At 36.2% G+C, this 72,089-nt stretch overlaps 4 protein-coding genes across 5 annotated transcripts; 1 reads left to right on the top strand and 3 right to left on the bottom strand.

Annotated features, from left to right (window-relative positions):
- Nucleotides 1-15,045: 15,045 nt before the first annotated feature.
- LOC110792849 (uncharacterized) lies at nucleotides 15,046-24,920 on the bottom strand. The gene is made up of 3 exons (XM_021997670.2): nucleotides 24,186-24,920; nucleotides 23,904-24,092; nucleotides 15,046-15,303 (listed from the first exon to the last, which is right to left on the bottom strand). Exons 1-3 carry the CDS (start codon nucleotides 24,834-24,836, stop codon nucleotides 15,268-15,270), a joined length of 876 nt encoding a protein of 291 aa, XP_021853362.1. The 5' UTR covers nucleotides 24,837-24,920; the 3' UTR covers nucleotides 15,046-15,267.
- An 8,467-nt stretch (nucleotides 24,921-33,387) lies between these two features.
- On the bottom strand, nucleotides 33,388-35,536 carry LOC110792847 (protein EIN6 ENHANCER). The gene is made up of 3 exons (XM_021997668.2): nucleotides 35,275-35,536; nucleotides 34,829-34,896; nucleotides 33,388-33,827 (listed from the first exon to the last, which is right to left on the bottom strand). Exons 1-3 carry the CDS (start codon nucleotides 35,447-35,449, stop codon nucleotides 33,696-33,698), a joined length of 375 nt encoding a protein of 124 aa, XP_021853360.1. The 5' UTR covers nucleotides 35,450-35,536; the 3' UTR covers nucleotides 33,388-33,695.
- An 18,216-nt stretch (nucleotides 35,537-53,752) lies between these two features.
- Nucleotides 53,753-60,875, top strand: LOC110792851 (probable hexosyltransferase MUCI70). 2 transcript variants are annotated; one of them, XM_021997673.2, is made up of 8 exons: nucleotides 53,753-53,950; nucleotides 54,486-54,588; nucleotides 54,686-54,865; nucleotides 55,741-55,812; nucleotides 55,897-56,090; nucleotides 57,688-58,103; nucleotides 58,532-58,716; nucleotides 60,468-60,875. In XM_021997673.2, exons 2-8 carry the CDS (start codon nucleotides 54,507-54,509, stop codon nucleotides 60,836-60,838), a joined length of 1,500 nt encoding a protein of 499 aa, XP_021853365.1. In that variant the 5' UTR covers nucleotides 53,753-53,950; nucleotides 54,486-54,506; the 3' UTR covers nucleotides 60,839-60,875. The 2 variants fall into 2 exon arrangements, with proteins under 2 accessions (XP_021853365.1, XP_056698992.1); XM_056843014.1 differs by lacking the exons at nucleotides 53,753-53,950; nucleotides 54,486-54,588 and having other exon boundaries at nucleotides 54,692-54,865; nucleotides 55,736-55,812.
- A 246-nt stretch (nucleotides 60,876-61,121) lies between these two features.
- On the bottom strand, nucleotides 61,122-65,588 carry LOC110792850 (uncharacterized). The gene is made up of 13 exons (XM_021997672.2): nucleotides 65,289-65,588; nucleotides 65,134-65,212; nucleotides 64,239-64,345; nucleotides 63,980-64,048; nucleotides 63,839-63,893; nucleotides 63,593-63,640; nucleotides 63,345-63,502; nucleotides 62,597-62,835; nucleotides 62,222-62,312; nucleotides 61,958-62,086; nucleotides 61,713-61,866; nucleotides 61,522-61,616; nucleotides 61,122-61,435 (listed from the first exon to the last, which is right to left on the bottom strand). The coding sequence occupies exons 1-13, from the start codon at nucleotides 65,451-65,453 to the stop codon at nucleotides 61,250-61,252; spliced, it is 1,575 nt and encodes a 524-aa protein (XP_021853364.1). The 5' UTR covers nucleotides 65,454-65,588; the 3' UTR covers nucleotides 61,122-61,249.
- Nucleotides 65,589-72,089: the final 6,501 nt, after the last annotated feature.

Raw genomic sequence — 72,089 nt, 5'->3', positions numbered from 1 at the left:
GAACGAGAGCTATGACGTTCTATTGCTTGAAAGTGATGAACCTGCGACTTACAAACAAGCTATGACGAGCCCTAGCTCCAAGCAATGGCAAGAAGCCATGCAATCTGAATTAGACTCCATGTCTGAAAACCAAGTATGGGATTTGGTCGATTTGCCAGATGGCTACCAAGCCATTGGAAGCAAATGGGTTTTCAAACTGAAAAAGGACAAGGATGGGAAACTTGAAGTTTTCAAAGCTAGATTGGTTGCAAAAGGTTACAGGCAAGTCCACGGTTGTGGATTACGATGAAACCTTTTCACCAGTTGCAATGCTAAAGTCTATTCGGATAATGTTAGCAATCGCTGCATATTACGATTACGAATTATGGCAGATGGATGTCAAAACTGCTTTCTTAAACGGCGTTTTAACAGAAACTGTGTTTATGACACAGCCTGAAGGTTTTGAGGATTTAAAGAATGCTAAAAAGGTATGCAAGCTAAAGAAGTCAATCTACGGATTGAAGCAGGCATCCAGGAGCTGGAATATACGTTTTGATGAAGTAGTCAGTGACTTTGGTTTCATCAAGAACGCAGACGAATCTTGTGTATACAAGAAGGTCAGTGGGAGCAAAATTGCTTTCCTAGTATTATATGTCGACGACATATTACTTATCGGATATGACATTCCTATGTTGAACTCTGTCAAGATTTGGCTTGGGAAATGTTTTTCGATGAAAGATCTAGGAGAAGCACAGTACATATTGGGCATCAAGATTTACAGAGATAGATCTAAAAGGATGATTGGACTTAGTCAAAGCACTTATATCAATAAGGTGCTTGATAGGTTCAAGATGGCGGACTCCAAGCGAGGCTACCTACCCATGTCTCATGGAATGACTCTAAGCAAGAATCAGTGCCCAAAAACACTTGATGAGCGTAGACGAATGAATGGGATTCCATATGCATCATTGATTGGTTCAATAATGTATGCTATGATATGTACGCGCCCGGATGTTGCGTACACACTCAGTGCTACGAGCAGATACCAGTCAGACCCAGGAGAGGCGCATTGGACTGCTGCCAAGAATATTCTGAAGTACCTGAAAAGGCACAAAGATGACTTCCTGGTCTATGGTGGAGATGATGAATTAATTGTTAAAGGCTATACGGACGCAAGTTTCCAAACCGACAAAGATGATTTCAGATCACAGTCTGGGTTTGTCTTCTGCCTCAACGGAGGAGCAGTAAGCTGGAAAAGTGCTAAGCAAAGCACCATTGCGGATTCTACAACTGAAGCGGAGTACATTGCTGCACACGAAGCAGCAAAGGAAGCTATATGGCTAAGGAAGTTCATAGGTGAACTTGGTGTAGTCCCCTCCATTAAAGGACCAATAGCCCTGTATTGTGATAATAACGGAGCTATTGCACAGGCAAAGGAGCCTAGACACCACCAGAGAGTCAAGCATGTACTTCATAGATTTCACCTTCTACGAGAGTTCGTTGAAAGAAAAGAAGTCGAGATAAACAAGATTGGAACTGATGACAACATATCAGATCCATTGACTAAACCTCTGCCGCAGGCGAAGCACAACTCGCACACTGCAGCTATGGGAATCAAGCATATTGGAGAATGGCTTTGATATTCCTGTTTAATGTTTTAAAGTTTTAGAGTTTAAATCTTTGTAAAACATTATTGGTTAATCATTCACAATAAATGAAAAGAATTCATTTTTCCATTTAATTTGTGGTTTATTAAATGATGAGTCCCTTCAATTTGACAATATATTCAAGATAGACTGTCAGGACCAGTCCTGTGACTAAGAAATGTCTATCAAGTGAACTTGAATGTCAAAGGTTGAAAATGGTCCCTAGTCGGAGTTTTCTATAAAATTGGACGCATAGAAAACGTTAGACGATTAGAATGCAAGATGACTAGTAGTTCTGTTTCTTGAACTACGTGGACATGGCAATGTCATAATCATTTGCATATATACTTACTTTGGGAAGACTAGTATCGGACAAGACCTATGAAACTTTACTGTAAGAGATGAAAATCTGTCATAAGTAAATTTCATTAAAATTATTAGACACTAAATCCTCAATACCTGAGTGATTTGAGATTACTTGTTTGAGAACTGGTTGCTTTGACGTTGACCAACCGTCGCACCGTAAAAGGAGGCTATAAAGGCAACGCTCAGGTAATCACCTATCAAACGAAGTCTAATCTCAAGATCGCAAGATTGGGATTGTCCTCCCATAAATCGGGATGAGATGCTTAAAAGTTGTACAAGGCCACTCGGAGAGCTAGAAACTGTGAAATGCATGGCCGTGCTCGGATGAATCATAGGCTATGATTATCTGTTTATTTGATCAGTTGAACTCTGAAACCGAGGAACACCTCTGGACATAATAAGGATGACAACTCTTACCTTATGTTCAAGAGCAAGCATCGAGCGACAAAGGAATTAGGAAATACACACTTGTCCCTAAGGACAAGTGGGAGACTGAAGGAAATAATGCCCTTGGTCCAAGTATGCATTCAATGTTAAGTCTAATAAATGCGGTTCAGTATTAATTAACAAGTTAATAATTCAGTGAGATCAAGTGAGCTGAATGCCTAGCTAGAGGCCGCTTCAGTTCAAGTGGAATTAATGATATTAATCCACAGCTTACTCTTGACTGAACCCGTAGGGTCACACAAATAGTACGTAAACGGATCAAGTATTTAAAGGCATTAAATACTCCATCTATGGATATTCGGAATCGACGGATCTTGGTTTCAGTGGGAGCTGAGATCGTCACAGGCAAGAAATGAATACTCCGGAAACGATGATATTGCCGGAAACGGAAATATGGATCGTATCGGAAATATAAATATTATCCAAGTCGTAGATGTTGCCGGAAACGGAAACATGGTACGTATCGGAAAATATTATTGGAAATGGAAATATTGCCGGAATCGGAAATATTGCCGGAAACGGAAATATTGTCAGAATCGGAAATATTATCGGAATCGGAAAATAATTCCGGAAACGGAAATATTAAATATTTGTTCGAAACGGAAATCGATTCCGGAATCGGAAATATTGAATGTTGTTCGTATCGGAAATGAATTCCGGAATCGAGAATTTAATCGGAAGCGTATCGTACGAATTAGCATCGGACGAGGCCTGCCAGACGAAGGCCCAGTACGAAGCCGGGCCATCGCCCAGCAAGCCAAGCGCAACAACCACACGCCAAGCATACGACCAGGCCCAGCGCAAAAGCCAGGCCCAGCCGAAGCTTGGGCGCGCGCGCGGACAAGGCTGCGACAGTGGGCCTTGCGCTGTGCGCTCGGCGTGGGCCGCAAGGCCTACGTGCGGGTGTGCGGTGCTTGTGCGCCACTCGTGTGTGCTACTCGAATCCTAAGGCTACCGGGATTCGTAATATGATTAAATCTAATCCTAATAGATAAAGTTTGTTTAATTAGAGTCCTAGTAGGATTATAATTAAATAGATTTGTATTCTAATAGGATTATAATTCCTTTCCATAAACTCTATAAATAAGTGCCTAGGGTCACATATTTACATCGAGCATTCAAGTATTCAAAGTGAGTTTTTGAGAGAAAAATTCAGTCACACATTTGCCTATAAAGTGCCGAAAATAATAGTACCTTAAGGGCGATTCTAGTTGGTCAATCTTAAGGCGGATCCGGACGTGCTGTGGACTATCTACGGAGGGACGACACTTGGAGTCCTAAAGACTTGTTCTTGTTCGGTTCGGGCGCAGCTAGGGAAGGCACGCAACAAAGAGTATGCATCTAAACTATGCTAAATGATTATGTGTAAATAATATGTTTTCCTGGCTTTATGGTTTTTCCGCATGATTTATGAATTGTCATATGTATCATAACCTAACATCCTTAAGAATGAATCTATATGAAGTACTGTTGGACGCATAACCTATAAAAATATCATCCACGGTTTTAGGTCCAATCTTACTCCTTTGGAAATCAGAAATCCCTATTTTTCCCAAACACCCTCACACTAAGGTAACCCAAATTAGGCTTGAAGCCTTTTCATAATTCATATGGTGTTTTATCTAATTTCTTATGGGGGACACAATTAAGGACATAGCAGACAGAAAGAATTGCCTCACCCCACATGTTAGTAGGCATACAAGAACTTATAAGCATAGCATTCATCATATCCTTAAGTGTTCTATTTTTGCGTTCAGCTATTACATTCTGTTATGGGGTATAAGGAGCTGTAACCTCATGAGTAATCCCATTAGCTTCACAAAAATTATTTAGAGGAGTTCCATCATATTCAACACCTCTATCTGATCTAACTCTTTTTATTTTTAGGTCTAATTGGTTTTCAACCTCAGCCTTATAAATATGGAATTTCTCTTCGGCCTCATCTTTAGTACTAAATAAACAGCCTCACAATAACGAGAAAAATCATCCACAAAGGTAATATAGTAACGTTTTCCTCCTCTACTCATGGAATTCTTAAAGTTACCTAAGTTGCTATGAATTAGTTCAAGTAAGGTAGAATATCGACCTACATTCTTATTAAAGGATTTTTTCGGGTTTAGCTTCTACACAAACTTCACATTTATCAGAAAAGATACTACTGAAGTCTGGAATAAGACTAAGTTGTTTGAGTCTCTTGACAGATGCAACATTCACATGACCTAATCTAGAATGCCATAAAGAAACTGACTCAACAATATAAACAGAAGCAGAAAAATTATTATTATCAGTCACAACATTAAGCACAAATAAACCTCCATTACAAAATTCCTTACCCACAAATTCACCATTTCTGGTAAGTACAAGTTTATCAGATTCAAAAGTTAACTTGATACTTGCTTTGTTAAGTAAAGAACTAGAAATGAGGTTCCTGCGGATATCGGGTACATGTAAAACATTTTGCAAAGCAATAGTTTTTCCATAAGTAAGCTTTAGAAACACTTTTCCTTTGCCAAGTAAACTCACAATGCTTGAATGGCCCATGAAGACACATTCTCCTTCGAAAACTTTCTCATAATCTTGAAACATTTCCTTGCTCGAACAAATGTGGTGAGTTGCTCTAGTATCAACAACCCATTCAGTCACGTTGCTCACCAGATTCACCTCAGACACAACAGCAACAATGATGTCTTTACTGAGATTAGCTTGAGGCGTGTTCTCCTTTGGCTTGTTCACAAGTTCATATCCTTGCCTGCATTCTCTAGCTGAGTGGCCATACTTGCCGCAAGTATAGCAATTTCCTTTTAACTGCCTTTTCTCTTTATTGTTGTTGTTCTGTCTTGTGCCATGTAACTGATTTGGACCCTTGCCTTTTGGACCCTTATTGTTATAACCTACATTATGTTTAGTTTCAACAAGATTAGCAGTAGAGGAAGAATGGTCAGAAGATTTCCCCTTGGATTGGATATGATTCTGTTCTTCAATCTTTATCTGAGAGACGAGTTCTTGAAGGGTAAAGTCTTTTTGTTTGTGTTTCATGGAATGGACATAGGTTCGCCAAGAATGTAGTAATTTTTCTAGGAGATTGTTGGCTTGGAAAAGCTCACAGATTTTCATACCCTCGGCAACAATATCAACACATAAATGTTCATACTCATGAACTTGATCAAGAATAGGCTTATCATCAGTCATACGAAAATTCAACCAACAAGCATACTTCTTAGTCCTAAAATCATCAGTTCCGTACTTAGTTTTCAGAGCATCCCAAATTTCCATAGCATTCTTAAAATTACTATAAATTATATAAAGAGAAGCAGTCATGTAATGCAACAATATCCCACGACAAGTTTTGTTATCTTTCTCAAAATCCCTAGTAGAATTAGCAGGGGCAGCAAGAACAATAAGGCAATAATATACCCCAATTTGACCCAAGAAAAACTCCATCTTAGCAGACCACGTCTTATAATTCTTTCCATCGAAAGGATCTAACTTATAAATATCAGGGATAAAAGGGTTGGGAAGCATGGCAGACGAAAAAGGGATAGCAGTAGGGATATCACCGCCATTTTAAAATAAAAACGGAATTAAAAAAAATCAACTTTAGATTGTAGGAACAATGACTAGTAATAATGAATAACTTAGCTCAACCAAGTTGTGGCGTGTAAGAACACTGCCCTAAAGTTGAATTTACCCCGTTACGTACACATGACCTCTTGACAATCAACCTCCAGGGTTACACGACATCTATCTCGTTGGTGTAATACAAAAAGATAGATTGAAAACGAGATTGAACGTTACCAAAAACGAACTAGAGAATTTATTTCGGTAATCAATTAGCAATCAATGACTCAATTTACGGAATAAAATCTGTAACCGTTATAGAAAATATTCGGTTACCAAATATGACAAACTAGTCGTTACGCAAGACGCCCCCCACCCACACCCGCGAACGCACTACTCGCCCGAGCCCGGCCTGCGCGCGCGCACGTGTGCGGTGGCCTAGAGCCTCCTCTCAAGTCTTCTAACAAACATAGTAGTAGTATGTGGATATATAAAGTGGGTAAAACTCTTGTTTTTTGTCAATGTGGGACAAACACTCTTTTATTCTTTTGAAGAAAAACAAACTTATGGAGGGAAACTCCAACAAAAACTTGTCTAATTGTTTGCTGATAATGATTGCATATTAGTGTTTTTTTAGATTTTCCAAATTTCCCATATTTGTATACTGCTAGAATTTAAGGTCATAGATCCATTATTCTCTCAAGAAGCAGGTTCGACCTCGATTTTGATGTCTAGAGGAGGAAGTTATGGCTTAAAGCTTGATGAGGACCCATTTTGGCTGCAATTATCCAAGGAAACAATCAGGTATTAGAATTAGAAGCATTTGTGTGGATTGGGGATTCATAATGAGGTTGGGGGGAGTGGTACTAGTCTAGGTTGCAAAGATACGGATACGAGAGATACCGGGAAACGGGAATCAAAGGTTGGTACCACAGGGTGATAAGCCCGGAAACGTGTTTCGCCATGTCCAAGTGTCGCGTGCCGACAGGTTTGGGAAACGGTTAGAGTCATATTTTTACCGTGTCTGTGTATCATAAGTATTGTAGTCTAAAACCCTGTAATTATACTGATCGAGTTGTTTGTTGTGCCATATTCTTCTCAGGGGTTTGAAATCATTGGTTGCTTTCCTTATTCAACAACCTGTGCAGCTGAAGTACATAGGATTGCCGAGTTTCAAGGGATCTACTCGTATTACGTACGTTGCAGATACTTGTCTAAACTTCTAATACTCGTATATACTTGTTTGCTTTAAAAACATGCTATAAGAGTTCTGAACTTCTGATTGACCCACTCCCACCCTTCCATATAAAAAAAAACCGTATTTTGATTTTTTTTGGACCTTGAAGTGTCATAATTGCCTATATTATTCGACTTTAAACAAAAGTATTCGAATCAAAATATGTCAATTAAACAAGATGCATAATATTCTATTTAACATAGTCCAGTGTCTTGTACGTAGTATATGGAAGTGCATACATGATGAAGTTTCCAGGACACTGTATATGGAAGTATATGGAATTATGGAGTATAGTGCAATTTGATGCTGCATTGGAATGATTAGGCCTATCTGGGGTTGAACTTGTTCCAAAATTAGGTTGGATGTGTTTTTGAAATTTATTGACGAAGGGGGGAGGACAAAAGTTCCTCAACCGAAATGCAAATTAACTTAGGAGCTCTATTAACTTGTTTTCTTGTGTTACAAGGTAACTCTTTATTTCATTGGTGCGTTTGTAGCTAAAATTCTGGTAGTTTGTTTAAGATTTACAGGACATCATCTCATCATTTTACCGTAGAGTATAAGATTGGAACTGTACGTGGTTGGACTATGTCGATAAGTAAAACAACATAGTTCGTAGTTGGTTTGGGTACCGAGATGCATAATAGTTTTACGTAACAATTGTGAGTATTTTCCTTTTTCTGCCCCTATTTTCTCTCATTCATGGTGCTGGACGTGTTGGTAAACTGTTTTGGGTTGTTTATATGAAGGAACAAGATTGCATATCAAGTACCTGTAAGTTAATGCTGAGGCCTTGTTTGAAATCAGTAAAGTGGTGAATATAAAAAGTTTGAAGTCTAACCTAATCTTTGGTGACTGATGTATATATTGCTCAAGAAATAAGATGCTTGATTGCTTGTTTATGTCAAGGGCATGCATTGTGAGGGGGTTTAAATTAAATCTAATAGTTTCCTCCTTTTGTTTTTAGTTGCAGCTGCGAAATGCCACACTCACCCTTGTACTTGTAGCCGAGCTTTATTGTTTCCTCCTTTTGTCTTCAATTGATGCTGATCTTTCTTATGTGTTGGTTTTGCTTCTGCGAAAACCACAACCTGTTTTGGATTACTCTCTAGCAGAATTCATCTTTACAATACTCAATTTATACATTCAGTGTACAATGTAGACTAGCCAACTAGGACAAAAGGCTTTCGTAAAATGTATGCTGAAGTTTCATGTAAAGAACAAACTAACCACAACATATAAATAAGAGAGAGACAATAAATAAGAGAAGAACAGGAAGAATATGATAGATGAATACTCAATATTAGATTACGAAAGTAGTAGCTTGAGGCTACAAATCTCCAAGTCAGTAGCTTTAGGCTACAAATCTCTATTCCTAACACCAAAATTCCATGCCTTTCTCTTTCCTCTTCTCTTTATTTATACTGCCAGATTACTACACATTTAATGCTATGTTGTTTGTTGCTGTGGCTGCTATTGTTGTTGGGCTGCTCTTCTTGGGCCTCATTTAGTTGGGTGGGTTCATTACAATACCGGCCCCCTAAACTTCCACCTTGTCCTCAAGGTGGATAGTAATCAGCACTTGATTCCTGGCGATGGAGACTATGTGTGCTACTCTGAAAACTAATGCTCGGTTTCCATTGGCGGTCAAGCTCTTCACTAGTGAGTTCTTGTACTTCCCTTGGTGGTGCAACCGAGGAGAGATGATCTGTGAGGTTGTTACGAGGTGGAAATATGGTTAGGGTATTTGGCTTGGAGTTGGAAGACCGTGGGTTGGGAAACTGAAAAGGAGATTTGGGTCTAATCGTATTCGTGGGTGGAGAGGTTTGCAACGTGTGTTTGCATTTTGGTGAAATTGTATTTGTGCCATGGCAGAAAACTGGTATTGGGCAGAGAATTTGAGTTTTAAAACAGAGGTTGGAGAAGTGTCCTTACAGTTAATAAGCCCAACTAAAAGGGTGTCCTCACCAAATGGAAAACGGGTGGGCTGTAAAAGTTTGGGCCCAAGCCCTAGCTGTTTCTCACCCTTTTTAATTCCTTGTAACTCTAGCCATTTGTCTCTATATGTGATGTTACTTTCCGTACTTTTTACCTGAATGCCCTTACTGTAATATTCCTTTTTCTTTATGCCAACATGTGACTCATTAAAGCTTCTCCCAAACACCTCTTTTTTGTGAAACAACTCCTGCAAGTTATTTGTTCCCCCACCACAAATCTGACCAGCGGTCCTGCCTGGCCCACCACCGAAACCACCAGCTCTTGATCCACTCTTCACAAATTCCCTTCTTTCCATGTTTCGGCCACCACAAGGGGCGGCACCACCACCAAAACCACATTCCACTTCCAAAAGGCCTTTACCATCGCCTCCTCTGACTCCCTCTTCCTCGAAATTTCCCCCACCACTGCCAGATTGACATTCTCGGCCGAAACCTCCACCACAATTGTCATGAACATAACCCCCAATTTTGGAAGCACCGCCACGTGAGCCGCCACCTTCAAATTCCTCTATTAACAAACACCAGGATCTACCACCAATCTTACCTTCGGTGAAGCCTAGGCCAACCCTACACCGCGCACCTCCAGAACACCGCGTTCAAAGCCTTCTCCTGGTGCCTCTTTTTCAGCACCCTCACACAAGAAGATGCTGAGAATACCATCAACAAGACTACCGTCTGAACCCCCTCTTCCAACGTCCTCTGATAGAAAACTTTCACCGCTTCTTCGCCCCCTGTCAAATACCCTGCCTTCATCATCTTCACCAAACCTTTTGTTGTTCGAGTGGTCGAGTTCATCCTCACTTAGAGGCTGAATTGGTGCACTGGGCTTTTTCTAGGTTGTCATTAGGGATTTCATCTCCTCCTAGGATCTCTCTTGATCCCGTTTCATCATCCCCATTTGTGTATCTTGCTCTTCCTGGAACCTATCAATTTTGCCTTCCAAACATGAGGTGGTTGTCTCAACTGCTTCTTGGTTCTTATGTGCATCCTCTACACTTTTGGCCACAAAATGTTTGGCCAATATTTTCTGAAAGGCGGCCATGCCTTCTGCTACTAGCTGCTGCACCGTCTCTTCAAACCCATTCGTTCTCTGGCTTACTTCAGCAAGTTCATTCTCCAAGGCTTCGAATCTCTGTGTATTTGTGAGTACCATGGTTGCTTCTTCTTCCCTGGATCTGTCCGCTCTGATACCAAGTGTAAAAACCAACTAACCACAACATATAAATAAGAGAGAGACAATAAATAAGAGATGAACAGGAAGAATATGATAGATGAATACTCAATAACAGATTACGAAAGTAGTAGCTTGAGGCTACAAATCTCCAAGTCAGTAGCTTTAGGCTATAAATCTCTATTCCTAACACCAAAATTCCATGCCTTTCTCTTTCCTCTCCTCTTTATTTATACTACCAGATTACTAAACATTTAATATTGTTATGGTGTTTGCTGTTGTGGCTGCTATTGTTGTTGGGCTGGTCTTCTTGGGCCTCATTTAGTTGGGTGGGTTCATTACAGGGAATTTCGTGGTGATTACTATCCACCTTGAGGGCAAGGTGGAAGTTTAGGGGTTCGGTATTGTAATGAACCAAGTGCAAGAGAAGGGCATAATAGGTAGTGCATGAGTAATATTAGGTAGAAGACAAATTATGGAGGTGTAGTAGAATGGTTATAAATAAGGGCACATTAGGTTATGAGAGGATATTGAGAATTTGGTAAAACTTAGGCTTTGGAGATTGGTGACCTCAAGTCACTAAACCTAGAGATTGGTGGCCTCAAGTCACTACCTTTTGTATCCTATTTTGTGTTTATCATCTTTCAAGCAAAATAAACATATTTCTACCATTAATTTTCTGCACAAATTATCAGTTCATCACACTTGGTATCAGAGCGGTACAGTTCTGGGGATGGCATCTGATCTGATCTGATTTTCTGGAGGAAAAAAATGGTGTTTACATGATCTGAACAGAAAACCGAGGAGAAGTGGGATGAGATTTTCCAAAAATGTAAGGAACATCTCGTGAAAAACATCATGGAGGGTCTTTCTCCGATCTTCTCTTCGTTACGGCAAGAATTGAAGGAATTAGGAGAGAAGGTTACTGAACTTAGAGAAAAGATACTCAAAGGAAGAGAAAGAGGCAGCGGTGGAAGATCCGGAGAGGGTAAAAGAAAAAGGGATCGGGCTTGGGGAATTGAGGAAAAATAGATCTAAAAATAATCCTGGATTTCTCGAGGTTTATCACGTCAGAAAATCTGATGGCCGGTTTTACAGGGGTCAAGGAGACTATGCTTGTTGTTTTGCAGGGGTCAATTCTAGAGCTGGCAAAATTTGACCTAACCCACCAACCCAACCCGAACCCAACCCAATAATAAAGGGTTGGGTCAAGATTTTCAACCCGTTTAATTAAATGGGTCAACCCAACCCAACCCGTTTAATTAAATGGGTTGGGTCAGGTTGAAATGTTCGACCCGGAAACAACCCGCCTAACCCGTTTAAGTTCAAGCAAGTATGTAATATAGATCTGTTGAATGTTATTTGAAAGATTTTATTTCTCATTTTCCCTTCAACATTGAACAATTATTTGAAGTTTTGATTCATGTCAAATACATATTGAAGTATTATTTTTTGCTATGAGATATACCACAAAAATATGACCTCACAATTCTATAGTCAAGTCAATTTACACTTAAAAGTGGAAAATAAATTTAAACGGGTCAATTTCAGGTCAACCCGTTTATTGTTGGGTTGGGTTGGGTTGAAAATCTCAACCCGTTTAATTAAACAGGTCGGGTTGGGTTGGGAAAATCTCAACCCGTTTATAAATGGGTCGACCTGATTTCGACCCAACCCAACCCATTGCCAGCTCTAGTCAATTCTGATGGTATGTTTGATGTTTTCAGAGGGGAAGGGAAAAGAAGAATATTTGAGCGTGGAGGTGCCGGAGGCTGCGGATCTGGTGGTGGCTCTGGTTGTTTCACCGGAAGACGTTCGACAGGTGGACCTGGTGGTCTCCTCTTACCAGGCGAGTTAGGCGGTGGTAGCTCGCGTGAAGGTCTTAGTAGATTTGCAGGTGGTGGAGACCGAGACGAAATCACTGGAAGAGAGCAAAAGAGAGAATTATTTGAGAGGGGAGGTGTTGTGTGCAGTGGCTCTGAACATAGCGGTGCTGGTAACTACAGAGGTGGTGGTCCAGGGGTTTTCTTTAGATGTAAGGCTTGTGGTGGTCTTCTTGGGTGGCGTGTCGAAGACAACTCTGAGAAAATTTCAGAAATGGAGGTTGAAGAAAGAGTGTGTTGGAGAAGCTTGGTTGAGTCTTGCGTTGGCTTGAGGAAGAAGACAAGTACAAGTGATGCTATTGCTAATAAGGGTAATTCTGTAATTAACCAAGAAAGCAAGTCTCAAGCAGTAGAACATCACATGTTGACATCCACCCTTATGCAAAATAGTCTCTCTTTTATTAAGGTGACAGAGCCCACTTTTGAGGCCCAAATTTCTGAACCCACTTTCTCTCCCTTACATCTACCTAATCAACCCAACCCAGTTCTAGATCTCAACACTCCTTCTAACTTCATGTTCAGACCATATAGTATAGGACACAATTCTGGGCCACCACTTAAATCTCAGCCCAATCATCTTTAAACCCATTAGCCTTCCCCACTTATCTAGCCCACAAACTCCCAATTTTCTGATTTTTTCTTCTACATCTAAATTCACTTCTCTAGTACAAATTTTTACACCCAACCCATTCAACACTTCTCTTTTTAATTTCCTCAACCCACAGCCTTTCCATCTTAAGTTCGAAAATCCCAATTCCAACCGATCTTTACTTCCACCCTATGACAACTCAAATGCTAACTTTTTCTTAGCTAAGCCACCAAAGGAAGTACAAGGACTCACCAATGAGGAGCTTGAGCGCCAGTGGAAACCAGACATCAATTCTCACACGGACACTGCTAATTGTTACCAAGGTCGGGAATTTCGTGGTGATTATTATCCACCTTGAGGACAGGGTGGAAGTTTAGGGGGTCGGTATTGTAATGAACCAAGTGCAAGGGAAGGGCATAATAGGTAGTGAGTAATATTAGGTAGAAAATAAATTATGGAGGTGTAGTAGAATGGTTATAAATAAGGGCACATTAGGTTATGAGAGGATATTGAGAATTTGGTAAATCTTAGGCTTTGGAGAGTGGTGACCTCAAGTCACTAAACCTAGAAATTGGTGGCCTCAAGTCACTACCTTTTGTATCCCATTTTGTGTTTATCATATTTCAAGCAAAGTAAACATATTTCTACCATTAATTTTCTGCACAAATTATCAGTTCATCACATTTCATCTTGTCTGCCATTAATTTGATTTGCCATTATAATGCAATTTGGTTTGATCACTAGTATTCGGCATATATCTGTGTCTTTTAGCCTATTCCAATCTACAGAAAACTCCTCCATTTGCGAACAGTTACTGATAACCCCCATTGCCCTCTTTGCCCTACCCTTTTGGAAGACTCGATTCATATTTTGTGTGATTGTCATGTTGCAAAAGCTGTGTGGGATGCCCTCCAACCACACTCCTCCCTCACAGTAGGGGATACTAGGTACTGGGTTCATGCGAACCTTCATAGCAAAAACCAAACCAGTGACATGAACTGGAATTTTGTGTTCCCTTTCGTATGTTTCGAGCTTTGGAAGCAGAGGAACAATCTCATCTTCAACACTGTGTCACACCAAGACCCTCCCACTCTCATTAATCGAGCTTTCTCATTAGCAAAGGAGTATAGAGCTGCACTTCCATGCCCCACACAAAACCAGTCCCAGCCACAAACGTTTCCAAACACAAACCCCTTTCACTCTTGTACAAATGTCTTAGTGGATGCATCCTTCACAAACAACAACTCTATCGTTGGTATTGCCGGATTCATATGCTCAGAATATGGAGTATGAAGGTACGGTTTCCAGAAACGTACCTATACTCATAACTCTCTTCAAGCTAAGATTACAACTATCATGGAGGGGATGAAATGTGCCCTTCAACAAGGCCATACAAAAATTGTGTTAATGTCTGACTGTAAAACAACAATTGAAAGAATTCAAAAGGAGGATATTGATAATGACATATATGTTGATCTTGTTTCTCATTGTAGGGAGTTATACCTGTGTTTCCAAGAGATTAATTTCAAGCACCTTTCAAGGGAATGGAACAAAGTAGCGGACTCTATGGCTAAGAGGGCAAGGACCTGTGAAGATGAAGTGAATGTAACTACATATTTTCCCCAAACCGCTAGTTACTGCCTTCACTTTTATTCGGATATTTGTAATAGGCTTAATGCCATGAACTGACTATTTCTATTTCTATGATATCTACCGTTTTCACCAAAAAAAAAAAAAATGTACCTCACTGGCATAGGCTAGAGGACAATACTTGCATATATAGAGTAACATATGTTTAGCAATAAGTTATGTTTCACAATACAAGTATTGTTTCTTTTTGCACAATAATCAATGAAATGGGTAAACAATTTTGCCTATATGATTAGAGAAACGAGAAAATGTGAAAAACGTGTTGAAGTACTGTACGTTTTATAAAAGGGAAAAACGAAAGGATAATGACAACATTTCACCCAAAATAAGTTGGATGTAAGTATTGTGAAACATCCCAATAAGAAATACGATACACGTATTGTGAAACGGAGGTAGTATAACATACATTCAACAATGAGTTGTTGCGTTGGTAATTGGTATGAGCTTCCCCTTGGGAAGGATCGACTCATACCTTCCAAACTTGCCGCTCTCTATTTACACTATTTCCATAAAAACGGTATCTAAGAAATAATAACAACTACTCGTGTATTACTTCAGATCATTCTCAAATAAACGAAGTACAAAGATTTAATACAACTCGTTTAAAAAGTTGAATTTGATTCAATATACAAGAGATGTAAGAAATATGGAAGAATCGGATACACCCTCTACATCTAATAAATATACAAAAATCTATCAAGTTTCATAAGCTTAAAGTCCGGCAGTGAAGACAATAGCACTTTTTTATGTTTTCTTCTCTAACTTCTGTTTCTCTGCAGCCTGTTCAACACAAGGGGGAAAAATTAAAAAAAATCCAACGAGATAAAGAAAACAATGAGATAGATAAAACTACTGATAATTAGTTAGCAGTTTGTAAAGAAATAAAGAACTTAAGTAGTCAGTCAATTGAGCCTTTAAAGTTCAAAACACACCTTTGACAGTGAATGATATGTGACTTTCACACGGCTAAAAGAGATATTGTTTCATAAATAATTTACTTGGAACCAAATTATGTAAAACATAAACTAACCCCTGAAATCATGGGACTCGGAAAACACATACTCCCTCCGTCCCTTAATACTCGCCCCAGTTTGACCGGCACATAGTTTTAGGCATTTTAATTGACTTATTAATTTATTAGGTATTAGTTGATAATGGGGTATTTTTTAATATAGTTAGTGGAAAAAATGTCAAATAAAGGGGTTGGGATGGGGTAGGGTGGGGATTGAATTTTTTAATATTTGTTTAGGAAGTAATGAATATATGTGGGTCCATGGTTAAATGAGAAATGATATAATATTAGTAAGGGTAAGCCATTTATAAAAACGGGGCGAGTATTAGGGGACAACTTCTTTTTTGATAAGTTGACCATTTTATTGATGAGAGATGAGCATTTCATAGTTTGGCCATTACCCTGCCAGCATAGCAATCAACTTCAAAACATAATTGCTTATAGCTCCACCCAACATTCTGAACTGAACTACGGGATATTATATCCATGCTAGAAACTCATCAGCGCGCGATAGGCCTTGCTTGACTAAGGTGTCAGCAAAAACATTGGAGTCCCTTCCTTTGTGTATGATATTGAGGCTCAGCCAGGATCTTCTTTCATTACGAATATAATTCAGTTGGAAATTAAAATTCCAGGGTCCCCCATGATCCTCATTACACCACATAACCGCATTTGCCGAGTCCGATTCAATGATTAAGCTGCACTTTTTAACACTCTCCATAGTCATGGCAATCTGTGTGGCCTGAAAGATTGCTAATATCTCAGCTGAATTTATCTCAATCGGAGGAATTGGGCTGGAAAATACACACATGATGACATGAAAGCCCCCCTACTGTTGCGTAGCACCCCACCAATGGCCGATGATCATGAGATGAGTTTACTGATGCATCCACATTCCACTTTAAGGACCTTTCTGCCGGGGGAATCCATTCAGTGCTTGAGTTTGTGGATTGTTTTGGAGGCGAATGACCTGTTACTGGAGACCATAAGAGGCAAGAGGGGTTTCTACGGAGATCTTCAGTAGAGTACGGGAAATGATCCCCCCAACCTTTGATCCACCAACTTAGGCGCATTATAATCAGATTCTGCAGTTGGTTGGCAGAACATGTCGTGTTGCGTTCCTCTCCTTCCATAGGGACCAGATGATGATCGAGAATACAGCAACCCATACCTTCTTAAAAAAGGAGTGCTTCCCTTAGATTATCCATTGATCAAAGGCATCTGATAAATGGGATGGGAATACCCAATGTAGTCCCCAAGTTGCTAACCACCAGCACCATATTTCATACGAAAATGGACAGTGCAGTAATAGGATACATACATTTTCATCTGGGTTAATGATATTCAAATTTGCCAATTTCGAAGTAGAGCAAGCCATGTAAATACCTCAACACGAGGCGGAATCAGTCCATGCCAAAGCTTTTTCCAATTAAACGAAGGTGAGTGTGACTGACTAGATGATTTAGCCATTTCAAGGGAGAGAGATTTGACAGAGAATTGCTCTGACTTGTTTGGAGTCCACGCATAGGAGTCCAAATTGATCGTGGAAAGGCATATGTTACCCAGTAGAGCTTGAAGTTCATCCCACTCCGTTCTGTCACGCGGTCTAAAGGGGCATTTCCATGAGAAATTCCAATGCCAGCAGGAACCAGACCAATATCCAAGTGATGAGATAGTGGCATGGCTATCCATTGTGATCGAATAGAGTCGAGGGAATTGAGATTTCAAAGAAGTATCACTCACCCAAATTTCCTCCCAGAATAGAATATGTAGGCCATTCCCCACCACCCTTCTGATTTTGGACTTCAGCATTTCACTTGTGACTGGATGCCTCAATACACTTGCACATATGTTTCGCCAAGGTCCTCTCCGGGCAGGTATGTTTAATTCATGAGGCAGCAGTCGAGGACAGCAGCCATATTTGGCTTGTATTATGTTACGCCATAAAGCACAAGATTCATTTAGGAACCTCCAAATCCACTTAAACATAAGTGATATGTTCCTGTTTAGGAGATTTCCACAATTAAGTACACCAAGGGGTTTTGGTGAGACCACTCTATCCCACGACACTAGGGACATATATGGTTTCCCCGTTTCACCGCTCCAAAGGAATTGGCGTTGGAGTTTGTTGATTATTTCAATGACACCTTTAGGAGCGGGAAAGAGGGACATGAAGTATAAAGGAAGACTTGCTATCGAGGCTTTGATGAGAGTGATTCTTCCTGCAATCGAGAGGAGTCTCCCCTTCCATGTGGCTAATTTCTGTTCAATTCGTTTGACAATGGGATCCCACAAAGGCATTCTCGCCATATTACCACCTATGGGGAGACCAAGATAAGTCATAGGGAAGCCCCCAGATTTACATAACAAGGCCTTAGCAGCCTTTTGTAGCCATTGATCATACTTATGAATTCCATGAATTGAACTTTTGTGAAAATTTACTTGAAGGCCCGAGGCAAGCTGGAATAGGATGAGCGTCTTTTTGACGTTGAGAAGGTAATCCAAATTTGAAGGGCGGAATATGATTGTGTCGTCAGCATATTGGAGGTGAGTCAATTTGACACCATTACGAGAGATTTCCACCCCTTCCCATAAGCCAAGGCCAGTAGCCTTTTGTATTACTAGGCTGAGAGTCATAATTAAGTCAAATAGGAACGGGATAAGGGGTCTCCTTGACGCAATCCCCTGTAGAGCTTAAAGGGGACCGTAGGGGAGTTATTGATTAAAATTGAGGGTGTCGCACTAGTCACGCATGACATTATCCATGATCTCCACAACTCCGGGAACCCCATTTGTTTTAAGGTCCATTCGAGAAAATTCCCCGACACACTGTCAAAGGCTTTATGAAAGTCCAATTTGAGGATTGTTGATTTGATTTTCGATCTTTTACATGAGTCAATAAGTTCTTCGGCCACCAATGCTCCATCTAAAATTTGTCTCCCTGCAATATTGATTGATGTGGCCCTATAAGGTAATTCATCACCCCCTGTAGCCTTCTTGCTAATAACTTTGCAATTATTTTATATATGCACCCCACCATACTTATTGGCCTGAAATCTTTGAAACCACCCGGATTACCGCATTTGGCAATAAGTGCAATGAAAGCTACATTTGCACCTTTAGGTAGTTTGCTAGTAGACCAGAAGTTATCAAGGATGTTGTACACGTCTGCGTTTATCACCTCCCACTAATAAAACGGAAATTGAACCCATTGGGCCCTAGTGCTTTTTGGGCGTTGCATGATTCGACGGCTTCATCAATTTCAAGTCTGCTAAAGGCGGCAATGAGGGTTGCCGCCTGTTCGGGGGATAAAGACTTGAAGTTTAGGCCATTGAAGGTAGGCCTGGATCAGTGTTCTTCATGAAATATTTTTTTTTAAAAAGACTGCTTCCCTTTGGGTATCTGCGGGATTATCAATAATAGCAACGTTAGCAGACAAGGATGTTATACGGTTTTTTCGTTTTCGGTTTGAGGCCAAAGCATGGAAGTATTTCGTGTTTTTATGACCCTCTTTCAACCACTTGGACCGTGAGTTTTGGGCCCAAAATGTTTCCTTCCTCTTTAGCCACATCCAAAGATCAGCTTGTGCAGCTCTTCTTTCGGCAAGTAGGGGATTGATTCTCACTGGAAGACAAATCTAATTCTTGGATTTTATCTTCTAATATTGTGATATTATGATCAATGTGTCCAAAATCCAAGGAATTCCATTCCTTCAACCTGATTTTGACCTCCTTCAGTTTCCCACCAAAGTGGGTTGATGATTTCTTCGACCACACTTCTTTAATAATCTTCATGCATCCTGGGTGTGTTAGCCAACAGTTCTGAAATCTGAATGGCTTTGGCCCCCAGTTTCTATCGTTTGGCTTGATCAATAGCGGGTTGTGGTCTGAGATTGACCTCTTCAAAATTGAGACATATATGGATGGAATGGTAGTGATCCACTATGGGTTCACTAAGAGACGATCAAGTTTGCTTTTGGCTTGTCCATGGTGCCAAGTGAACCATCCATTCGAGGCTAGAATTTCAAACAGGTGTAGTTGTTGGATAAAGCATTTGAAGTCCTGAATCCCAGTTTGTGATACTATATTACTCCCCCTTTTAAGAGGGTCTAATACTTCAATAAAGTCACCAAGGAAAAGACATGGAGTGTTGATGGATTTCTAGTAATCCGATAAAGAATCCCAAATCACCGCCCTTGCATCCTGACTACAAGGATTGTATATGTTTATCACGCCAGAAATTCAGAGAAGAATGTCCAATTAGTTAGTCTCACATCTGTAAGAGTTCATGTTGAAATAATCTTTCTTCCACATAGTCAGTAGACCTCCTGAATTTCTAATAGAAGGAGAGAAAAGCCATCCAATATTATCACCATTCCATAGAGCTTTGATGATTTTAGGCTCAAAGGATTCCATCTTTGTTTCTTGAATGAATATGAAGTGAGGTTCATGAGACAATATGAGCTTTCGCAAGGAACTTCTTTTTATTCTTGCATTGAGTCCCCTAATATTCCAAGAAATACCAATCATAATTAAATTACATGAAGTGAGATTAGGGGGTGGGTCCGAGAAGGATCTTCTCAGTCCTATGCCTTAGTTCGGACTTTGTCCCATTGAACGAGAGCCCAAGGGTACATGCCATCTCAATAATGTCATCCGTATTTAGTGCATCATTGCCACTATGTTCATGAGAGGAGGGAGGGAGTGCTTTGCAACAGGTGAAAAGAAGCTTTAGCTTCTTTTTCTTTTCTAATTTCCTCCTTTTTTCTTCATGTACAGATTTCAAATGAGCAGGTATGGACTCCTCAAACCCAAGAGGAAACAACAGCACAACAGCCCAAAGCACAAGGAAGAGCCAATAGTGCCAGAGGATGATTCATGATGTTTGGGTGGTCTAGACAAAGGCCCAAATTTGTTGAAGATTCTAATGGGTGATAGTAGGGGAGTGGGCTTCATTTTGGGCTTTGATGCAGATGTGTTTGGGGATAAAGTGTTTGGGGATAAAGTTGCTGCTAGGGCTTGACTTGGTGAAGTGGTTTTGGGTTTTTTGGAAGGGGTTGGTGGCTAGAATGTTTGTTATTTGCTGTTGTTTGATGAGAATCAATGAATTTGGCGGTTCAAGGTTTTTGGTGCTTTCCAATGCCAACTCATTTGAATTCTGCAGATTATCATTTGAAAAGTGGTTGTTTGGGTTCTTGTGGGATTTTATGGTAGGACAAGGGCTAGGGTATTGATCTTTGAAGGATGATTCCATGTTGTCTTTGCCTCTAACACAAAGACGGGAAATTTCTTTTCCCCAATATTCATGGACAACTTATAATTCACTTCTAAAAGACAATGGCACAGTTATACTCTTTATAATTAATTAACTCAAATCACACGTCCAAAACACACCCAATCTTATAGAAATTTTCATAACCCCAAGCAATTAAGGGAACTCCGTAGAAGTTGATTGGTCATTAACGTTTCTGACTGCGATGTACCACTGGTCTAGCCACTTACTTTCCATGATTGCTTTCTTGTCCTCAAATGTTTCGAAAGTAATAAGGTGTAACATGCCTCCCATAGACTTGATTGTGAGACAGTTCACCCCTTCCGATAATATGTGCTCCAATATAATTTATAAGGATCGAGAGGATGATGCCAACGCTACAGCACTACGTTCCAACATATCCTTGTTTTTCTCGCATACAACTCCTTCAATGGACGCAACCAGGTCCCCGTCTAGGTTTATTGAACCCATTGAGTCTCTTGTTTTTTCAGTGTCCTCGCCTAGTGCCCGTGAACTCATTAACTATGGTTTGAAGGATCAGGTATGGGGCTAGGGTTTTCAAATGGCAGGGAATGTTGGATAGGTTTGCAAGGGTCAATGTGATTTTGAGTTTTGTACTTTTGTCAATAGGTTGTTCTGGGTTCTTGGCAAGGGTTGAAAGTTTAGGGGGAGATGTAGCATCCTTGTATGATCTGGAGTCTCTCAAAGTCTTTGAGTGATTACGGGGAGGGTTTTAGATGGTTTTCGCCGTGGTTTTAGGGGGTGGTGTAGTGATGAGTGATCTTGTTGATGAGGGAGGGAGACTTATCATACTTGGCATTGTGCACCGTAATCCGGTTGTTCCCCACGCATCTTCCATTTTCATCTCTAAATGTCGTGAGTAATGATTGTGGGAATTGAAATTGCATAAAGGCACATTTGTGTGCATTGTGGTTTCGGATTACTGGAATGTATACGAACTGAATAGGTCCATGAGTTTTGAACATCTTGGCTATTTCCAAGTTGGCGAGGTGAAGGGGGAGGTGGTGTCCATAGACAAAGACAAAGACATATTGAGTTTGAAGTGTCCATAGACAAAGACATCCAGCATTTGTCTCTCCCTCCTTGTCTCTCGCTCACTCACTCAACTGATCATGACATAGGATCTTACAATCTGACCTCCAAAATCCTTCTATTTAGAGGATAACGCAAGTTATGCAAGATTATCATACGGAAATTCAGCGATTAATTAGGGTATAGCTTCCCTCGTTTTCTATTGCCTAGGTTTATCAGATAGCATATCATTTATCTCTCTCGTAGGAGTTAATAGTAGTTTCTTGTACAAGGGGAAACTAGTGATTTATCTCTGTCATGCATGGATAATTGGATAGTGATTAACTAGTTAGATTGTGAATTAGCATGCTAAGCTTCTAACTATAAACAACCTAGCCCTGCACAATCCTTTTCCTATATTCCAATCCCTCACCAAAATTATGTAAAACATATACTAACTCCTGAAATCACGGGCCTCAGAAATACCTAAATAGCAAAAGAAAAAAAAAAAAGAAGCTCAAAAGGGTTTGACTTCCCTGTTAACCCATGAACCATAAGGTTGAATACTTAACCCACATATATGCAGAAACAAGAACACCGAAAGGAGAAGTAATGAAGCGAACATAACCTATTAACCTACACCTCCAAAGTCAACAACCGAAACCCATGCCATTAGCTATTATTGCTACTTGCTAGTGGTTTGAACAGTCCACAGACAGGGAGAAATAGGAGATCCAGCATTTATTTCTCCCTTTATTCCTTCCAGTCTCTCACTCACTCAGCTGACCATGACAGAGGAGCTTACATTTTGACCTCCACAATCCTTCTATTTAGACTTTAGAGGATAATGCAAGTTATGCAACATTATCCACACGGAAATTTGGTAATTAATCAGGATATGGATTCGCTGGTTTTCTATAGCCTAGGTTTTTCAGACCGCACCTCCAAAGCCATTTACTCTAGCTTTACAGTTATTAGACAAGAGTTTTCACTGGTGCTAATAAACTTCAGGCTGACTCAGGTGTTCATATTAGGGTTTTGGTGACTTTAGAGGGTTTTCTGAATAGGAAATTACATCACCCACACGGAAATTCGGCGATTAATTAGGGTACAACTTCCCTCGTTTTCTATTGCCTAGGTTTTTCAGATAGCATATCATTTATCTCTCTCGCAGCAGTTAATAGTAGCTTGTTTCATTGTACAAGAAAATTATGACAGAAAGAATGCCCCCAGCAAAATTTACATAAAACTAATGTCCATGCCTGATTATAGTGATTAACTAGTTAGATTGTGAATTGGCATGCTAAGCTTCTAACTATTAACAACCTAACCCTGCACAATCCCTTATCCTCTATTCCAATCCCTCACCAAAGTTATGTAAAACATATACTAACTCCTGAAATAACGGGCTCAGAGGTACCTAAATAGCAAAAAAATAAGCTCAAAAGGGTTTGACTTCCCTCTACCTCGGATGAATCGTTATGAGGAACTGTTAACCCATGAACCATAGATTGCATAATTGACCCACATATATGCAGAAACAATAAAACCCAGTGGAAAAGTAATGAAGCGAACATAGCCTACACCTCCAAAATCAACAACCAAAACCCATGCCATTCATGCCATTAGCTATTATTGCTAGTGGTTTGAAGAGTTCACAGACAGAGAGATCCAGCATTTGTTTCTCCCTTTCTCCCTCACTGTCTCTCACCCACTCAGCTGATCATGACAGAGGAGCTTACATTTTGACCTGCAAAATCCTTCTATTTAGAGGATAATGCAAGTTACGCAACATTATCCACACGGCTATTGGCAATTAATTAGGGTACGGCTACGCTCGTTTTCTATAGCCTAGGTTTTTCAGACATTAAAATTCATAAAACTAAAGGTCCATGCCTGATTATAGTGATTAGTTAGATTGGATTATGAATTGGCATGCTAAGCTTGTAACTATCAACAAACTAACCCTGCATAATCTCTTTTCCTCTATTTCAATCCCTCACACAAACAACATATATAGAAAAATACTAAAGCTATATCATAACTACATAGAAAAATGACTGACCTTTCTGACTTTATCAAGAATTGAATCCTCAAACGCCTGAAATCCAGCCCCAACAACATTTGCCGCGAGTGCTTCATCTCGTTCCAACGGTGCTTGGGCTCTAACAGAAGGCGTCGGATTAACCGGTTGAAGAGGCAAAACCAGCAATGGATTGGATAAATCACCAATCATAACTCCAGTGGCAGCAACCTATCAAACAACCAAATTCAAAGAATCAACACACAAATGCAATCAAACACAATGGCATAAAACAACCAATTGAATACAAAATTCAACACTTACAGCATCCTCTTTTGATCTCATTACAACAATTGCAGAACCTTTCTTCTTAGAACTCTTAATGACAACATCCTCAACATCTCCAAACTCCTCAAACAATTCCCTCAATCGACTCGCACTGTATTCCGAAAAACCCTTCTCCCAACTCACCTTCAACACCTTACACCTATCCAACGCAACTCCACTACCATCACCACCACCGCCGCCCATATTCTCTTTCTTCTCATCTTTTGGAAATACGGGACTTTTGGCAAACATAGCTTTAACTCGGGCGATTTCCCCAGCCAATTTCCTCATAATCTCCTCCTCCTCATCCCGGGCCTTTTTCTCGGGGTCGACAAACGACGCTCTTTCTCTCTCCTCCAAATCCGACATCATCCGACGTCGTTTCGCGTCGAATTGCTTATCCCGGACCTTTTTCTCCCTCCTAACCCTGAGTAAATCATCGAATTCTTTCCTGGCTCTGGGATCTTTGAGAATCTCGTAAGAAAGTCGGAGTTTCTGGAACTTGGCGGGAGCATCTGGATCGTTTAGGTTTTTATCAGGGTGTGATTCTCTGGCTTTTTTGCGATAAGCTGAGGAGATTTCTTGCTCAGTGAGCTTTGAAGCTTCTTCTCCGGAAACTAAGCCAAGCACGGAATAGTGATCTTCCATTGTTGCACTAGAAGGGATTGAGGAGGAGAGAGAAATAGGGGCGAACGGGCGACGTATTGGGAATAGACCTGGTTATTGGACAGGGCTAGTCCAATGGATATAGGGTTAGGGTCAAGTTTATAGGGTTTTTATTGGGCATGGCTCTTATTGGACAGGGTCTTTATTGGACAGGGTCATTATAGGGTCAAACTTATACTACAATTATTTTGAAAATTAAAATAGTAATGATACAAAAAATTACGTGTATAGCTTCGTATTTACTTGTACTTGCACATGGCTCTTTTGTTTTTCATTTTTCATTGCTCGTTTATTGACCCGCCCACTAATGACCCGCTATTGACCCGCGACCCGCTTTTGACCCGCCCATTATCGACCCGCTAAAAATGACCCTTTCAATACCAGACCCTCTTTTGACCCGCACCGACCCTGACCCGCCCCGCCCGATAACCAGGTCTAATTGGGAATACGAGTTACGGAGTATTACGGAGTACTACATACTCCGTAGATGGTAAACTTTTTTTGACGGGCCGTAGATGAGGGTTTCTCTAAACCTCAAGTGAGATGTGGACACAAGTGATCCAAATACAATCATCTTGAGTACCAACACATAATATGTCAGTACCAAAATGCAAAATTGCTTAGAAATACCACCAATATAAGTCATATGTGTTATTATTGGTATTCACATAATTTGTATTGGTACTAACGTATTCTGTATTGGTACTCCAAATTCTGTATTGGTATTCACTTGTGTCCAATATGGACACAAGTCACTTGTGACAAAGACTTCCTAGGCCGTAGATAACTTACTTCTACTAGAACTAGGAATATTTCACATTTGTGATCTTAAACAACATACTCTAAATGCAGAAATTATTTACTTTTTGCAAAATTTAAAAAGTCATAATTACCCTTTAAGTTCATATAATCAACATCTTCAACCATTTTATCAGGTTCATCCTTACTAAAAGTCTATCCTTACTATCTAAGTTCATCGGTACATCTATCTAAGTTCATCCTCACTAAAAGTAATTAGAAAAAAAGAAAGTGAAACCAATTATTATCGTCATCTTCCTAATTCCTTAAAGAATGGAACCACAACCATCGACTCAATCTTTAATCATTTCCAGTTTCCACTTAAAATACACAATTTTAATTTCAATCAAAATCTTCAATGTTCATCTAATTAACATCTTCAACCATTTTATCAGGTTTCGATACTTTAAAGGAGAATATCAAAATGAAAAACTTAAAACGCAAAGTCATATTGGAAATTTATGTACTGTCAAGATTGGAGTATAATTTTCCCTAACAAAAATGAATTGTTAAAAACAATAAATTTTACGAAGCCGTTAACAACTAGTCAAGTTTAGCAAATCAATATGGTGTTTTGATTGTGCCTTAGTGCGGAACCTGGCAATTTTTCTTACTGTTTGGGGTATTTTTATCCTTTCTAATTTTGTAATAAGAAATTAATTTCTGCATTTAGCAACACCCTTAAACAACGGGTTGATTTCTACAGTTGTTGAATATTACAAGTAACATGACATAATTGTAAATAAAAACCTTCAAAACATGCATTTAAACTCAAATTTTAGGAAAATTCTTGTGTGGACCTGGTCCACATTAATTTTATTGTACACCTAAAGGTCACACGTGTCAACTTACCCACCTTCCTGTTGCCTCTCACACTCTCTCAATCTCTCTCCTCACTTTGCCCCTCTGTTGTCATTCTCTCTCTTTTTATCTCCTCAATTGCTTTCATGAACAAAAATTTCTCAAATGCATTATGAACAAAAAATTCTAAGCAAATTCAATGAAGAAAATACGATCGAAAGTCTTGATTCGAACTCATCAAATCGAAGGGTGTACCTCGCTTAGTGCTTGCAAAGAATCAGCTCCCTAATTCTTAGTAGTTATTCACTAATTACCTCCTAATTCGGCCCATCTTCGCCGCTCTCCGGCCGCCTTTTTAAACGCAAATTGGTGCTAAAAGTAACAATGTAAGTGGGTAATTTTGAATTTAAATTCAAATTGAACGAAATTCCTTTTGATTTGGCGATTGTGTATACTTATGTGATATTTGTCAATTTATTCACTTTAATATAATAATTACCAAAAAACTAATTACAGTTTCCATTGTCTACCAGATTTTAAAAATAAGTAGAATTCAAATTTTATTTCTTGTCACATTGATGTTGTTTCATGCGTTTGAGGTGCCCAATTGCAGGTCAAGTGTTTGTTAAAAATTTAAAATGTCAATCTGGCTAATATTTAAATTTTTGTAGTGAATTGTTTCTGAGTTTAAATTGAACTTTTGTGACTGGACCAAATTTATTAGGATAATTGATTCATACTAAAAAGTTTTATGCTTGAATGAGTAGTGAACTCAAACTGGATGTATCAAATATGTTACAGGTGGGTTTTGGCTCGAAATGCGGAACATGATGACAATGAAGCTGACGGGCTAAACAGTAAAACATATTGGTTAGTTATAGATAATTATAGTAAATTATCATGCGGATGAGTTCATGAGTGACATGATTCGGGATGAGTTCACCCCTTTACCGAGAGCCATTTTATATGGTCGGCTGCTTGTGGCTTGCCATTTTCTTGGCTGCAGTTACACATGGTTTCATATATGCTTTGTCATATGGAACACCATTTTCAGAGACAGTTGATTTCGTGTTTCGCTTTTTGTAAGATTCTTGTCTGTGAGTGTGCTTCTTTGATGCACTATGCAACAAATAAAGGTAATTATACTTGTAAACAAAAACACTATAGAGCAATTAGATGATATTGAGCAATTGGAGTTTGAGTTTTTGTATATTCCTTCATTCCCATGGTCCTGAATTTGACTAGTAGATAATATGACAGTAAATAATATGGCATCTTAAATCAGTGCTTGGATTTTGGTGAAGCATCAAGTATTTTGAAATAACAGGAAGATAGAATGGGCTAAAGCCTAACTATATACCTTATTGTACAGTACGTTTATTTGTTCAGGAAAGATGTTGTTAGAGTGTTGGTTTTGCAGAACAAATATAATCTAAGTTGCTCAAAAGGTAGGAAGCTGCTGCTATGCGTGAGAGAGGTATAGCGTATGCCCTGGCTCATCATGTATAACTCTAGTGATACATGTTCCTAGTTTCTTTAATGATTTTTTCCTGTCTGCTGGTGTTATGATAGTTGACAGAAATTTAGTAATTTACCCTGTGCCCTCCAATGTTGGAAAATCTGTATTGAATTTGTTGAGTTACTGCTCATCATGTGGTTTGCTTGGCACTTGTTTGATCCTCGTGGTCAGCATCATACCTATATTTCTCTATTTCTATGAGCCAAGACATTTCAAGTTAATCTATAATTCCTTTAAACCAAAAAAAAAAAGTGAGGTACCTTATAAGCCTATTAGCTCAATTGGTCGAGCACTTTGTATTGGTACTTCAAACCAATACAAAGAGAATGTAGGTTCAAATCATACATAGGATATTTGTTTCATGTAGTTACGTGTTTACTCATTCCATTTTAGTAATAACCCTCTAAGTTACCTTTTTTTTTTTAACTATGGTGACATATGTTTAATATATAGTCACCATTCTTTATAACATATTGAAGTAGTTACTTTTTTATATCGAGTGAATCTTTTTACCATATAGTGCCCCTTTTCGACTCACATTGCCCCTTTTTGAAATGTATACTTCTTTAAATTGTAGTTGCATTTTTAAACATATAGTGACCATTTTTAACATATAGTATCCATTTTTGAAATATATACTTCTTTTATTTTAAGTTACCCTTTTTAACATATAGTGACCTCTTTTCCATTTAATTTTGTGAAATGAACAAAATAACAGGAACCAAAGATCAATAGTTTGATAGTCTCTGTAGGATTCGAACCTACTCCATTATGCAATTGCATAATAGCTCTTCCAGTTGAGCTAATAGACTTTACAATTATATATTATGTTCGTATTGACTCTTTGGCCCTTGTCATCAGCTCATAGATGAACCCTACTGCAGGTTTACCATCAGCTACTTCCCTCGGAATTCTCAGCAATGGTTCAGAAACATCAATACATTCTTCAACTGCTCTCCAAAATTCATTACATCCAAATTCGCTGCACAAGATATGCTCTGTTGTTTGTTCACAAGCAGATGTAACAGAAAACTCGGGACTATTCACCAGAAATTAAAACTAAAATTCTTTTTAATATATACCTCATACATTAATCACTTTATAACTAATACAGAGTACTTCTCAAGGCAGGGGACATGATCCAAAATTCTTACTATTTGAAACTCATTTTCATTTACTAATACAAATTTCACCACCAAATCCTCCATTCTCAAAACCATGTCCCCATTTCACATGTTACACATTGTACAATGGTTCTTTTCTATGGTTAGTGACCCTTAAACAAACAAAACACCTCTTTCTAGATATATTCACCCTCTTTTGAATTATAGTCACCCTTTTCTATTATTTTCTATGCATATACTGACAAAAAATTTCATATATGGACCATAGTATTAGGACATAAGCATATGCATAATCCTAGAAAATCTGCAGTTGTTGTAGTAGCAACTAAGCTTACTACTTCTAGTGCTTCAGTTGAGATGCATTAACTCTCTAAGCATTAACTCACTAAGCATATGTTTTGACAGAGAAAATTAATATTTATGAACCACCATAAAGGTCACCGGGAGGCTGGTAATTGATATCACACTTGAATCCAGTTGGGCACCAGTCAATAAATCGAGTGGTACGCTTGGTCTTGATGGTGGCCACTACAACATTCACATCCTTGGGAATAACATCACCAAAGTACATGATACAACAAGCCATGTACTTTCCGTGACGTGGGTTACACTTGGCCATCATGGAAGATGGCTCAAAGGCATTAGTGGTGATTGAAGGAAATAATGCTCTTGGTCCAAGTTTGCATTTAATGCTATGTCTAATAAATGCGGTTCAGTATTAATTAACAAGTTAATAATTCAGTGAGATCAAGTGATCTGAATGTATGGCTAGAGGCCGCTTCAGTACGAGTGGAATTAATAATATTAATCCACAACTTACTCTTGACTGAACCCGTAGGGTCACACAAATAGTACGTAAACGGATCAAGTATTTAAGTGAATATAATATTCATTAAATACTCTATTTATGGTCATTCGGAAATGATGGATCTTAGTTCCAATGGGAGCTAAAATCATCACAAGGCAAATAGAGGGTATTGCCGGAAATGAAGACATATCCTAAAACGGAAATATGGTTCATGACGGAAATATAAATATTATCCAAATCGAAGATATTTTCGGAAACGGAAATATGGTTCTAATCGGAAAATATTATCGGAAATAGAAATATTGCCGGAAATGGAAATATTACCGGAATCGGAAATATTATCGGAATCGGAAAATATTATCGAAATTGGAAATATTAACGAAAACGTAAATATTGTTCGAATCGGAAATAAATTCCTGAATCGGAAAACAAATCGGAAGCGCGACGAGCGACAAGCCGGCAAGCGAGCCGGCCCATCGCTTGACGAGCAAAGGCCACACACACAGAGCCAGGCACAAGGCCCAGCGCCAACGCCGAGCACGAGGCCCAACGCCCAGCAATGGCTGCTAGCCTTTGTGCGATGGACCTGCAGCGCGCAAGGCCTTGGGCCGAGCTCAGAGTGCGCGCCAGCGTGCCCCGCAAGGCTGCGTTGGCTGCAAGTTGTCTTGTGCTCCAAGCCTTGTGTTTCTTACCCCCTAAGAAATCGATTTTCCTATTTCTACTAAGTTTAGACTTTTGGGATAAATCTGAAACACTTAGTGTTTAATTAATCCTAAAATTCTAATGCTACTAATTAACTAGAGTCCTAATAGGATTAGTTAATTAATTCCTAGTAGAATTCTAAGTCCCTACTTCCACCGTATAAATACGTAGTTCATAATCACAATTCACACATCAAGTATTATAATTACAATTGCCTATCACAAGTATTGTGACTTTCCCGAGTGCACATAAAACCTTAGATAATATTCTAGTCGGTTGAATCTAAGGCGGATCCGGACGTGCTGTGGACTATCTACGGAGGGGCAACACTTGGAGTCGTGTACTTGTTCTTGTTTGGTTCGGGAGAAGCTAGGAAAGGCACGCATCACATAATATGTATCCTGAATTATGCTAATTGACTATGTGGCAATTAATTTGGATTCCTGGTTTTATGGTTTTTCCACATGAATTATATTGTTTATATTGTTCATAACCCTGCAGTGATTTCAGCTACAGAGAGTTTCTCATGGTAGCACTCTCAGCAAAGATAACAGAGGCATAGGAGGAAAGCATAAACTGGATCCTAGGGTATACGACAAGGTTGGTCTGGAACTCATTGACATCCACGTTCACTGTTGTTATTGTTCTGCTGTTGTTGTTTCGCAGCATATTATTTGAAACTCATTTTCACAACACACTTTACACCTAAATCCCCAATTCTCAAAACCATGCCCCCCTCTTTTTTATGTATAGTGATCCTTTTCTATGCATTGTGACCTTAAACAAACTAAACACCATTTTCTGATATAGTAGCCCTTTTTTGAATCATAGTAGCCTTATTCTACCTATAGTAACACTTCCACACACAGACACAACAACAACAACACAAGCCTAAATACACTCCAAAGATAGCAATAACGCACAAAATTACTTACTAGCCAAACTGTAGACCAACTGCTACTGCCAATCAGATCAGCAAGTTGGGCTTGTGATCATAAGACACCATGCACACATGAATACCTATTTGCTTCACATAATTTTACATAAAAGCAAATTAATGCAGAATTTATTAACAAAATCAAATATAGCATATAGTGACAATTATGGATCAATAATTACCATCTTAACAAACCAATTAGTGTTGCATAATAAATAGTCCAAAAAGTTCCTCTACTACATATAGTGACCAATAAAGCTGGAATGTTAACCTATATTAGTATAACAATTACAATTTCCTCAATTATATACATGAAGACTTAAAATGGTAGCATAGTGACCTTTAAATTGTGAATGTTGACGACTAGCATCTTATCAAACCAATACACCGCAAAAATCAACACATATTGCATAGAAACCAAAATTTTGAAAATTAGTAAAATGAAACCCCAAACCGTACCCACAAAACTTCAAATCAAGCAAAAAAATCTCTAGTATATTCAACAAGAACATCAATGGAAGAAATATAAACACAAAAATACATGAAACAACAAAAACATGCGCTTAAATTAAGCTAAAATTAGCGAACGAGAGTTACAAGAATTTCAAAAAAAAAAAAAAAAAAAAGATGAAAACCGACATGAATGTTCCTCGCGAGTAGCTGAACTACGGAGACCTCTTCGAACTCCAATCGAAGCACCTCCCCTAGTTTTTGGCAGCATTGCTAATAGAGGAGAGAGAAAAGGAAGCTTGAAATTGAGGAGAGAAATTGAAGGAACCGATTAGATACAAGTAGAAGAAAATTACAGAAACTCGAGAGAATCTATCAAAATTGAGGTGAGATGAAGCTCGTGAGAATGAGGAGGGAGAAGAAGAAGAAGATCCGGGAGGCAGAAACGATCGAGAGAATGAAGAGAAAGAAAGAGGTGAGACAAATGAATTTAGGCTTTTCACTCGTGTGAATGAAATGGATAAAAGGAGAAGCTTCCTCTTTTGGGCTTGATCCACAATAATTTTAGGTAGACCAGGTTCATTTAAGAATTTTACCAAATTTTATTCATTTAAGCTTATATTTAACTTTTTAAGCTCAATTTTTATTCATTTTTAATTTTATTTTTCAGATTTTAAAAAAAATTCCTACCGATATAAATTACGAAAATGTCATGTTATTTGCATATTCACAAATCGCGGTTATTCATAAAAACACTTTCCAAAAGAATACTCCATATTATTGAATTGATAAATTACTACGGAGCATCCAACATGGCTAAACACACGAAATCGGATAATCTGGTATGAGTTTTGTTCAAGGGAAATGCATTTATCAATAAATGTGATTTGTGAATATGCAAATAACATGACATTTTCGTAATTAAATCGGTAAGAAAAAATAAAATTAATGTGAAAATAAAAAAGAAACAAAAAATGAATTAAAATGAACAAAATTTGAGATTTTGTGAATAAATTTGAGCTTAAATGAATTAAATGTAAGTTTAAATGAATAAAATTGAGTTTAAATGTATATCTTGAAATTTTTTATTTACGACTATGCCACATGATTTGTAACACAATTATTGATTTGGAAGCACCCATTGTTCTGACTGGTTGGATAATTAGATCCGTACCCGACCCTACCCCGCACCGATTCACCTTCACTCACATCTCAACTGTTTAATTCATGAAGTAATAATGGGTGGATGGATTAAATAAATATCCATTTAATATTTTCATCCCCAAGAGTACGAGGTTTACTAATGAGCAAACCGGTGCCCTTTATGGCTAGGGGCTTGATAATAGATATTTTTTAAAATAAAAAGTAAGTGTAAATTTTTATACGATTCGAGATGAAATAGCAAAGGTAAGTTGAATTACGATGAAGGGGAAAATAAAGGGGGAAAGTCATAAGAAAAGAGTATTTGTTTCACAAAAGATGATTTCAACCTCTAAAACTACAATATCATAGCAACCCATAATTCCACAAACTGTACATTCTACGCCCCAACCAACGAATACTTGCAGTGATGCAGTAGTATATACACGGCCCTCAGACTGCAAACTGCGAGACTTGGTGATGAAAAAAGGGAAAGTTTCTTCGGTGAAACTGTATCTTCTTCATCAACTGAACAAACGGCTGTTAAAAGGGAAGCAATACTCTACTTGAGAACAACTGCAGCATTTCTAAGAGACAGATACCGTTGCACATATTCATTAGGAAGTGACCTGATCAGCTTATAGACTTCAGCATTGGCATAACGCAAGTTGGTCCTCGGATCATGATAGGGTGCCTGCATCAGAAAATTCAATCTATGGGCAACCAACTCATTTTTTGCACAAAATTGTAGATATTAATTTGATATCTTCAGAAAAGCAGCCAGGCAAGTGAACAAAGCAATGTGTATGTATCACAATGACAACTCGATCAACTAATCAAACTAGTAAATCCCGTCTTGTTATTATGTATCACAATGATTAGGATTGGCTAGAAAATCTCACAATCACAACCATCAAGAGTATCGAATAATCAAACTATCAATACAACGTCACATAAAACCTAAGTTACTAGAATTCAGGAACTCAATAAGACACCGGTAAGGTAAATATCCCAAGTGTAGTATTTTATTCTGTATGTAAATTAGCTAATCCAAAAAGTTGTCAAAAGTGTCGACCCCCAAGCCGGAGTGTCAAGGATCAAGCACGGCTCATGGCACCAAAGTAATATGAAGAGAAGTACTATAGGAAGAGACCTAGAAACAAGAGATGCATTCAGAAGTGATTTTCAAATGTAGCAAACGTGAAGCTACTACCATTGCAATCTGTAAGCATAAGATTTTTTTTTGTCCTTGAATAATCGGAAAAAGAAACCCAGAGACTTGATTTAACTGAAGAATATCAGCAATACAAATCTCTATCATCGCTAACTTACAAGATTATAATCTCAAATTTCTGTATCAAAACCAACATCATACTCCTCGCCCATTTATAGACACAAGGAAATAGACAAATATGGAAGCTAAAGAAATTAAGGACTTCGCCTGAACAAAGATCAACGTTATATCTTTTTAAAGATAAACACAAATTACACTAATCCCAAATATGGAGTACTAAACCTAAAAGACAACCATAGTAAGCAAAAGGAAATGATACTCCAGCACTTAAAAATGCCTTTACAGAAGCAGTGAATCCCTCTGCCACAATCAGTATTACGATTTCGGATTGTTAAGAAGATGATAATTCAATTATTGACATTACCAATTGCTTTATAAAATTTAAAAGGAGCTCAGCTCACCTCATATCCTGTAATATCACAAACTCTCTTGGGTGGATGCATTGAAGGTGGTGCCTCAATATTCACATCTGTGAAAACAAACATCAAAAACAATTGAATTTCTCAGATATAGAAATACCCAATTCTTTCGATTAATCTAATACATAACCTAACAAACATGTTTTCACCATTATTTGTCCATTCACAATATGAATTGCAGCTTATCAAATTGACAAATTCTTGAAGGTACGAGTACCCTCGGATCAAATTGAATCTCGTTTACATCATACCCCAAAGAAACGATTATCAAGGTCGAGATATCAAAATTTTCAAACAGAAACTCCCAATTCCCAAACCCATCAGAATTATAAACACAACCATATGTAATTCCAAAGAAATTACAAAACCCAAAGAGACAATCACTAAAGAAAAACAGAAAATAAATTGAGAATGAGAAATGAACTCACAATTGGGTTCATCAGGAGGGTAATTCTGGAAATTATCAGCTTGAAGAATCTGCTTGAGATGTTTCCAGTGTCTGCTTCTGGGTTGACCCTTTGGGTATTTCTCATACATTTGAAGTTTCTTGAAATTCAAGTGAGTCGGCAATACTAACTCTGACTCCACTACTTCTCTCTCCATTCTTGCTTTCTTGCTTCCTTCTCAGTTCTCACCAACCATGGCGTTTCTAGTTCATTTTACTCATTCATTCTAGACACTTCTTTAACTTGTTTTTACTGTTCTGTTTTCTTTGGCTAATAATTTTACCGGCAACTTTTGGGTAAGAGGGTAAGGCCTTATCGAAAAGACCACTTTAATTGCTGAACTAATTGATTTCATTGCATAACTAATTAGTTCTATTGTTTAATTAATTGGTTCTATTGCTTAACTAATTGGTTTTAGTGCTTAACTAATTAGTTTCAGTTCTTAATTAATTGGTTTTATTGATTAATTAATTGGTTCCATTGATTAACTAATTAGTTATATGAGTTAACTTATATGACACCAAAGCGATCTTTTATGTAAGACCGTCTTATATAAAATTTTGTATAATTTTACATTATTTATATGTAAAAAGCCTAATTTGCCCCTCAAGCAGAATGATGAATGCCTGAATGTCAATTTTAGGGGTCGTTTGGTTCATGACAAAAAGGGAAAGGGAAACAGAAAGAGAAAGAGAAACAAGAGGAAAGGGAAGAAAACCCTTTGTTAAATAATAATGGTGTTTGGTTTTCCCCATTTTTCTTCCTCTTTCTCTCAAGTAACTTAACTGAATTGAATAAATAATAAATAATAAATACGTACTTCTAAATAATAAATAATTAAAAAAAAAAATACGTACTCCTAAATAATAAATAATTATAAAAAAATAAAAATAAAATACTAAATAGAATTAATAAATAATCAATAATAAACAATAAATAACAAATACTACATAAAAAATAACAAAAAAAAAATATAAAAAATTATTAATTATTAATTATTAATTATTAATTATTAATTATTAATTATTAATTATTAATTATTAATTATTAATTATTAATTATTAATTATTAATTATTAATTATTAATTATTAATTATTAATTATTAATTATTAATTATTAATTATTAATTATTATTAATTATTAATTATTAATTATTAATTATTAATTATTAATTATTAATTATTAATTATTAATTATTAATTATTAATTATTAATTATTAATTATTAATTATTAATTATTAATTATTAATTATTAATTATTAATTATTAATTATTAATTATTAATTATTAATTATTAATTATTAATTATTAATTATTAATTATTAATTATTAATTATTAATTATTAATTATTAATTATTAATTATTAATTATTAATTATTAATTATTAATTATTAATTATTAATTATTAATTATTAATTATTAATTATTAATTATTAATTATTAATTATTAATTATTAATTATTAATTATTAATTATTAATTATTAATTATTAATTATTAATTGTAGTGTTGCTGCCATTCTTCATCATTTTGCAAAATGTGTGCCTTTGCATTGTCTTGGATGATGTATATCACCTTTTCCCCCTCATGTGGTGGCCATTTCTCTTTAATTGCTGGGATTAGATGGTTGATTAGCATGACCCTAGTTGCAATCTGATTCACTGTCTTGATTGGTTTAGTCTCAATTGACCCCTTCACTCTGTTTTTGGATGTTCTCTTTGCTGGCACTGAATCTGTGAATGGAAATATACCAAGTTTGCCATCCTACTCACACTGCCCATCTTGTCCCCACCTTGGCCTTGCTACTGCTGCTATGAACATGAACTTTGGAATCTTAGTTCTTGATTTTGCCTTCCTGTGTGGAAATGGTTCATTGTTTGCTAAATAGACTCTTTGACTTTTTTGCGTAAGATAGAACCATTTGTCATCGATGTGAATGAAATCATACATGTTGTAATATGTGGGATCACTTGGTATTGAGTAGTCCATTATGAGACCAAGTACCCACCTCATCCTTGCCATCTTGCATTCATCTGAAATGCCTGGATGCAAGGGACTTGAATGTGCTTTGATCTGTTTTCTTTTCACAAATCTCCAAACTGTTGTTGGACCCAAATGCCGCATCTGTGCAAGATCTCTAATGCTTGTTATGTCCCCCATGCCTATACATGCTATAGATTCATATGTTACTTGAATTCTCTTCCTCCCACAGTTGTGATATTTGCTCTCACAAAGATATGAATCCATGGCTGCCTTTTGTGCTACTTCTCTCTACCATATTCTTCTAATTGTCTTCCTTGTGTAATCAAACTTTATAACAGCCTCCCTAATTGTCCCATGAATGAGTTCATCTGAATCCTTTTTTTCCTTACAAGAAGGAACAACAAGATTTCCATCCTTAATTCATTGTTAATCCTAGGGGTTTTAGGATTATGATGATTTTGTTCTGTTTCTGTTTGATGAATTGGAGATGGTGGGAACTCTTGTTGTGTTGGCATGTTCAAATCAAACAAATATGGAACCAAGTGGTGTTGAAATACCTGATGTTTGTTGTGGTACCACTTCACATTCATGTGCATCTTCTTGTGGCACTTCATTAAGGTCTGGCACTTCGTGGTACTGCTCAAAGTCCCCAATTTGATGAGCATTTACTTCAATTTCAGCATTTTGTGCCAGAGATTGTGTTGCCTCATCATCATCATAATCTGAATCAGAGTTCGTGTCGTCTCCTTCATCATCGGAAAAACCGAGGAAGTCGTCCTCCTCTTGATCTGAAGCCATTAATGTCCCCTTGATGTTTAATTTTAGTGAATTTATTGCTTTTGGATTTTTGTTGTTGTAACTGCTTTTAATATCAGTTGGTATTTATGAGGGTTTTTTGGTAGAAAGTCACCCCTATTTATAAAGGGTGTGTGCTTTATTTAGAAAGTTTGGAGGGAAAAAATTCAGCCAAAAGTTTGGAGGGAAAACTTTTGGAAGGTTTTCTGTTTTTGGAGGGAAGTGTAAACAGGGAAGTGGACTTTCCCAAAAAGGAAAGTCTTCCCTCCGTTTTTGTAATGTTGTTGTACTCTCATTGGTTGAAAAAAAATCCAACTCATGTAATGTGTCCCCACTTCAATCAGATTTTTTCTGATTTTTGAATATTTAAATAAAAATATCCCCTTTCCCTTAATTCTTTAATATTTTCTCTCTTCTTACTTTATTCTTTAAAAAAGAATCTCTTACACATTCTTACACACAATCATTTCTCTTACACCCAATCATTACACTTATACCAATACAAACCAAAATTCCAATTTTCTTAAAAACACCCCACTTTCCCAAATGGATACACCATTTAGGAACGGAGGGAGTAATTATTAATTATTAATACGGAGTAATAATAAATAACAAATAATAATTAAAAAAAAAAGTGTGGTCAAGGACTCGAGGGAAAGAAAATAGAAAACCCTTAGGGGGGAGGGGATAGGTTATCATTGTAGAGGAATTTGGGGGTAAGTGAAAAGGGAAAAAGGGTAAAGATTTGTTTTATTTGTTGCTTAGTATGGATATATATATATCTATAAATGAAAATCGATAAAGAGCTTGGTTACAACAAAAGATTGCAAGATTGGCGGTTAGACATAGACTACTATTTAAAAGGATTTTAGATCATAACAATGTGACATTCACACGACGCCGACTCTTACTGGAGAAAGAAGCACGAGAATTGAGATTAGAAATGATTCGATTAGAACGTCCAAACATACATCATATTACAGAAGATATGAAGTTGAAGCCGAACAAAACGCGGATGGATACTTATAATGGTAAATGGAATCAACATTTCTTCTACATATAAAACAACTTCATCTTTAATATTAATCTCTCTTTATTTTACGATTTTAGGAGAATTTCCCCTAATAAAGCATCCTATTGTGACAACTAATTGAGATGGGCCAGCAGAGACGAGTTTTTTTTTTTATATAGAGACAAGTATAATACATGGTTTACCATGTTCCACCACAAATGTATCTCATAAAGGTAAATACTCTACAGATGCATCATCACCGCATGTACCTTTATAAATTTTTAATGCTTGCATGTGGATAGAGGAAAAGATAAACAATAGTAGCTTATTGAATCCAAGGTTCAATCAGTACTAACAGAATGGACAGATACTATTTCCATACTTACCTCTATCACCAACATATCTCAAGTCCCTTTTGTCGAATCGTCATTCCAGAGATAAAGCTCAAACATTCAATTATTTGTTGGCATTCACATCTATGGGAGGTAGAATTGACAACACTATTAATGACGGTAACCATCATAAAATTGAGTTTTTACTCCTAAAGTAAAGGAACTTGCCAAAGTTACAAACTCACATGCATGTGATGGATGATTGTGAATCTTCTACGATATGCCCCGCAATGCTACAAGGACAACAAACATGCTTTACAGTGTAAATCCATATGTTACGATGTTTCGGAATGCTCGAACCATGTTGCGTGGCCAATGTGAATATCGAGATTTGCGGATTAGGATTATTCGGGCTAGAGAAGGTAAAAAACATTCAAATATTTTTAGACTATCATGAATCTAAACTTAATTTTGGATATTTTTTAAGTTTCTTGCTTCGAGTTTTATGTTTTTCATAAGAGACCAACAATATTTAGAAACATTTTTGGTATTGCCAAACAATAAACATTGTAGATTTGTAGTTAACATAGTCGTTTAAGTGTTTTTTTTTAAAATATTTGTTATAGGTATCCGTGTAATAGTACTGGCACATAATGTAGGGAGAGTCATGTATGTAGTACTTTTATTTTTCACTCAAAAGAAATTTGTGATAAAAAAAGTAAAATTAGGATTTGAAAGGTATATTATATTTTATAAAAATATCAGTTACCGGACACGTGGTAAGCAAAAAAATTATATTTTAAACTATTAGAATGGATAATAAATCAAATCGTACTTTATTATTAGGGGATAGTTATGAAGGAAATAATGCCCTTGGTTCAAGTATGCATTCAATGTTAAGTCTAATAAATGCGGTTCTGTATTAATTAATTAAACAAGTTAATAAATTCAGTGAGATCAAGTGAGCTGAATGCCTAGCCAGAGGTTAATAATATTAATCCACGGCTTACTCTTGACTGAACCCGTAGGGTCATACAAATAGTACGTGAACGGGTCAAGTATTTAAGTGAATATATTATTCATTAAATACTCCATTTATGAACATTCGGAAACGACGGATCTCGATTCCAGTGGGAGCTGAAATCGTCAAAAGGAAAAATATAGAATGCTCCGGAAATGATGATATTGCCGGAAACGGAAATATGAATCATGACGGAAATATAAATATTATTCAAGCCGTAGATGTTGCCAGAAACGGAAACATAGTTCGTATCGGAAAATATTATCGGAAATAGAAAATCGGATATTTTGCCGGAAACGAAAATATTACCGGAATCGAAAATATTGTCGGAAACAGAAATAAATTCCGGAATCAAAAATATTAACAGAAACTTAAATATTTGTTTGAATCGGAAATGAATTATGGAATCGGAAAACGAATCGGAAGCGCGACGTGCGAACGCTCGACGAACGAGCTTGCGAAAAGCAAGGCCCAGCGCAAGCGACAACGCCAAGCAAGCCCGCGCGGAGCAGAAAGGCATGGGCCGAGCAAAGGCTGCAACGCCCAACGAGGGGGCCGCATGCTGCTTGCTGCTACGCCCAGCGCGCATGGGCCGAGCAAGGCAGCAACGCCCATCCGTGGGCCGCGGGCTGCTTGCTGCACGACCAAGCAACGTGGGCTCAAGGCCACACGTGCAAAGCCTTGGCTGGCCAGGTTGCTTGCGAGTCAAGTAATCGTGTGTTTTCCCGAGTGCCTAACATTATTGTGAGTTTCCCCAGTGCACATAAAACCTTAGAGAATATTCTAGTTGGTTGAATCTAAGGCGGATCCGAACGTGCTGTGGACTATCTACGGATGGGAGACATTTGGAGTCCTATACTTGTTCTTGTTCGGTTCGGGAGCAGCTAGGTAAGGCACGCATCACATTGTATGTATACTAAATTATGCTAATTGACTATGTGGCAATTAATTTGGATTTCTGGCTTTATGGTTTTTCTGCATGAATTATAATGTTTATATTATTCATAACCCAACAAGTTAGTGGAAATTAAACTGAAGAATCAATACCTAGTATTTAAAAAATACAACCAGCATCATTTCAATGACACGTAAGCAACATCATTTTGAGGCTACGTGTCCCAACCTTATTAATCTTTATATTTACTTTTTGTTATAAAAAAAATAATGGTCATTCATTATTCCACTTTATTTCCATTAGTTATTATGTAGTACACTACTAATCCCAATCTCTTTAATCTCTATTATATAAGCCAACTCCTGAGGAGGATTGCTAAACCTCAAGTGGCTTGTGTCCATATGGACACAAGTGACTCAAATACAATTATTTTTAGTACCAACACAGCTTATGTCAGTACCAATAACACAAATAATTTGTATTGGTACTTCTTAGCAATGTATTGGTATACCAATACCATACTAGTCTTAGTACCAATACCAAATTAGCGGGTACCAATTACAAGTCACTTGTGTCCATATGGACACAAGTCACTTGAGGCCAAGACTTCCTCAACTCCTGAGGGCTTTTAAGTAAATTAACTTTTCGTGTCCCCCATGTGATTTACAGAAATACCCTCAGCTCTTTCGCCATTACATTTTACCGTTATTCCTCAATCTCTCCAAAAATAAAGAAAATTAAAGAAATGGTCATGGCTTCCGAATCTCTCTCCTTCGTAACTCTCACTCCAAAAGCAGAACCAATTCTTCTGCTCTTCAATGGCTTTCGCCGCCTTAGACGTTCAACAAAACGTCCCCATTTGTCAATACTTAGTGCCGCTTTCTCTCTCATCTTCGATCTCATTCTCAGGTAATTCATATAATCAATTCAATTTTTTTCCATCAATGTTGTGGTTTCTTTGGATTTGATTCTGTATTTGCGACCCCGATTTTACAAACTAAGGATTTTAATTACTATTTTGTTTTCGTTTTGGCAATTTTCATTACGGGGTTTTGCTTTTGATTAGGTTTTAGAAATCTGATTTGGATTCCTAATAGGTTTAAGAAATCTGATTCGGATTCCTTATAAGTTTTGCTTTTGTCTGTTTTCTAATGTATTAGCTTCAAATCAAACAATTGGAAGGTGAGAAGAAGAAGAAAAAGATGACGTCTGGGTTTTCCGGAGGTGGTGCAGGGACCGGCGGAGCGAGGGCGGGGATGACGACTTTCCGACAATAACAACAATAATAACAGCAGCAACAATCGCTGTGAGTTTCGTTTGATTTAATTTTACCAATTTATTTAATTTTACCAATTTGGGAATTTTTATTTTTATGGGATTTGACAGTTGGTTGGTTGATTTTGGTTGAAATAGTAATTGCTTTAATGAAATTGAAAGTACTCCAATATAAGGTTAGATATTGGTATTGATTTTGGTTGAAATAGTTCCACTATTTGATGTTTGTATCAACTTCAAGATGTTTGTATCAACCTCAATACCAAATTTCTTCATCAGAACATTAATATTGATTCACAATTGTGGAACATCTTCAGAACATTAATATTGCTTAAAATATGGAAGATTATTTGATGCATCTAGATTAAAAATTGGTTCGTTAAATGGTGGATTCATTTTTTTATATTGCTTAGAATATTAAATAGTTTGATTGTAATATTTTCTGATTGTAATAAAAAAACATTGGTGTAAGCATTCATGTTATGTCTAAAAAAATTCTCAAGTTGATGGATCGTTAGTCATTACTATATAAAACGAAACTGAATCCAATGATGTTTTTTTTACTAGCTGTGGGAAATAGATGTTCAATTGATAAATCTGTGGAAAATTGCATAAAATGCTAAAGAAAATAAGATAGCTGAAAGGGTTTATAACATCTTTTTGAGTTACAGAGAAGCTTGATTCAGGATTAAGATTTGGATGTGGAAACTTCCAATTGGTTCTTATGCATGACCTGTATATTTGATTCTCTGATTTTGTCGTATAGAGTTTTGTGTACCTTGAAAATTCATTTCCCGACATGTTCTCATGCTGAAACAGTCACAAACGAAAAGTCCATGATTTTGTTTTTTCTTTGATTCTTTGTGTTAGATTCAACTAAAACCAGGTTGCCATAGATTCAACTAATATTTTTGTTCAACCTGCATCAAGAACTCAGGAAGCATGCATTAGGTTCTAGAATTCTGCATTTGAACATGGCTGTGTTGATCTCTTTGTCTGGAGTGTTTAAGAATTACCCTCACATCCCCCTATATTTCCTTGAACCGTTTTTGAATCCTGATTGATATCTTATTGACTATTGATTTTGGTCAATTGATCTTTCTCAGGTATTGTACAATGATGTATTGGAAAATGCATGTAGTGAGCAAGGTGCTAGGATGTCTGCCATGGACAGCTCAAGCAAGAATGCTGGAGAAGTGCTTGATCGTCTCACACTTATAACAGGTTCAATTTCTCTCATTGCATAAAAATTCTGAGTGCTGTTTGTGGACTTGGGAAATTGAAAAAGCTATGTTGATGATGGGAGTGTAGGGTGAAGTTAAAAGAGCTGTTAGATTTGGATTTGATTGATTATCATCATAATGTTTGTACTTTGTACACAGATAAGTCGGATGCATGCCTAACCTGATTTTGTCTAGGTTCGGAAGTTCTTTCTGGGTTGTTGATGAAGAAATAATGGTTATTAAAAATATTTTCACGAGTATTGTATGTATCCCTTCTTTCTCTCTCCAATTATTCCAATTAATTGAGTTTATTTCCATTTTTGTTGAGAAATTGATGATTTGTTCTTTTTGGTTTTGTTATAGATGCAGCAATAAAAGTCAGATGTAATACTACTAAGTGCAGTTGGACAGGTATTTAAGTGCACTTAATTATATTGTTCAATTTTGTTATTACTGTTATTTAGATTTAACTTGAGCCTGCATCAGAAACTGATTTGATTTGAGCCTGCATCAGACACTGATTTGAGTTGAGCTTGATTTAGTAAGAGAGATTTTGATTTGTTGAATTTTTTTACTAAAATAGGAAGCAAGAGAGGGTGTGAAAGAGCGTAGACCAAAAGCTTATAGAGATCAGAATCAGGGTGGGCATTCAACGGTGCAGGGTTCGAGGACTGAGTGACGGCAAGGTGGAGTCTGGATCAGAAAGAAGGGTCAAGTTAGTATTATTGACTGTATTTTGCCGTTCAATTTCCCAATTTCAAATTTTAATGGATGATTAATGGTTGTGAATATATGTGGTTAAGTAAATAATAATAACTCAATTGGTTTAATTTATTTATATGAATGCTTGAATATAGACAGAAAAGGGTTTACTACTTCACATTAGAATTCGTATATAATAGAGATGTTTCTACATTATAATCCATCTTATTTAGATCACAAAACGAATCTGAATTAGCAGATCATACAATGTCTTTCTTTTCTTCTTCATCCAAAGCTGATTGGGTTTTATTAAGCAATGGGGATATAATGGTACACAAGCAACTACTTTTGATGGAAATATCAGCTAGGCTATGCAACTACTTTTGATGGAAATATCAGCTAGGCATTGTTTCATGACAAGATAGAGGGTTTAGTTGTTATATCAAGAACCGTACTTCATACATGCAGTTTCTGAAATTAAGTCCTGAAAGACTAGAACTGCAAGGCCAAGGGTATGAATTCTGAACCTCATGAATAAGACAATGGTCCTTGAATAACGTATGGAGATATAATTTTAACCTAAAAAACATTATGGAGATATAACTTTAACCACAAAACCAACATGCGTTTGAAAACTAAGATGAAACCAAAGGCTAACCTATTGCAGCAGCTCTCGGTCAAGGTCTGGAAACTGGGCAGAGCGATATAGGACCTACACCTTCTATAGATTGATCATTAAATGTTTTAGGTTTAATCGTGGACAATGAAAGATTGGTCAAACTCACAGTTATGAACCTTAAGTACAAAGATTTTGTTTCAATTAGGATAATCAGGTGTAATTTTGCAAATTTCGATGTTCTACCTAAATAGGAAGAGCTACCTTGAAATCTCCTGTCAAATGCAGCCCAAGAATTCCGTTGGGAAGCTAAAGAAAAATTTGGAAGCTTAATTTAACAAAAGGAAACTTGCAACCAGGAAAATAGCTCCCTTAACAGAATACCAGTTTGGCTAGGGGTTTAAATCAAGATCTAAAGGAAACTTGCATATGTTATTTTTCCATATTTCTTAATTTGTTGGATTTTTATGATGGAAATTGTGAATTTTTTTAGGTTATTGATTTTTTGGTGGTTGATTGTAAATGATTGAATATAGGTATGTGGCACAAGGATTTTTTTTCCAACCTCATCATCTGATTGATGCATTGGAGACTGTAATTAGCGAAGATAAAGGGAAGCAAGTTCTTAGTGAAGGCCCTTTTAGCGAAGTTCTTAGGTCTGCCCAGATGATTTTCCCTCTTTTTTGCCTCATTTTTTTGTACTTTGTTTTGATGGTTGATGTAATAAGCTTCCTGATCAATAATTGTATCATTTGGTATTGTACAAAGTTTTAAGAAGATCTACTTTGTGTAGTATGAGTATGTTATATTATGCAGGTGGAACCACTGAGTTCTCAATTTTTGGAGTGAAATTAATTTAATTGAGTTTTTATATAATCCAATTTTGAGTAGTAGTAATACAATTTTGAGTTTTTATATAATCCCGCACGCATCGCGTGCATATAAGACTAGTCTCTATTACATAAGGGTAGAGGGGAGGGGAATTTCGGTAACCCCACTTTTGGTGCCCCCAATCAAAAAGACTAAACTATCCTCCACAACTTTACAATTTAGTTAATTAATAAAGATGAATATGCATGTTGTAAAATGGAGATGTTGTTACACTATTGCCAAATAAATCATAGATTACAAATTCAAATCAAGCAAAAATCATAATTACCTTAAATGCAAAATAAAAATCAAAACAAAAGAAATTAATTTGTTAAATACGTTATCATCCCCAAATCAAACCATTTGATTTTTAATATGGAGATGCTGTGACAATATTGCCACATAAATCGTTGATTAAAAATTCAAATCAAGCAAAAGTCATAAGTGCCTTTTTTGACGGGGAAGAACAATTTCATTAATAATTAGCCATACGACATCTACAATAATAAAATAGATCTGCATACCACAGATTTAAAAAAAATACATAATTGTTGCAATCAAAACAACTACTATTCTGCATCCTAAAGCACATCTCGTCCTCCACCACTTCTAGCTTAACGCGAGCAGTGATTTTCGATGTTTTCGCATCTTTCCAAGTAGAGCCCTTCGCAATATGCGCACGAATTGTTCTGATTGACGAGTTGATGGTAAACCTTAAACCTGTATGAATCCAAATCTCCTTCCCAATTATTGAAACTCTAAAATAATTCCCATCCATGGATGAGAATATGGATGAGAATCAAGAACCTAGAAAACTCTAGGAAAAACCCAAATAAATTGGGAATAACCCAAGAATAAATTGGGAACAAATCAACGAAAAAAACAAAACAAGACAATACATAAAGAGAAAATAATGAAAAAACAAGAATAAGGGTCGGAAATAGTCTAATTTCCGAAGAAATTAGACTATTTTCGGCCTAAACGACAAAGAAAACTAAAACCCTAAAAGATGAGAGAGAACAGAGAAAAAGGGGGAGAGAGACATGATACGATTCAATTTCAAAAGAACATGAGCCAATATTTAAAAGACACCAATTTCAATTGAATATGTCATAATTGCCTTAAATGCAAAATAAAAAGCAAAACAAAATAACTTAAGTTAAATACATTATCATCCTCAAATCAAACCATTTATAATTTTACTCCAAAATCAATTCCATTATTGGATAATTGCTCTGACACTTGACGTTGCTACATTACATAAAAATATTGTCACACCAAAACATGTAAGTCTCTATGTTGTTTTTAACCTGAATCCATTATACTTATTCTTCTCCTTCCTCTGGTCGGTGGTGCCTCTTTGATTTGATGAAGGAAGAAGAAGAAGGAGGGCGGGGAGGCGGAAAAATGGTGGTCTGCAATTTTTGTGAGGATATGACTATAGTAGAGGGAGGATTTAGTTTGGAAGCAAGAAAAAATGGCGATATTTCTCTCTCCTTGATATGATACTAGGCACGATACAATTCCACTTGCATGGACCCGGTCCACCATAAGATTACCATGGACCAGGGTAATTAGGTAATTTTAACAGTGAGTAAATTATAGAAACTGTAGGTTCTGTAAAATAACTATATCTCCAGAATAATAACTATGAACATAATAATGATAAGAATAACTATTCTATCCAAAGAGTAATTATATTATATAGAAAAGTAATTTTAACTGTAAAACAATTACTACTATATATTCATTCTTGCAGACAAAAAGAGTAAATTATAAAAACTATAGGTTCTGTAAAGTAACTATATTTTCAGAATAGTAACTATGAAATAAATAATAATAATATAGTAATTTCGATGAGAACAATTATTCTATCCAAAAATTAACTATATTATATAGAAAAATAACTTTAGCTGTAAAACAATTACTATATTATAAAAATAAACAATATGATATAGATGGTTTAGAGGTCATATAATAATTTTTTCTATTATATATTACATAATTACTGAAATATAAAAGAGTAACTATATCAAAAGTAACAGTAATTATAACTCTTGAACAATAATAAAGAAAACATTAACTACTTGGTTAGTTGTTTTAGCTACGACATTCTAATTCTTTGCATCTATTAAATAAACCATGTTAAACTCAAATGTTTTTTGAACTAAAAAATACTAATCGACACGTCCACGTGGACCACGTCTCTTTTTTCCACCAACACATCATGTCCTTCCTCTATCACGTTCTTGGTTTCCATTGTTGTCAGGATTTTCTTCTTCTCCTCCTGCTTTTGTTTTCCTTGCAGAATTTATTCTTTGCACGATTTCAATTCTGGATGCATCATCTTTGTATTTCTGAATCAATAATATTTAAACTAAGTTAATAATTTAACATTTATATATGAAAAAATAACATAGTAACTATGTAAAACGTGTAGTTTCTATTATGCATCATATAATAACTCTTACAATTAACGATGGTAAAATACTTGCAGAATTGCATATATAGTTATTGTTATTGTTATAGTCATATAGTTACTGTCAAAGTAATATAGTCACTTTTATTAATAATAACATGGAGTACAAAGAAAGATCATAAAAAGAACATAATGATAAGATAATAACTATTAAAAATATATAGTTACTATTATACATGATATACTAACTCTTAATATTAATGATAGTCATATACGAGTAAGGTTGTAGATAGTTATTGTTATGATCATATAGTTGTTGTGATCATAACATAGTAACTCTTATTACTAATAACATAGAAGACAACAAAGAACATGAAAAGAACATTATAATATACATAAAAAAAACTATACCAAACATATAGTTACTATAATACAAGATATAATACCTATAAATATTATTGATGGTCATTTAGTCACAGAGTTGCAGACATAGTTGATGTGATAATAATATAGTAACTCTATCCATAATACAGTAACTATATCATTAAAAATATAGAATAACATAAAAACATGCACATAACATAATAAACTAACATAGTACCTATTTAAAAAATATAGTAACTATATAAAACATACAATAACTATTAAAGAAAATAAACATATGGTAACAAGTCATGATAAAATAAACATAATATCTATTTCAAACATATAGTAACTATATAAATAATATAGTAACTATTGAAGAAAATAAACATATGGTAACACATCATGATAAAATAAACATAGTACCTATTTCAAACATATAGTAACTAATATAATAATATAGTAACTATTGTACACATATAGTAACCATTATAATCACACAACAACTAGCTTAACACATAGTGACTATTATTATAATATAGTAACTATTGTACAAATATAGTAACCATTATAATCATATAGTCACTATCTTATACTCGAAATAACATATTACATAATGTAATCGTATAGTAACTATTATTTATCAAAAAGTCACTATAAACTGTTCTTAACATAGTAATTATCTTAAACACATAGTTATTGTTTTAAATTTATAATAACTTTCTAAAAAATATAGTAACTATTTTAAACACATAGTTACTGTTTTAAAGTTATAGTAACTTTTTATAAAATATAGTTACTCTAAAAACTACTACTAACATAAACACAATGAATATTCCAATGACTATTAAAAACATTATTTCGCAACATAAATTAAAGGTAACTATATCATTTATATACTAACTATATGAAACACTAACCTTAATTTCACCCAAACAACAAACACTATTTCTACCTCTTGTGCTTTGCTGCATCAATTCTTAAAGTTCACAGCCTTCGTCTCTTTTTTCTAAATTTAAGGCATTATTTCTTCTTATACAAATGATATTGTAAAATATTTTTGGAGATTCGTCACTAGATAATGCAACTTTAGGACCTGGAATAACATGTGATTGATACTTCGTATTATTTTCTTATACAAATATCAAATATATAGTAACTATATAAACCATATAGTAACTATATAAAACATATAGTGACTATTATTAAAATATAGTAACTATTGAGCACATATAGTAACCATTATAATCATATAGTCACTATCTAAGAAGCGGACAAATACATACTCTAAATAACATAGTACATAATGTAATCGTATAGTAACTATTATTTATCAAAAAGTCACTATAAACTGTTCATAACATAATAACTATCTTAAACACATAGTTACTGTTTTAAACTTATAATAACTTTCTAAAAAATATAGTGACTATTTTAAACACGTAGTTACTATTTTAAAGTTATAGTAACTTTTAAAAGAAGTATAGTTACTCTAAAAACTACTACTAACATAAACATATCGAACATTCTAGTGACTATTCAAAACACTAATTGCAACATAAATTAAAGGTGACTATATCATATATATACTAACTATGTGAAACACTAACCCTAATTTCAACAAAACAACAAACATTTCGAATCACTCAACAAAATAATAACTATTGTACACATATAGTAACTGTTGTACACATATAGTAACCATTAAAATAATATAGAAACTATTGTACACATATAATAAACATTAAAATTACATAGTACCTCTTTAAACCATATAGTTACTGTATTACTCATATAGTTACTATTTAAAATCGTGAAGTCACTGATCGAATTCGCGAAGTGAAAACGATACTTCGGTAAAACACAAACATTAATTTCTTCAAAACAACAAATATTTTCAATTTTAAATAAAAATAGACTTAAAATTCTTTAAAAAACAACAAACCGAGATGTGATCTCTAAAAATTCTTACGAAGATTTGTAGGCGAGCGCAAATTCTTCGATTCGATTTCGGCAACGACGAACCTCCTTCTTGATCTACTACTTCCTCCAATTTTTCCTCATCAAATAGATCCAATCATAAGAATTATAAGATAATTACGAAAAAAATCGAACAAAACCTAGAAATTTGGGCTAAATTTTGAAAAGCATAGAGAGAAAATGAAGAGAGAGAAAATGAAAGAGAATGAACAGAATGTAGATCTGAAATTTTGAAAAATAAAAAAGTTTAAAACGTATATAAAGTGGGCTAGACACAAATCGCATTAAAACTATTCAAAACACATAGTAACTCTTTAAAACACATAATTACTGTAATACGCATATAGTTACTATTTAAAATTACAAAGTAACTGTCACGTGACAGTTACATATGTTACCCATAAAAATTACTCCGTTGCCCTGGTCCACGCTAAGTTAGCATGGACCAGGTTTATATTAGTGTAAATAGGCACCATATTAGGCACTTGAGATATAGGGTGTGTGCCTTATCAAATTTTCATGCCTTATTTTTTTTCATTCTAATTATTATCTTTTTATTCTAATAGGGGTGGGATTCTTAATAGAAAATGCAAATGATGTACTCAGTATCTTTGATGCTACGTAGTACTAAACTATAAATTGATTAAGCTAAATCACCCTAGATCCTTATTATTTTCTTGAACTTTTTATTCATATATACATGTACTATAAGTTTAGAAAAATTAAATGCCGGGTTATCACTCTATAGTGTTAATTTCAAAAATAGTATCTTACTTGCATTCTAAAAGTTCACACACCCATCACGTACATGAAAAAGTATATATATTATCTTATCTCTTTAATAGGAGAAATCCGGTGATATTTGAAGTTTGTTGTCTCTGAAGTACCTATATCACCCTTAATGATTTTAGTGCAAAATTCTTGACATGTTTTTACTGATTTCCTTGATGCTTTTCAAAATAAATTTAACGATTTGTCTTTGAAATTGTATAAGAAAAACATTTGAGGTTATAAAATATAATAACATGATTTTGCAATGAAGTATATACTTTTGCACGCATCGGGTGCATATAAAACTAGTTTACTATAATTGTACTCTCTCCATCCCATATTTATACTCTCGTTTGACTAAAAACACGGATTTTAAGAAAAGTAGAATATAGTACACGTGAAATTGGAATATATTACATTGATAATTGATTTGTAAGAGAACGTGGAATATAATACATGGGAAAGGGAATATATATAGTACATGTGGAATTAAAATATAATACATGGGGATCGAAGTTTTGTTGGGTTTTCAATGCATTTTTAGTTAATATAGTACATGAAAAAGTCGAAAAGTTATGACCAAAAATAAAAACATGACTATAATTTTGGGACGATCAAAATAGAAACAGAACTATAAAAAATGGGACGTGAGGGAGTACCAAAAATTAGGATCGATACTCAACTTGATTAAGCCTAAACAATCATCCCCTACTTCATCTTTCCCATTCTTCACCTTCCCATTAACTCTCCAACCTTAATTAATTTCAATATCAATTTAATTCATTCCCCAAATCTTCTCCCCTTTGATCTCCTGTAGAATTTATTCAAAAGTTAACCTCCCATTAATAGACTTTTTAACTGATCCGTTTTGATTGGTAGGAGATTATAGAGTGTTTTAATTCAACATTTCGATTGTTAATTTTCATGCATGCAATTCAAGTTGCAGTACCACCCCCCTCTCTATAAGCACGTTGTTGTTGATTTTTCTTAAGCATGTTGGAAGCATGTTGTTTTATTTTTCTTGCTTAATTAGTTTCAATTCATTTTGTAGAGAAGGAGAATCTTATAATGTATGGTTTCCATGCAGTTTAAAGGTGGGTAAATCGTCATCGACATTTTGAGACTTTTAGGTGAGTTTTATTTGTATATTTTTGTTGTTAGAGAACTTACAATTAGTTTTAGTTCTTCTATAAGAAAAGTTTTGTCAGTATAGTTCAATAGTTAGAATTTGTTAAGTCTTTCCCTTAATTGGATAACATGAGTATATTCGTAAATTGTAACAGTTGCAAATTTGTTTGGTCTTTGTACAAATGATATGTTATTGGTGGTAGTTAGACCTGTCAAACGGGTCGGTCGGGTCGGGTTATCAAAAAATACGTTCGGGTTCGGGTTGAGTCGGGTCGGTCACTTTCGGGTTCGGGTTTACAAATGCTTGTTCAAGACCAAGAACTTTCGGGTTCGGGTCGACCCAACGGGTTGAGAGATTTTAAAACGCGCATTATATTTTCATTAATTTAGGTGATAAATATACAAAATATGGGCACAAATTAACAAATTTTCCTAAACAAGTTTATATTTAGTCAAATCCAACCATTAAATGACGTATAATTCAAATTAAAATCATATTACACACAACAATAGTAAAAACAACATGCTTATATGCTTAAATTTTCTCATAATCTCATTTTTTACTATAAATACAATGATTTTCAATCGGTCGGGTCCAAAACGGGTTCGGTCGGATTTTGACCCATTACTTTTCGGGTTGCTCGAGCTCGGATAAAATCGGGTTACGGGTCACAAAATCTTGTTCAGGACCCAGTATTTTCGGTTCAGGTCCGGGTCGGTTTTCGGGTCAGGTCGATTTTTGACAGGTCTAGTGGTAGTGATTTAAAGTAGATCTATTTTTTCAGGGGAAATGAACATAAGCAGAAAAATGCAATGATTAAAAAAGTCTAGACTTCATAGGTCATAAAGTTTTATTATTGTCATTTGATTTAAACACCGTCTAACACCTGTTTAAGAACAACATAATTTCTAAACTCCATTAGACGTCTAACATATGACCAGCCCATTCGACAAACGGGCCTAAAAACTAATTTTTTTAATAATGATAAACTAATCGTACTTTTTCTTTTATTGCAGGATAATTATGGGAAATTAACTGAAGAAAACTTTTGGAGAATTTTTAGCAGTAAATCCAATTGAATTTTTTAGAAATCTCATTCTAGTGATTTATACCACACTTTTTTTTTTTGACTCGATTTAATGAACATCATCTATTCATACATTATAGTTCCCTCCTTGGATCTGCAGTCTGTCCAAAGTAGCGCGCAATAATCGACACTAAATACATTAATAAGCTTCTCCATCGTACTTGATTGTCTCCAATCTCCTCTTGTAAGTAGCTTCTCACTCTATGTTTCCTTAGATCTGGGCTGAGTTTAGGATCTTTGATTTTATTCTGATGCTTTTCTCTTCCATTATCATAGATTTTAATCTTTTCTTTTGTGGGGTTTGATTATTTATTGTTGGGTTTTTCTCATAATTATTAAAGATTCAAGCTTTTTAATAGAATATCAATACAAAATTGCATGCTTTGATTCAATGCTGTTTGCCCACAACAATTGCAAAATGCCATTTTGTCGGTGTTATGGTATGCAATTAATATGAATTGGGTGTTGCATCTTCGTTTCGATGTTAGAAAATCATCAGCATTATTACAAAACTAGAAGAGTTTCTTGCTTTTACCTGTTAAATTAAATTAATTGCTGCTTTCCCCAAATATGTTAGTGTACCCAGTATGTGATTAGTTTAGACTAGTTTGGAGTGTTTTATTTATAAGATTTAATTTATTTAATTTTGAAATAAGTGAGTTCTGCTCTCAACTTCCTTATGGTGCATCTTGTGATCTGGGTTTCTGGTGGAATGATAGGAAGTTGATGGAAATTAAATAATGGAAGCTATTTTTCAAAGATCAGTTTCACAGCGGCCAAATCGTAGGGCTGACCCTGAGGCTCTTAATCAGAAAGAGAAGGGTAATTCCTGCATTGTTCTATGTTTCATCTGCACTGTTTTGGTGTTAGTTTTCACGGTTTTCATCAGAAAACTTATCGATTTTGCTTGTTGGTGCAGATTCTGAAGAGGGGTTCTTTTCGTCTGGGAAGTTATCAGCTGAGTATCCATTGAGGATGTTGTGGAAAAAGGGTTTTATTCGGTTGCTTCTTGTTGCAGGCGTGGTTTGGATGATGCTCATTCTTTCTGTACTGTTATTCCATATTTGGTCATGTCAATCTTCCATAGGTTTCTTTTCAGGTATCATCCAAATATCAGCGAGACATAGATTTTGTGTTTATTAGTGCTAATAGTGTGTTCGTATATTGAATTGAATCTTTTAGAAGTCTCTTCTTGCTAAATTACCAGGTGCTAGTAGTAGTTCAGTAATTATCTTTTTTTCATGCTGGCTGTTGAGAATGCGATCGAGTATAGGAGTCAATTTTTTTCATTTTAACTAAGTTTACAAGTACTGACACGGGCTAGAGAGATTATAGATCATATGGCCTTGGACCTGTGTTGCGATTCATACCTTAATCTTTTCTTCTTGGACCAGAAATAGTGAACATGGGGCACCAAATAATGACTTCACAAGAATGAGGACAGGGACTTTACTAGCTGAGTTGGCTTTTGTGCCAGCTTAGAGTAGTAAACCCTCCCATTTTTTGGGAAGGAAGTACTTTGCTTTTGACTTGTGAGTGATAATATTATGTATATTTGCATCTTATATACATAGTTTGGTGATCAATGAGAAAGTCAGGGAATCAACTTCTCACAGTAAGTTATGGCTAGTAAGCATGGAAGGTGGGCATGTCCTAGGACAAGTTATTAATAATAGAAATAAATGTCATTTTGTGGCAACTTCTTGTAACAAATTCAATGAATACCCGTTATAATAGTCGGGTCATCCCTTACTCTCCGTATTAGGCAACTTTTTCCAGGGAAGGTGACAGAGCTCTAACATTGGGAATAAATTCTTCTCGGATGGGGGGAGGTTGGATTTTCTGTTTAACATTGACATGGTTCTGCGAACAAAAATGCTTAATGGAGCTTGTAGTGGCTTTTCCTTGGTAGTTTCATAATTGTGCTTTCCGTTTCTTCATTTTCTGCTGAGTCCTTTTTTGTTTAAAGTGCAGCTGTTTGTAATAGAGAGGGAAAAGTATTTATTATGCTAGACTCAATGGGATTTGTACCAAGATCACCACATCGTAAGCGCCTGACCATCTTCTTAACGGAGTTTATTTTATGATTAACATGGAATCAACTTAATTGACATGCTCTTCTGCTATTAGGCTGTTCTGTTCCTGTGGTTGATGACCCTGATGCAGTAGTTATACCAAAGGCTAAGACACCTGATACAATTGTGCGAAACCTAACCTTCATTGTGGAGGATGAAGAAACAGATAGTGTATCAACCCCTTTATTTGGAGGGAATATAAGCTGGGCACAAAGAGAGGATAGTTTCAAATTGAAGCCAATCATGAAGGTGAGCAGATTGATATGCATAAATGTTAGTTTGTTGGGTGAATCTTGTTAAAAAAAAAGTATCTTATTGGTTTTTCTTCACATTTGTCACATTATGTTTGAATGTTAATGACATTCCAGTTTATTCTTGAATATGAGTTCTCTGTACTGTTTTTCTGAGACATCGATCTTTTTTCTCCCATTTTACATTTTTACTGAACCTTTGATTTGATTAGATTATCAATATAGAAGTAAGTTTAGAATCTGTAGAAGGAGGTGTATGTGTCTGCCGAGTATCATCTGAACGTGACCTTTTCCAATTGGTAGAAGGTACACCCGGTTGTATGTAGCTCTACATGCAATCGGGTCATTTTGTATTTCATTCAAAAAACACATTTTTATTATTTAAAAGCACATACTTATTGATTAAAAGCATGTTTACAACAAAAAAAAAATACATCCTCTTTAAAATAATATATTTTTAAATTTCTAATGAAGTGCTAAAATAAAAAAATAAAAAAAATCTAGAAAAAAATGTATGTGCTTTCAAACTGTAAAATGTGCTTTTACATTGTAAAATTGTGCTTTTAAACTGCAAAATGTATTTTTAAATCGGAAAAATGTGCTTTTAAACCGTAAAAATCTGCTTTTAACCTGGTTGCACGTATAACTACATACAACCGGGTGCACCTTCTAATTTGTGGACCTTTTCAAAGAAAACTGGTTGAGGATTTTGCTAAATTTAAACTATATTGTGTTACCAACCCTTTACGTAAAAAGAGATGGACAAATGTAAACCTAAGCAGCTAAATCATAGCTTAATACGAAGTAGTTAATATATACCTTATTCAGTTACTCCTGGCTGTAAGGGCGCATACATAAATTGAGCCAGGTGTCCAAAGACAGATGGGTATCAACCACTAATGTTACTCCAGTAGATATTTGTTTGACAGCCAGTATCGCCTTTTCATCATTCTTGCTTACAATCAAAAGCGATGAAGATAAGAAGCCACTTCTTAGAAGTGTAAATGGCTCCAGTTGACTATGTTATAACATATGTCCAAGTGGATTTTCTAGCCACGGAGCTTTCGTCTGCTCCTTTAATTACGTCCATCTTTTGTATCTTACTAAAAATCCATTTAGGACTTTAGGAGTTAGATTGATGAAACTTTTTAGTGTGTTAATTTTCAGGTTTAATATCAAAGGACTACCCATGTTCTTCTACATGCCAGTATTCAAGCAAATCTTAAAATTTTACTACCTACATGCATATCTCTTAAGATGCTACAAATCCAGTTTCTAAATGAAAATCTTGACTTCTGTTAACATTTGGACTCCTAGGCCTCCTAGCACCTAATACTCCGTATTCAAGTATTGTGAAATGCTGATTTCCTCTCTATAGTTTTAAGTTGTATCTTTCCTTTCTCTAGTCGTAGAATTTAAGCACCTACTACTAAGAAAATGAAGCATGGTGTTTAAAGTTTTTGAGGCCTCTCCGTCTATGGTCTACTCTTTAGTGCTAAAATAAAAGAAGGGCTTTGAATCTCTGATGTTTTGCTATCACTTGCATTGGTTTTAACTTATATCATGTCCCCAATTTTATACACTTTATATTGCAGGTCCACTGTGGGTTTATGCGTAATGGTGGTGGTGATATGGATCCAAAAGATACAGAGTATGCCAAGAAGTGTAGGTTTGTAGTTGCATCTGGTATATTTGATGGATATGATACACCGCATCAACCTTCTAATATCAGCGATCGATCACAAAAGATTTTCTGTTTTCTTATGGTGGTCGATGAGAAGTCCTTTGACTTCATCAAGAAAAATGTCTCAGTAAGTGTGGACACTGATGGGGGCCATTGGGTGGGGATCTGGCGTCTTGTCCTTCTGAAGCATCAACCATACGATGAACCCAGGAGAAACGGGAAAGTTCCTAAAATATTAGTACACAGATTGTTTCCAGAAGCGCAGTATAGCATTTGGATTGATGGTAAAATGGAGCTTATAGTTGATCCACTGCTTATGTTGGAGAGGTATAGCATCCAACTTTATTCAAACACAGACTCATTCTAAATGAAAACGAATAGCCATTTCCACACCAAAAACTACTTTTTTAGTCTCACTCACTGATTCACTGAGCGAGTGAGCGGTCTCTGCTAATACCAAAAGAAAGCAAGTTATTGGAGTTCATGTTTGAGTGTAATTTGTAAAATAAACAGAACAACTGACTAAGCTGTAGTGGTGGTATATGTGAGGTTTAGCATCAAATTGTTGATATGCTGATTTGAGTTTTTTAATTTTATTTTTCTCAATCTTCCACCACGGTGATATGTCAACTTACTATGAAATCAAATCGTAAATGATTATTGAAGGTTATCCCCTCTCCCAGAAGAATATATATGTAGAATCTTTGTGATGCACCTTTAAAGTCAAAGACGGTTAATTTGTTTGTCATCTGCAGATATTTATGGCGAGGTAAGCACACATATGCTATTGCACAGCACAAGCATCATCGTAATGTGTTTGAGGAAGCTGATGCAAACAAGCGTAGGAAGCGATATGCCCGACCACTTATTGATCTTCAGATGAAAATTTATCGTTATGAAGGAATGGAACCTTGGAGTCCGTTGAAAAGTACTCCTAGCGGTAAGAACTTAACCATAATAGATTTCTCATTGCCTTTCACCTTTATTTGATTCTTTTTGGATATGCTGTATTAGGAGCATACCATGATATACTTTTCAAAGAGGGTTCATTTTGTGTCGTGAATTAATATGTTCAGAACACTCACGACTAAAGATAAATATTAGTTGAATTAATCCAGACATAACCATTATGTGCATGAACTTCATATGCCCTAGTTGAGGAATTCGGCATAATTTAACCCGTGACACAGCTCAAACATGATGGAAAGCTATTGTATGAAAAGAAAACTTGACTGTTTTAGTTTAGTGTTTACTAATTTTATTATCATGATTTCTATTTGTTTATTTGTTCATTTGTTTTGCTATGTTTTGAAAAACATAGCTTCTAAATGCAGAAAATATTTTCTTTATGCAGAAATTTAAATTACTAAAATACCCCTAATTAATTAATAAAAAATCATTAAAAGAAATCTAATTTATAAGAACAAAATGCAGGGAACCTTTGTTTGCTACTCCGTATAATCAATTTCAATGTCTTTGCTCAACAAGAACCCAAAAACAATTTCCCTACTTGTCAAAAAAACAAAAAAAAAAAAAAAACAATTTCCCTCAAAAAAAAAAAAAATACCCAAAAGCAATTTGAAATTGTTTGTGAAAATGGTTGATATTTTTGGGTTTTAAGGAAGAACATCGGGAGTAAGTTGCTTGAGCTTTTCATTTTGTCTCACCAACGCCGCAGCCATCGAACACACAACCGATGTACATACCACCGCCGCCCCCACCGTTGCCTTCTTCATTTTCTCTCTCTGTGATGTCCACTAAAAAAAATCAGATGGGTGTTCTTCAATTTGATTCTCTAATTACAACAATGGAAGGAAGATGAATTAATTTGGCATGTTAGAAATTCTTCTGGTTTCTCTTTTTCTTAACAAGATGCAATATAGAGAGTGAAAGAAGATAGAAAAGGAGTAGATCAGGGATAATTTGATTGGGGAAAATTCAGATGATTTTTTTTGGAGGCACCGGTTTATCAGAGCTTTGCCTTGAGTTGAGATGTCTAATTAAGTTTTTATTATTATTATTATTAATAAATATATTTGAAGATTTATTAATTAATTAGGGATATTTTGGTAATTTTAGTTTTTATATAAAGAAAATCTTTTCTGCATTAAGTAACACCCTTGAAAAATTGAAAGCATTTAGTTGTTGACTCGGTACAATATTTTGGATAAAACATGGGCACACTCCTTCCCTTTTATACGCAAAAAGTTGGGCCCTCTGCAGTTTACTTCCGTCTTTTGTTTCTTCCTGCTTGCTACTCCTCTCCATCACAATATAATTGAAACATTGCCTTTTGGCACGCTCATAAGAGGGTAGATATAGGAAGAGACAAGAATATTTGCTTTTTTTATTTTTATTTGGGTCAATTGGAAACAACCCCTCTGCAATTGCAAGGGTAAGGTTGCGTACGTCCGACCCCCTTTACCCTGCTTCTTGCGGGAGCCTCTTTGAGGCAATGGGGTAATGATAATGATAATGATGAATGATGAAGAAGAGAGATAGAGGATCCTTGTGCTGAGAAAAGAAGGCTGCACTTATTTTGAAACAGACGAATGAACTGTCTCAATTATTTTGGGACGAAGGGAGTATTACTTATTAATTACAATTGTGACTCAATTTTACAAATTCAGTAAATTGAAATCTAACAAGACAATAGATCATCTCGCTGATATGTGGGTTTACACAATGCAGATGTGCCTGAAGGAGCAATTATCATCCGGGAGCATACTGCTTTGAACAATCTATTTAGCTGCTTATGGTTCAATGAGGTTCATCTCTTCACACCAAGAGACCAATTAAGCTTTGGCTATGTTGTTTACAGGCTGAAAAATAAGTTCAAGTTTTATATGTTTCCAAACTGTGAGTATAACGCACAATTTGTCTTGCATCCCCACACTCGAGAGCATTCTTCAAAGGTTGAGTGGGTCAAGTCTTTGAGTGAGTTCAAGTCAAATAGTGATTTGAGAGAAAGTAGAGGGGGATTCGGGTTGTGGACTCCCTACCCTGCTGATCTTACTAAAGTTGTCTTGCCAACCGTTGTAAGAACATCAAAAGCTGGATGAAAACTGAATTCAGATATGAAATTGATTTTTCCTCGTCCTTCCTGTTCTGGTAAATATATTTCATCATTGCTTCTAGTCAAATTCTTTGGTTTTCTTTGTCTTGTAGAGAAACTTTGCTCCTAATTGTGCAATTAAGATTTATCGGAAGGACAGTTTTTCCTTCTATAATGCGAAAACAGGAATAGTCTTAGATAGAAATGATGTTGGCAGGTGATAAACCAGGAATAAGCATCAATGTGAAGGAAGTGCAGAATTTTTACCTTAAGTTAGTTGGCAGGCGACCTGAAAGAAATTGTATACTATGATTCTATGAACTATGAAAAATTATCAATATACAGGTATGGTATGGTATGGTATGGTATGGTATGGTCATATAATGTTTTCTAGGTTATAAACATAGGCATAATGTGATCACTGAAGGAAATAACTCGAGCAAGGAAGCTGAGCTCTGAACTCATTAAAACTTCTGTTGAGGTTACGAAGTGCTTCAATATGAGGTTCATCATCCTCAACAGGAACAATTTTCGCAAAATTTCCTTCCCCTAGGAAATCCACCACCCTGTTGGCAGCTTCAAGTCCTGTCACATAGGATTTCTCCTGCAAAAAACACACACAACGCGTAATTAATTGCCTGGCTATAGCCCTCACAGTCATCTGACCTAAAGAATGGTAGGTTTCTGTACCTGTGACCATGAACCATGTCTGGTTATTGTCCAATCTCCTGCCACGAACAAGTTCGGGAAAGAAGTTGACCCTCGCATTGAGTACTTATAAGACCCTTTTGATCGATGGAGAAGAGAACGTCAATTGTTAGTCATTGCAGGAGTTTCTTGACAGAAATTTCTTGAATTTTTCAATTAGCTCACTAACTGACCTGGGAAAAAGTGAGTCAAGGAGTTTGGATATCTTGTTATCTCCTTGTCAATAATTCTAGCATCTTCAAGTTGTTTGACATGTTTTGAAAGGTAAGACATGGCTTTTGCAGAGATTTGTTCGTCAGTCAGGGGCAAGAACGCGTTTGCATGATACTGCAACAAGTTGCATCACAAAGATAAGGTATTTTGAAGATATTATCTGCTCAAAATGTGGGTAAGTAAGTAATCTACTTTGTATACTTACAAAGTCAGCCTGTAAGATTGTTGTTTCATCATTTTCATATTCCTGGTAGATAGCATTCAAGTTGTAGAAAGTCCAGCCACTTAATGCATCAAATCCCGAGCAAGCATTGCATGCGTTCGGGATGTTAATCTGATAGAATTTCAGAAAAGATCAGTCTTTGTCAACTAAGTTTATATTGTAGGCTACTCAACACAATCGAAAACAAAGTGACAATTAGAACAATACAATATATTGATACAGAGTGGAATTTATTGTTGCTTACACCTTTCGATCAAGACGAAGCTTGACAGAAAGCGTATCAGTGCAAGCCAAGTTCAAAACATTCAGAAACTCCTCCCTGGTACACAATGCTGAACTGAAAAATAACACAAAAAAGGCAGCCAGTTAAACAAATAGCACTGCAAAACTTTACAAAAAGAAATACAGAATAGAATGACATACTTTGTATATGACAGTCAACTTTGCAAAAGGATTAAGCATATGTTCGACAAAAACTTGTGATTCGCAGGTAAACTATAAACGGGACATGTACTCCCTTCAAATAGAATATCACCCAGATATTTCTGAAATGATAATTTAATACTAAAAATATATTCAGCACATAAATCTGAGCACAGACGATGGGAGCAAGTAACAGACCTTCTTTGTATGATTTCCTGAATGCTGGAGATACCCACAGCCAAGATCACTGCATCAGCTTTTATTCTGTCATTCCCACACACTACTTCTGAAACACAACCTGTTTCTTCACTGAAGATGAAATCTGTAACTCCTCTGCCTCTACGAAATTCACACCCCTTGCTTTTCAATAACTTCCTCCATGGCTCAAAAATTCTTTCCTTGACACTTCCGCGACACAATAACAGATCAAAATTTTTCTGCCTCATTTCAGAGAAGAGTTCAGACTTGAGAGTTTCAGACACAAATAAATCACGAACAAGAAGAGAAAAAAAACAGAGCAAGCTTCAACAATAATGAGGGTAAAAACGAACCGAACTAGAGAAAAAATAGAGAGGAAAACTGACTAAAATGTATTAGTTCAATGCGAGAAATTCAAATATGGTAGATGTATACTTTAACGAGCGGTGGAGGGAGTATTTCATTTTAGGGTAAATGTTTGTTCAAGTTCACAGGAAATATAAACCGGTGAAAGGTTGGAGTTGTGTTCTAAGTTCTAACTCAACTGTGCATCACTTTTGAGCTACTGTCCACGTACTCCTTCAGATTACTCACAGTCTCACAGTAATAAGTAGGAAACAGCTCAGGTGTCTATTCTTTTTTACTAGTATCAGAAAGCAGAAAAGCTGAACATGTTTTAGGAATGAACGTATAATAATAATAATAATAATAATAATATACTGTTACGAAAGAATTCAAGGCACCAAACCTGATGAGCAACGACATAGTAGTATAGCACAGCCAGGGTGGCAGCCGCACTGATTTGCTCAGCTGGTGCATATAAACGCGCTTCAAGCAATGGCTTAAAAATATTTCTGTACAGCTTCTCTGAGCATCCAAACTGTCTTAAAAGCTCTCTTGCAGTAACTAAAATGAAAAAAGAAACACCAAAGTAAGACACCTGGAGAGCATATTGAAGCAGATTACAAGTACTTGGGTGCCAAAGAATATTCTCACTTGGATCATATTTTCTCCATGCTGAATCAGTGTCTTCAAAATCTACCACTGCAAAAAATATGTAACCACTGACAAGTCAAAAGAAACTTCCTAAAAGTTGGAGATTTTGATCTCTGGTATAAGAAATTTGCTGGTCAGATTTCAGCAATGGCAGTATCAAACATGTCTATAGGGAAGAAAATAGGGCGGCTGATTGTGTGGCAAATGTATGTCATCTTATTAGTAAACGTATCAAAAGAGCTTTACCTGCAGCCATTAGCGGAAGTGATGTCAAACGATCCACCAGAGGTAGCCGCATGAACTGCAGATGTTAGCATTTTTTTTACTATAATGCGATCAGAAACATTATTTGCTCAACTAAGTAATAGCAGGTTCTTTGAAACATACTTGGGTCTGTGTTAGAGGTCCTAGTGGAGTTGGCAGTTGAGACGCATCTTGGAAGACAGGAAATTCCACCTGCAGATCATGAATGTACAATCAAAGTGTGACCAAATAAAATGATCACATAACTGATTTCATCAATTTGAAACTATTTTGCATCTACATCTAGCTTGTGATTCATATTCTTAACAGTCAATTATATAAAATAATACAATACTTAGTATGATATTTTGTATGGTTCAAGAAAAAGTAGTAGCACTATTACCTCCAATCCTTCCTCAGAATATTGTGCAGATTTCATCCAACTTGTGAATGGCTTGATACCAAGCTCATCAACAAGGCTAAATATATTACGGTAGGGGTGCCAGAAACCTGAAATCAAAGACACTCTAGGCTCGAGAAGTATTATATAATACTTCCTCCGTTTCGCAATAGATGCATCATTTCTTTTCTCACGTATCCCAACATGCTTCTTTGAACATTAATATCTCTAATCGCATGTAAGTAAAAATTATAAAAAATTGATATTTGGAATCCTCGCATTGATACGAATTTAACAAGATCTCACTTGTCTATGTTTGTTTTTACTTAATGTGAAAGAATAATTGTCAAAATTAGTTAATAAATAGCCAAAAGAGAAACGATGCATCTATTGCGCAACGGAGGAAGTAGCATCAAAGAGGATAGTCAGATAAATAAATCCATATCTATTTTAGCATTTGATAAGTCACGTTGTTGAGAAGATTAACCCCACATGTGAATGGAATCTCGTTAGACTTATATGTGGTCAATCTCTTCTTTTGTCCGAAGTGGTGATACAAATTATTCAACCCATGTCGAATTCGAGCAAAAAGGTCAACGGGAACTATGGAATTGCTGTAAGAAACTAAGAATCATCTCCTCCTTAACCTAAGCTAGTTGTAACATAGTATGACAGTTTCAGTTAAGCTCATTGGCTATATGCCTATGTCAATATGTACTCACTTCGTCCGGAATTAATCGCCACATATTCTATTGTTGGGTTTTTCAGGAAAAAAAAAAAATAGTTGCCTTTCCTAATACAATTATGAGAGGGTCGGACAATGTGGCAACTAGTAAAAGTTCAGCTCTTAAACTTGTATTACCAGAAATTCCAGTAGAATGAACAGTTGTCATAATACCTTGAATACCAACTTCATCAGGACTATAGGTAGAAAACCCAGAATCAGCACCCCTTTCAACAACAGTAACATCAAACCCCTGAAATTTTATTAACATAAAAATCCATCAAACTCAATACAGAAAGTTTGTACAGAAGAAATGGAGAGAGGAAGACCTGTTTGGTCAGATGATGGGCCGCACCAAGCCCAGCCCAACCCGACCCAACAACTACAACCTTGTTCTTTGGTTGTGGGCCCTGATTTTTGGAAATTTCTGCTCTGCAGCAAAATCTTCTACTCCTAGTAGCAAAGGAAGGGGTGATCGTTAAGCTAGATAACATTTTTGTTTTGCAGATGAACACTTGTTAAGTTGTGTTTACTCCGTAATAATTTTGTTATATTTGTGTAAACACTTTTATTTTATTTTTAATAGTAAATACTGAATATTAGATGATGCTGATCTCCTTCAATCCTCACCACTGGTGCCGTGTGTTGGAGTTTGTTCCTCAAAAAAGGAATGCTTCAAAAGAATGAAAAATCAATTGTCCCACATTGATAAAAAACTCACATACTACCTTCTTTATATATTGCACTACCCTTTAATCATTTGTTTAAGAGTGTTTGAGAGTGGCATGGGTGGTCACAACACACGCGCGCGCCGGGCCGGGCTTGGGCCTTGGGCCTGATAAAATGGAATTTTTCTTGGGGCAAAATGGGGTAGATTATACTCTCTGTAGCCCCTGTTAATTCTATTAGGGATTTCGATAAGGATAATAAGACCTGTCGTGGTATGTTGTTGCATTACATGACTACTTCCCTTTACATGATTCATAGTAAGTCAAAGAATGCAAAGGATATTTGGGATGCTTTGAAATCTAAGTATGGTACTGATGATTTTGGGACTAAGAAGTATGCTTGTTCTCGTTGGTTAAATTTTCGTATGACTGATGATAAGCCTGTTTTAGATCAAGTACATGAGTATGAGAATCTATGTGCTGATATTATTGCTGAAGGAATGAAGTTTTGTGATCAGTTTCAAGCCAATTGTCTTCTTGAAAAACTACCTCCTTCCTGGCAGAATTATGTTCACTCCATGAAGCATAAACAGAAGGATTTCACCCTCCAAGAGTTGGTTTCTGGGATCAAGATAGAAGAGCAGAATCGCATCCAAACCAAAGGGAAATCTCAGGATCATTCCTCTTCTACTGCTAACCTTGTTGAATATAAAAATGCAGGTTATAATAAAGGTTCGAAGGGAAAAGGTTCTAATCAACTTCATGGGACCAGACAAGCCAAAAACAACTTCAAGGAAAATAGGCAATTCAAGGGAAACTGCTTCACTTGTGGTAAGTTCGGGCATATTGCAAAAGATTGCAGACAAGGGCATGGACCGAACAACAAAGCAAAGGAGAATAAAGCTCAAGCCAATCTTGTTGAGGATGAAATCATTGCTGTTGTGGTGTCGGAAGTAAACTTGGTGAGCAACGTAACAGAATGGGTGCTTGATACCGGTGCAACTCGTCATATTTGTTCTAGCAAGGAGATGTTCAAGGAGTACGAAAAAGTTTCTGAAGGAGAATGTGTCTTCATGGGCAACTCAAGCACTGTGAGTGTTCTTGGCAAAGGAAAGGTTTTTCTGAAATTAACTTCCGGAAAAACCATTGCTTTGCAAAATGTCTTACATGTACCTGATATTCGCAGAAACCTCATTTCTGGTGCATTATTGAACAAAGCTGGCATCAAATTAACTTTTGAATCTGATAAACTTGTACTCACCAGAAATGGGGATTTTGTGGGAAAGGGATTTTGTAATGGGGGTTTGTTTGTGCTTGATGTTGTTTCTGATAATAAAACTCCTACTGCTTCTGTTTATATTGCTGAGTCTGTTTCTTTATGGCATTCTAGACTAGGTCATGTGAATGTTGCATCTGTTAAACGACTTAAACAACTTAGTTTAATTCCTGACTTTAGCAATACTTCTTTCGATAAGTGTGAAGTATGTGTGGAGGCTAAACACCCTAAGAAAGCGTTTAACAAAAGTGTATCTCGTACTTCTTCTTTACTTGAGTTAGTTCATAGTGACTTAGGTGACTTTAAGAATTCAATGAGTAGAGGAGGTAAGCATTACTATATTACTTTTGTTGATGATTTTTCCCGATTTACTAAGGTTTATTTGTTGAGTACTAAAGATGAGGCTGAAGAAAAGTTTCTTATCTATAAGGCTGAAGTTGAAAACCAATTAAACCTTAAGATTAAAAGGCTGAGATCAGATAGAGGTGGAGAGTATGATAGCAATCCCCTTAAGAAATTTTGTGAAACTAATGGTATTATTCATGAGACTACAGCTCCTTATACCCCCGAACAAAATGGAATAGCTGAGCGGAAAAATAGAACCCTTAAGGATATGATGAATGCTATGCTTATTAGTTCGGGAATGCCTACTAACATGTGGGGTGAGGCCATTCTTTCTGCTTGCTATGTGCTTAATCGTGTTCCCCATAAAAAACTAGATAAAACCCCTTTTGAGCTATGGAGAGGTTTTAAACCAAACCTGAGTTACCTTAAAGTGTGGGGGTGTCTAGGAAAAATAGGACTTCCTGATTTCCAAAGGAGTAAGATTGAGCCTAAGACTGTTGATGGGATTTTTATTGGTTATGCTTCTAACAGTGCTGCATATAGACTCATTCTTAAGGATGCATCTGGTTTTGGTCCAATTCGTGAGTCAAGGGATGTTGAATTTTTTGAGCATATTTTTCCTATGAAATTGAATGTGCAAGCAAGTTTACCTGTTCCATCTCCATCTTCTTCTGTTGTGCATCATGACATTGCATCATCTAATGTAGAACCTAGAAGGAGTAAGAGAGCTAGAACTGAGTCTAGTTTTGGTCCTGATTTCATAACTGCATTTCTTATTGAAAATGAGTTTCTGAATGAGCATGAGATAGATGCATTTATTTTAGAAGAAAACCCTAGGACCTATGGGGAGGCTATGAGGTCTGTTGAATCTAGTTTTTGGTTAGAGGCCATAAACAGTGAGATAGAGTCTATCATGAGTAATAATACTTGGGTTTTGACTGAACTTCCTAGGGGTTGTAAAGCTTTAGGAAGTAAGTGGATTTTTACAAAGAAAGAGGATACTAATGGAAATTTGATCAAGTTTAAAGCTAGATTAGTAGTTGGTGGTCATCATCAAAAGAAAGGTCTAGATTTCTTTGATACCTATTCTCCTGTGACAAAGGTTGCTACCATTAGAGCTTTAATTGCACTTGCATCTATTCATGATCTTATTGTGCATCAAATGGATGTGAAAACTGCTTTTTTGAATGGTGATTTGAAAGAGGAGATTTACATGAAGCAACCACAAGGATGTATTGCTCCTGGACAGGAAAACAAGGTATGTAAACTCATTAGATCGTTATACGATCTAAAACAAGCACCTAAGCAATGGTATGACAAGTTTCATCAAACTATTATTTCTGATGGTTTTTGTGTTAATGATTCTGATGCTTGTGTGTATTCTATACTTGACAAGTTTGGTTGTGTGATCATATGTCTATATGTGGATGATATGTTAATTTTTGGAACCAATATAGATGTTGTTAATGCAACTAAGGCCTTCTTAAATTCTTGTTTTGAAATGAAGGATTTGGGAGAGGCGGATGTTATTCTTGGCATAAAAATTATTAGAACTTCATATGGGCTGTCTTTAAACCAATCTCATTATGTTGAGAAAATTTTAAAGAAATTTAATCAATTTGATTGTACACCTGCGAAAACCCCATATGATTCTAATATTACTTTGAAGAAAAATAAAGGTGATAGTGTGTCTCAGGAACAATATGCCAAGATCATTGGAAGTGTGATGTTTTTAATGAATTATACTAGACCAGATATTGCATATGCTGTTAGTAGATTGAGTAGGTATACTCATAGTCCTAATCGTGATCATTGGAATGCTTTAATAAGACTATTGAGGTACTTGAAAGGCACTATCAATTGGGGTTTGCACTATCATAGGACACCATGTGTTTTAGAAGGATATTGCGATGCTAATTGGGTGTCAGATAATGATGAGATTCATTCTACTAGTGGCTATGTTTTCACTCTTGTTAGTGGTGCTATTTCATGGAAATCATCTAAACAAACTTGTATTGCTAAATCTACAATGGAATCTGAGTTTATTGCTTTAGAATTGGCAGGTCAAGAAGCCGAGTGGCTAAGGAGCCTGCTAGCTGACATACCATTGTGGGGAAAGCCAACTCCATCAGTGTCCATGCATTGTGACTCACAAGCTGCAATTGGGGTAGCGAACAATCAATCCTATAATGGAAAAAGGAGGCGCATTCGCGTGAGGCATGCAATTGTTAGAGATCTGATCAGAAATAATGTGATATCACTTGAGTATGTAAAGTCGGAGAGGAATATTGCAGATCCTCTCACCAAAGGCCTTTGTAAGAAAATGGTGCATGAGTCAGCACAAGGAATGGGTTTAAAGCCTATTGAGGAGTGAATTGTGATGGATACCCATCTTGGAGAAATCTAAGTTCAATGGGTCAAACTAAGTCACAAAAGAACTCGCGTTTTGTATACTACTACCATTCCTATTAATAAAGTGATGTAGTATTTTGTCTTACTGTCAAATGAGTAAGGATGAGCCAAAGCTCTTAATAAGTTCATAGCCTATTGAGGTGGTTTATGACAGTATAAACCTGATGAACTTACCTATGTGAATGTGGGGGCTACGCCCAACCCCCTATGAGGTCCCTTGGCTTAGGACCTCTAGAGCGTTCATGAAATACCAGGAACTTGTGGGGCACTGACTATTAAAGTTCGCGAGAACACTACTTGTTTTGAGAAAAGTTTGGTGCGCTGTTGTGTTACTACAATCCCCATGCAGGGTTCAAGGATAAATCCACCTTATATGGCTGTATGACATACTAGTATGCACTAGGTATCAATTCAAGTCCACAAGACATTGATACTTGCAAAACTAAGTATCCCTTGCCCAGAGCATCTTCCATTACCAAAGCCGTCCTTCTTTTGAATCATGTGGGGGAATGTTGGAGTTAGTTCCTCCAAAAAGGAATGCTTCAAAAGAATGAAAAACCAATTGTCCCACATTGATAAAAAAACCCACATACTACCTTCTTTATATATTGCACTACCCTTTAATCATTTGTTTAAGAGTGCTTGAGAGTGGCATGGGTGGTCACAACACACACACGCGCGCGCGCCGGGCCGGGCTCGGGCGAGGGCCGTGGACCTTGGGCCTTGGTACTTGGCGAATGCGGTTCGCGGGCGTGGGGTGGGTTTTGTGGACCGGGTTATTCTTTTTGGTCAAGGGCGGTTTGATTAAGTCAGGAGACTTAATCAACCCACTAACTCTGGAAACTGCTCCATTAACCCCACTAGCCGTTTTATAACTGTTGCAGTTCCCCATTACTCCGGTAACGGCTCCACTAGCCGTTTATGGCTGTTACAGTTTTCCAAAAACCTCTCTATAAACCTTTTCCTCTTCTCCGAAATAAAAACACAAAACCTCCATTGTTCTGGGCATTGCTTAAGGGTGTTCTCAATCTAGTTCTTCGTCGTACACCGAAGGATTGGAGTCGTGTATCCCTGGGGGTCGGTTGCTACGAGTCCGCGTGTACTTAGCGGGGCAAATTCGACTTTAGGGCAGTGATTGGTGTCACGCCACGACATTGTTACAGATAAGCTTGTTCTAATTATTGTTCTTATTAGTCATAGTTCCTACACCGTGCTCACTACTCACTAGTACTCTCTCCGTATTTATTTAAGAGATACACTTGGCCGGACACGGGTATTAAGAAGAAAAATTGAATGAAATAAAGTAATAAAACAAGTGGGATTAGGTAGATATTTTAATAAGTAAAACAAGTGGGGATCATATTACTTTAGGGGGTAGGGGGTGATGGACTGATGGTGGGGTGTAGATAGATTATTTAATTAGATGGTGGGGTTGATAAGTTACTAAAAGTGGCAAGTGTATCTCTTAAATAAATACGGCCGGAAAAGGCAAGTGTATCCCTTAAATAAATACAGAGCGAGTAACGTATAATTCATTAGACTTTAAGGCTCTGTTTGGTAGGGTGTAAAACGTTTTTGTGGAAAACGATTTTCCTATTTACAATCATTTTACGTTGTTTGGTTTGTCAAATGATGAAAATTAATTTTCCATAACTCCTTCAAGGTGGAAAAAGTTTTTACATTTAAAAGAGAGTAAAACCACTTTTCCACATTTCCTCCTTCCCTCTTTACCTCCCTCTCCCTTCTTCCCATCAAACTTTCTATCATTTTCTTTTAAGGAATCAAACAAAAGAAAACTAGTTTGGAATTGTGTTTCACTTGAAATTTGTTTTTCATGGAAAACCATTTTGTACTGAAAACGTTTTACACCAAACCAAACAGAGTATAAGACAGTGGCGGAGGCATGATTTTTATTTCAGGGTGTCGGCAATGGCGTATCCAAAAATTTTAGAGTGCTGTGCCTGGTGATTTTTCACCACACAATATATACGAAAATAAATTGTATCGTCGTAAAATTAATAAATATTCATATTACAATAAAATACCTACAAAAATTTTACAATTATTTTCTATGGGTTTCGTACGTCCGGAGAAAAGAATAACTTAATTTAAAAGAGTGGGTATTTAGATAACTTATCTCTTTTATTTTAATTGAATTTGGAAGTGGATGTGTTATTCAAAACTATAAGAGACCCTTTGTTCCTAAACATTGGTCTCTTAGGCTTATTCTAGATTATAACAGGTCTCTTAGCTCTCAGCTATAAGTGTTTTTTTTTTTTTTCAAATTTTCCTTTGGGGGGTCGTTGGAGTCCTTTGCACCCGCGTGGCTCCGCCACTGCTTTAAGATTGACAATATTTACCGGATGAGCACGTATGATGTTTAAATCAGGCTCTCCAATAACGACGGATTCAATATTTTGATATTGATG

Source organism: Spinacia oleracea, chromosome 4 (genome assembly GCF_020520425.1).
Source record: "Spinacia oleracea cultivar Varoflay chromosome 4, BTI_SOV_V1, whole genome shotgun sequence".
NCBI lineage: Eukaryota > Viridiplantae > Streptophyta > Magnoliopsida > Caryophyllales > Amaranthaceae > Spinacia > Spinacia oleracea.
The sequence above is the reverse complement of the archived record's forward strand: the minus strand, read 5'-3'. Positions and strand labels throughout refer to the sequence as shown.

Excerpts from the sequence above, each read along its gene's own strand:
- LOC110792849 (XM_021997670.2), bottom strand. The coding sequence starts at position 24,836 with ATGGAAGATCACTATTCCGTGCTTGGCTTAGTTTCCGGAGAAGAAGCT. Across the intron at positions 24,093-24,185 it reads TGAGATCAAAAGAGGATGCT|GTTGCTGCCACTGGAGTTAT; the intron begins GTAAGTGTTGAA and ends GTTGTTTGATAG. Across the intron at positions 15,304-23,903 it reads TTCTTGATAAAGTCAGAAAG|GCTGCAGAGAAACAGAAGTT; the intron begins GTCAGTCATTTT and ends TGTGTTGAACAG.
- LOC110792847 (XM_021997668.2), bottom strand. The coding sequence starts at position 35,449 with ATGGAGAGAGAAGTAGTGGAGTCAGAGTTAGTATTGCCGACTCACTTG. Across the intron at positions 34,897-35,274 it reads CCCTCCTGATGAACCCAATT|ATGTGAATATTGAGGCACCA; the intron begins GTGAGTTCATTT and ends TTGTTTTCACAG. Across the intron at positions 33,828-34,828 it reads GTGATATTACAGGATATGAG|GCACCCTATCATGATCCGAG; the intron begins GTGAGCTGAGCT and ends TTTCTGATGCAG.
- LOC110792851 (XM_021997673.2), top strand. The coding sequence starts at position 54,507 with ATGGAAGCTATTTTTCAAAGATCAGTTTCACAGCGGCCAAATCGTAGG. Across the intron at positions 56,091-57,687 it reads AATTGAAGCCAATCATGAAG|GTCCACTGTGGGTTTATGCG; the intron begins GTGAGCAGATTG and ends TTTATATTGCAG. Across the intron at positions 58,717-60,467 it reads GTTGAAAAGTACTCCTAGCG|ATGTGCCTGAAGGAGCAATT; the intron begins GTAAGAACTTAA and ends TACACAATGCAG.
- LOC110792850 (XM_021997672.2), bottom strand. The coding sequence starts at position 65,453 with ATGTTATCTAGCTTAACGATCACCCCTTCCTTTGCTACTAGGAGTAGA. Across the intron at positions 62,313-62,596 it reads CAGGAAATCATACAAAGAAG|TTCAGCATTGTGTACCAGGG; the intron begins GTCTGTTACTTG and ends GTTATTTTTCAG. Across the intron at positions 61,617-61,712 it reads CTTGACTCACTTTTTCCCAG|GGTCTTATAAGTACTCAATG; the intron begins GTCAGTTAGTGA and ends ATCGATCAAAAG.